At 44.9% G+C, this 72,089-nt stretch overlaps 1 pseudogene; it reads left to right on the forward strand.

The window, feature by feature from the left end:
* Positions 1-17,448: 17,448 nt before the first annotated feature.
* LOC120996209 lies at positions 17,449-25,219 on the forward strand (annotated as a pseudogene).
* Positions 25,220-72,089: the final 46,870 nt, after the last annotated feature.

Here is a 72,089-nt window from a genome sequence, read left to right on the forward strand (position 1 = left end):
ACAGTGTGCGGCCTCCCCTCCCCCCCCCATCATTGGTGGCAGCGGAGAGTTCCGATCGGAGTCCCAGTTTAATCGCTGGGGCTCCGATCGGTAACCATGGCAACCAGGACGCTACTGCAGTCCTGGTTGCCATGGTTACTTAGCAATATTAGAAGCATCATACTTACCTGCTGCGCTGTCTGTGACCGGCCGGGAGCTCCTCCTACTGGTAAGTGACAGATCATTAAGCAATGCGCCGCACAGACCTGTCACTTACCAGTAGGAGGAGCTCCCGGCCGGTCACAGACAGCGCAGCAGGTAAGTATGATGCTTCTAATATTGCTAAGTAACCATGGCAACCAGGACTGCAGTAGCATCCTGGTTACCATGGTTACCGATCGGAGCCCCAGCGATTAAACTGGGACTCCGATCGAAACTCTCCGCTGCCACCAATGATCGGGGGGGGGGGGGGGGGAGGGGAGGCTGCACACTGGCCACCAATGATATTAATACAATAGAGGGGGGGCCGGGGGGGGCGCACACTGGCCACCAATGATAATACAATAAAGGGAGGGAGGGAGGGGGGCCGGGGGGCCGGCCGCACTGGCCACCAATGAAATTAAAACTGGGGAGGGAGGGGGGTGTGCCCCCTGCTGCCTGGCAGCCCCTGATCTCTTACAGGGGGCTATGATACGCACAATTAACCCCTTCAGGTGCGGTACCTGAGGGGTTAATTGTGCTGATCACAGCCCCCTGTAAGAGATCGGGTGCTGCCAGGCAGCAGGGGGCAGTCATGTACACAGTTCGTAATATATTCTAACTTGAAGCGTCCCCATCACTATGGGAAAGCCTCTGTGTTAGAATATACTGTCGGATATGAGTTTCACGATCTAACTCAAATCCGATGGTATATTCTAACATAGAGGTGTTCCCATGGTGATGGGGACGCTTCTAGTTAAAATATACCATCGGATTGGAGAAAACTCCGGTCCTATGGTATATTAACTCCTGACTTTACATTGAAAGTCAATGGGGGACGGATCCGTTTGCAATTGCACCATATTGTGTCAACGTCAAACGGATCCGTCCCCATTGACTTGCATTGTAATTCAGGACGAATCCGTTTGGCTCCGCACGGCCAGGCGGACACCAAAACAACTTTTTTTTCATGTCCGTGGATCCTCCAAAAGTCAAGGAAGACCCACGGACGAAAAAACGGGCACGGATCACAGACCAACGGAACCCCGTTTTGCGGACCGTGAAAAAATACTGTCGTGTGCATGAGGCCTAACTCTTGCACGCTGCTTTATAACAATAATAATCTTTATGTACAGTATATAGCGCCAACATATTCTGCAGCGCTTTACAGTCAGGGGATTCAAGTACAAACATAGCAACAAACAAGTGAATGATTAAAACAAGAGGAATGAAGACCCTGCTTGTGAGAGCTTACAATCTATGAGGAGATAGGGATGAGACAAAAGGTAACAAGACCCTGATTTGTGCAATGGTCCGGCCATCTTAAAACACAATAGGGGAGTAGATTTAAGGCCTCTTGCACACGACCGTATGCCCTCCTAGACATACGGTCCGTAAGTGAGCCATATGTCCCGGAGCGACATTGATCGTGCGCACGGGAGTGCACAGCATCATAGATTACAGTGATGCTGTGGAGGTCTGGTCGCCCGCGGGGCTATTGTCCTGCACCGTATATCTCGGAGGGCATACGGTCGTGTGCAAGAGGCCTAAGGCTGCAGGAGCCAGTCTCCAGCAGATATCTGTAGTGCTTCTGGGTGCATGGGTGTGGTGGATACTGATGAATCAGGTGCAAAAAAATCATGTTGAAGGGGAGTGGTGGGGGCATATCGGCCCATAGCCATCTGTCTTCCATCTCAACTTCTTGCACATCAGCCAAGCAGTCTGAGCCCCAAGTAATGCAGCAGTCACTTATGCTTTTTGATGACTCTGCTGGTGGGGGTTTCGTGGGCCATCCACCTAGCCCTGCCCCAGAAGTGGAAGAAATTGAGTGCTCTGATGCCCAACCACTTATCTTTGAGGATCAGGACATTCGAGGACCAACTCAGCAAGTCTCTCATGATGAGGAATACGAAACATAGGTGTCAACTGCTGTGGGTGGAAGATGATGTGGAGACCTCACATGGAATCCGAGTGACTTATGCAGTTCAGAGGAAGAGGTGGTGGCCACACAGCGCCAGCCGCACAGCACAAGGGGGAGCAGGGTACAAAACCCTACTGGATCCCCGCTACAAGGACAATGTGCTGTACTTACTTCTGCAACTGGAGCGTGATTGGAAGATGCATCAATACAAACGCACGCTGGTAGATGCACATGACGGCATTCCCACCTGACATTAAAGGGAACCTGTCACCAGTTTTATGGTGTCCTAACTAAGGGCAACATAAATAAGTGATTGATTCTCTTAGCACAATGCTGGGTCACTTACTTTAATTGACCCAGTCAATCTGCCAACATATTGTATTGAAAAGCTCCAGCTGATAATGATGAGTCATGAATATTCATGAGCTCCTGACTCTCCCCGCCCACCTGCTGCTGAGTGACAGTTTGTTTCCATATGAATCAGCAGCAGGTGGGCAGGGGAGTGGCTATAGCTCTGAATTTAATATACGCTGGACTCAATGACATCACGCTGGACTCAAATCGGCTCATTAGCATGCGGCATCTTTGTGTGTATATTATGAGGTAACCATCTGTCACACCAGTAACTGAATACATCTAAGGCACTTTTTAGTAGTTAATGATTGTATATAATTAGTTAGATTATAATCAAATATCCACATGACAGGTTCCCTTTAAGGGTTGTGTGGAGGCATGAGGCGGGGTTACGAGGAGGAAGTCACCAGCGCAGCTGGGGCACTTTCACCACCTCAGAAAGGAGCAGAGGCATGGCCAAAATGTGGAAAACCTTCGTCAGCACACCACAACATCCAGCACCACCATTTGATACGGACCATCTTAGCAGGAGGCAGCGTTTCAGCAACATGGTGGAACAGTACGTGTGCACACTTCTGCACCTACTGACTGATGGGTTTGCCCCATTTATGTTTAAACTGTTTTTATTCAGTTTTTTTTTTCAAAAACATTTAACATGTTCACATTTCAATCCATGAAGTACATAATATATATGCAAAAACAAATTACATACCATCAAAAATATCCCTGTAATGTGACGGTCTCCAAATTGAACACATGTCCTGAGCTTGCCCTTTATGCCTTGGAGGTGCTGGCCTGACCTGCGGCCAGTGTATTATCTGAACGTGTATTTAGCACGGCAGGGGGTGTTATCGCGGACAAGCGCATCCGCCTGTCCACAGCCAATGTGGACAAGCTCACGTTCATTGAAATGAACCAGGCATGGATCCCACATACACAAAAAAAAAATACTAAATAAAAAACAAGGAAACCACAGATACAGTGTTGGCTACTATTGTTGGGCGTGAATAATCGAATCGCGAATATTTATCGCGAATATCAGCACTTCGAAAATCCACAAATATTTAGAATATAGTGCTATATATTCGGATTTGAGAATATTCGTAATTTTTTTTTCCATCTGAACACATGATTCCTCCCTGCTTCTTGCTTGTGGGCCAATGAGAAGGCAGCAATGTCTTTGTCTGAGCCTAGCAGCATCCCTAGCAACCAATATGAAAATTGCCTACCCTTTTAGGCCTCATGCACACAACCATTTTTCGGGTCCGCATCCGAGCCGCAGTTTTTGAGGCTCGGGTGCGAACCCATTCACTTTAATGGGGGCGCAAAACATGCAGACAGCACTCTGTGTGCTGTCCGCATCCGTTGCTCCGTTCCGAGGCCCAGCAAAAAAAATATAGCATGTCGTATTCTTGTCCGTTTTGCGGACAAGAATAGGCATGTCTACAATGGGCCGCCCGTTCCGTTCCGCAAATTGCGGAAGGCACACGGGAGGCTTCAGTTTTTTGCGGTTTGCAGACCGTACCAGGGACCAGACCAGCCCACTGCGCCACGTGACAATGGTTGCTCAAGCCCTTCAGGCTGATTCACCTCATGCCCTCACATGTTGTTAAGCCCTACGCCAGGCCGTAACTTGAGCATAAATCACCACCTGAAGCCTGCAAGCACACCCATGCACTAACACGAAACTTTCATTGCCACCACCCGTCAGTTATAAGGTGGACAGGGCACCCCTGAGTGTTCCACTCGCAAGCAATGAAAGAATGGACAATGCACTCCACTTCAAGGGAGGTGCCGTGGTATAAGGGTATAACTCACTAAAGTCAATGTAAATGAAACCACGCATTCTCAAAATTGATGCTGCAAATTTTTTTTTTTATATAGTGTTCCTTTTAACAATACTAGGTATGTCAAAACTGAAACAAAAAAGAGGAAAAAATGAGATTTGGGCAGAGTAATGGTGCACAAACCAATTCGATTGGTTCTCCCACTTTGTGACACCCAAATATCCAGGGATTGCATTTTTATGCCTTTCCTCCAGGGGCAGGCCTGAGGGGGATTCTCACTCCCACCTCTGGCTCAGCCCCTCTGGGCCAAGCTACATTACCCATGCAGCCGGCCCCCTGGCCAACTAGGGAACAGGTATGAAAATATCAAAAAGATAGTTTCCCAGTTGCCCTGGTGAAGATACAGACCCGAGCCTTTCTTCATAATTCATATCTCATCGTTCCGAGTCCTAGCGTATCAAACGCGACACGTCCAGGACGCTTGGAAGGTTAGAAGGCGAGTTGATATACCATGTCTGGTGTCCAGAGGTGTCCAGAGGTGATGAGCTGGATTTTGGGGGACATCTGCGCCCTCCTGAACAAGTTATGAAGGATTACTAATTATTGTTCATTCTCTGGTTAGACAAAAGCTGCTGACAAGAGGTGCTGGAGAGTCTGCAGCCCCCTGTCCTGAGGTGTGACCAGCAAACGGTCCATCCTTGTTAGCATCTCTGTGCTAACTACAACCCGGGGGGGGGGGCAGTTTTCTGTTTCCCAGGTCCGAGGCAGACAGCTCGGCTCTCTATGCATCCTTTAACTAATTCATAAATCCATTACCCCCAACAAGGCTGCTGGCCTTGTAATACAAATACATAAATACCCACTGTATACATGTAAATCACACCGGAATATGTTACACTATGACATATAACTATAAAACATATATGACAGCAAACATTATAATAACTAGGAATAAGGTGGTCCTTATTCCTGACATACTATATAAGAAACTCCCCAGCTGGCATTTTCTGCATTTTTTTTTACAGTTATGAGAGAGACAGCAGTGTCATTGCTGTGCTCTGTGTTTTGCTGTCACATTACATAGTTAGCTTATATATATAAAATACAGATAGTGTGAGATAGTCAGTGTAGGTTAGATAGTGGTATTGTGTAGCTGATAGGTTCCAGTGCAGGGTGTTAGGTAGTGTGATAGGAATTACTGTTTCTCTGCTGTCCATACATACATGCTACAAACATAGTGCTGTGATATGACAAGTTCACAACAATACTTAGTGCACCAATCAGTAATATGTAGTCAGACCTGCTAAAATATGAAGTTGCCCATATTGCGCCAAAATATGTGCATGATTAATTGCCGATTTTCGCACTCGCGAATATATTGGTGCACTCTATCTGCATATAAAGCTACTGTAATGTTCTGTTGTGCCAACCATTTTCTCCAGTCTCAGGAAACTTCTAACTGCTTGAAAAATATAGCAATAGTGACCCACGCATGTATTGTGCGTGCAATAAGAGAATATTACATTGCCGATTTTGCAATCAAGAAAAAAATGGCGAATACTCGAATTCGCGAGTATATGACGAATATTCGCCCAAATATTCGCGAAATATCGCAAAATGTAATATTGCCCGTGACGCTCATCGATATTGGCTACCTCCTCTGCCTCTTCCGCCTCTTCCACCTACACCACCTTGTCCGCTTCCTATTCCACTCGGACCTCTAACTCCTGGTCCAAGATAGTTATTTGTTATATTGGCAGAGTAGAGAAGTATACCGGCTGCACCCAGCCAACTTTTATACTCCAGTACAGTTTGTTCTGTTTGCCATTTTCCAATCTTTTGGGCCTCCCAAAATAAATTAAAAAAAAAAAAAGAAAAAACTAAATAATACAAAATAAAAAAAACAACAACACAAAAACAGTATTGGCTACCTACTGTGCCTCCTCCACCTCTTCTTCTTCAAGTGCTATGTCTACCTCCTCTTTCACTTGGACCTCCACCTCCTGGCTCAAGATTACTATTTGTTATATTGGCATTGTTAAACTCCAGCGTAGTTTGTTTGTTCTGTTTGCCATTTGCAAATGTTTTGGGGCTTGCCCACAAAAAAAAAAAAACAGTGTTGGCTACCTCCTCTGCCTTCTTTGCCTCTTTCACCTACACCGCCATGTCCACCTCCTCCTCCACTCGGACCTCCACCTCCTGGTTCAAGATTATTATTTTCTATTCTATTTTAAGTCATTATCCTATCCACATTTGTTTGCAGGGCAATTGTCCTGCTCTTACACCATTTTTCTTCCTTTTGAGGCCCTCTAACCCTTTTTGTGACTATTTTACAGCCATTTTACAGCACCAAAGTCCAGATCCCCATTGACATCTATGGGGTCAAGGGTCAAGATCGGGTACCCGAACCAAACTTTGAAACAAAGTTCAGCCGAACCTGTCGAACCCGAACATCCACAGGTTCGCTCATCTCTAGTCTTTGACCTGAGTTACAGATCCACATGTTTGCTCTGCCATGAAACTTTAGTAGACACTGACAGACTCAAGGACTGGCCCACCTTCTGCTCAACATATGTGTGCAGGTCTGGTACAGCCTTTTTGGACACGTAATGACAGCTTGGGACTCTCCTCCTTGGCTCGGCACAAACCACATGGAAAGGGAGGGACTGTAGTACCAGCAAGTTGGCCAGCAGCACGTTCTGCTTTTGAGCCGTTGGATGAGTGCACGCATACTGTTGTCTTTTTGCAATCACCTCAGTGATCGATTGCAGGGAAAATGAATGACAAGGAGGAGCAGAAGCATCAAGACCAGTAGGTGATGGAAATAAAACACAGCTCCATTCTGCTGAGGTGCTGGACTGCTGGAGAAGGGGTGTGGGCCACTGGAAGATTCAGAGGTTGCTGTGTCAGGCTGTACCACTACATTAGCTCCCCTGTTTTCCCAGGCCACTTTATGGTGATGCTCCATGTGTTAACACAGTGCCGTGGTGCCAACACTGGCACCCTAGCCACGCTTCACCTTTTGCCCACAGATTCTACTCATTGCCACGCTGATGTCCTCTGGTGATTTGGTGAAAAATTCCCACACTGGTGAGTATGTCATTTTCCCCCCACCACTGCATGCTGACTGCCTGTTGCCGCTGCCTTTGTGAACCTGTGAACTAGTAGTTGTTTCCAGATAGGTAGGTTTCTGAGTAGCAGACAGTCTACCCTGGGCATGTTTGGCTCCAGACCTCACACTGCTGCCAACCTGCTGACTCACGGCCATGCTAGCCCCTTGCTGGCTCAACCGCAACTGCGCAAGCTGCCACCCTCATGCCCTGATGATGATGACGCCCCCTCTTTACCCGGCTCCCAGGTGTAATCATCTACATCGTCATCCACTACTGTCTGCATGTCACTGATGTCACCCTCACTAGTCTCAGAGCTATGTGCCTGTCCACTCGCAACACCTGCTCCCACACTACTCTCAACATCACTACTTGCCCACCTACCAGAGGAAGCAGTGGATTTCTCCTCCACATCTTGGCTGGAAAGTTGCTGATTGTCCTCAAGAAGCTCATCCTCGCTGAAAAGCGGAGCAGATCCAATGGTGTACAATACTTCCTGAGCAGAAGGATCAGAAAATGAAAGAGGCAGGTTCAGGAAAAGTGGGGGCACTAAGCATGGTATCAGAGGAACCCACGGACTCCTGGCCGGGGGTGTCTGATATCAGTTAAGATGATGTTGAAGACCAAGTCAACCGTTCAAGGGCAGATGAGTTGCTGGTCCAAACAAGACAGCTGGATGACACTGGCAGCTCTGACCAGTCGCTGCAACTGCTGCAACGCCCTACCCTTCCACCGCTGCTAATACTGCCAGCTGCAGAAACATTTTTGCCACTGCCCGTTCCCTTAGAAGGCCCTGGCACCTGCCTGTCGGACATACTATACTGTAAAAGTAACTTTAAGTGTAAAATAGCAGTAGTGTAAACTGCAATGTCACCCCAGAATGAAGGATAAATGGATTTACTTATCTATAAAAGAACTTAAACATCCTAAAATCAGTAATATCAGGCTGCAATTTCACCACAATTACACAATTAAAGGATCAACAGATTGAATTAGGCTACTTTCACACTGGCGTTTCTGAGTCCGCTTGTGAGATCCGTTTCAGGGCTCTCACAAGCGCCCAAACTGGATCATTTAAGCCCCAATGCATTCTGAATGGATAAGGATCCGTTCAGAATGCATCAATTTGGCTGTGTTTGGTCTCGGTTACGTTTTTTAGACTGTCAATAAAACGCAGCTTGCAGCGTTTTGGTGACCGTCTGACTATGCGGAGCCAAACTGATCCGTCTAGACTTACAATGTAAGTCAATGGGGATGGATCCGTTTTTCATTGACACAATATGGTGCAATTGAAAACGGATCCTTCCCTCACTGACTTTCAATGTAAGTCAAGACGGACCCGTTTTGACTGACTTTTATTTTTATGAATAATGCAAATGGATCCGTTATTAACGGATACAAGCGTTTGCATTATACGTATTATCTTGCAGATACAAGACGGATCTGCACAAAACGTGAGTGTGAAAGTAGCCTAATGTATAAAAGAACGTGAACACCTTAAAATCTGTAGTATCAAGCTGCAATACCCAATTACACAATTAAAGGCTATAGACACCTTTGTGCACTAAAAATCAATAACCCCATATCTTACCGTAATGCAGCACATAATAAAATTGCACTTGTTTGTTTACTGGTATCAGCTTTGCTTCACTTGCTCTCAGAAATGTTCTGATATGAGTTTTGCTCAGGGCTGTCATTTCCTGTGAGAATCTGTGGGCATTCCTGTGGATTTCACATGAACCAGCACAAGCTCTGCTGCCCCGCCCCCACATCCTCAGTTACCCTTCAAGCATCGGGCCGCTGCCACAGAAGAGCAGCACCTCGAGGGTATGCCCTCCATACAGCGCTCCCTAAGGACCTTGGCATGGAAGGGGTTAAACGGACAACATTGGTTCCAGCACCGATGTCGGCCGTTTCAAGCAAAGTGTCAGCTGTATGTTACAGCTAATAATCTGCCCCGCTGCCACTCTGCAAACCTTGACTTGGGGGAATGGCGAGGGGGGCTTGTTGTGTCGCTTGCCATCCTGAAAGGGGGGCTTGTTGCAGCGCCGGCCATCCTGAAAGGAGGGGTGGGCGTGGGGGCTTGTTGCTGCGCCGGCCATCCTGAAGGGAAGGGGGGGTGATGGCTTGTATGAAGGTGAGGACGGCCATCCTACACGGCGGGGGAAGGGGGGGGAGGGATGGCATCGGGCCGCTGCCACAGCAGAGCAGCGGCCCGATGGTTAGCCCCTTCCATACAGCGGTCCCTAAGGACCATGGCATGGAAGCGGTTATGTCTGCAGTTTGAAGCAGACTGTCAGCTGTATGTTACAGCTGACAGCAGAGGTCGCACTATATTTTATTCAGAAGAGTAAAACTACTCTTAACAATTTTGAATATTTTTAGCCAAGGAGGAGTACAAATTTTGTAGTAATCTAATATATAAAGCTGAGTGTATGTGTGTGTGTGTGTCCGCTAAAAGAAATCTGCACCGTCGCATTTACAATCACGAAATTTGGCACACAGGTACATCAGGTGTCCAGGAAGGTTTTAGAGCAGGTCTCCGCTCTGTAGGCCGTACCGTTCCTGAGATATTCCCAAAAAATGCATTAGCCAATAGAAGCTTGGTCACATGACCCTTATCAGCCAACAGAAGCTCGCAGGCCGTTAGCCTCCACATACACAGTTTTACTCCAGGTCCATAACAACCCAGCCATTTATCTTCACTGCTGTAGATGAGCTTTAAAGGAAATCTGTCACAAGGATAATCGCTATTGAAGTAAAGGCATGGCCTAATAGCACTTAGTACCTTATTTCAAGATGTGCCTTTGTTCCAGCAATAGATGTTTTTATCCTCTGAAAATCCAGTTTATTTGGTATGCAAATGAGCAAGTAAGGTGCCCAGACGGGCATCACTCTTGCAGGTAGGAGCCCAGACACGTCCCCTGCCACACCACAATGTGTCCACCCTCAAAAGACTTAAAACCCCGCCCCCAGGCCCAGATAAGCCACGCCCCTGATCTGGATAGACCACGCCCCCCACTCCTGAGCCAACAGGGATTGAAAAAATGAAGGTAAAAATCAACTTTTTTCAGCTGCAGGGGAGGGAGGGTAACTTTCTCTCTGCAGGTCACGCTCAGACAGCGCAGTGCTGCTGTCTTAGAGTGAGCTGTTCAAAAGGACACGCCCCCAATACAGTTAGGCACGTCCCCTCCCACTCCTCAGCCAACTGAGTTGGAAAAAATGAAGTTAAAAATCAACTTCTAGGTCCCGCTAAGCTACACCCCGATCTGGTTAGGCCACGCCCCCCCCCCACTCCTCAGCTTACAGGGATTGAAAAAATGAAGGTAAAAATCAACTTATGTCAGCTGCAGAGATGGGAGGGACGGTGACTTTCTCCCTGCAGCTCACAGTTAGACAGTACAGTGCTGCTGTCTTAGCGTGAGCTGTTCAAAAAGACACTCCCCCGATCCAGTAAAGGACACTGTTAACCTCTTCAGGACACAGGGCGTACAGGTACGCCCTTATGTCCTGGTACTTAAGGACACAGGGCGTAGCTGTACGCCCTGTGTATTTTCGATCACCGCCGCGCGGCGGGCGGTGATCAGAACCCCGTGCCTGCTCAAATCATTAAGCAGGCACCTGGGGCAAATGCGCCGGGGGGTCCTGTGACCCCCCATGTATGCGATCGCAGAAAACCGCAGGTCAATTCAGACCTGCGTTTTTTTGCGTTTCCAGGTTATTCGGGTCTCTGAAGACCCGATAACCCGGAACAGGATGGTGATGGTGGTGTGATTTTAGCCCACCAATCACCATCCTGCGATCCTGAGTGGTGATGGTGACATCACCTCTCAGGATCGCCTCTGATTGGTCTGTGGGCGGGCCGGCGGGAGATTCAAAAGATGCAGGCGCTCCTCTCCTCCTCCTTTTGTGTTCCGGAGCCGGAGGAGAGAGGAACTGTCTGCACGTATCGTCCATCGGTGCCAGCATCACCCCATCTGTGCCCCCCAGGACCCGATCTGTGCCCCAGCACCCCCCATCTGAACTTCAGGTACATAGGAAAAGCATAGGGAAAGTTTGGGTTAGGCAGGGGAAAAAAAGGGAAAGTTAGTTTGTAAAACTTTTATTGCATCACCCTAACTTAGGGTGTCTGGGGTTCACAGCACAGCTGTCTGACCCTAGACCCCCCAGGGGACTTCGGACAGTTGATCAGCGGTTTTGATTTTTTTTTTTTACATTTGTTGCCCTTTTTTTAGTTAGTTTTTTTTTTTTCTGTTAGTTTTAGGGTGAGTTCGTGAACACCCGTGCCCCCACACACGCACACCAAGTAAAGTTTTACACACACGCACATACACACACAGACACACACTCCCCTATGGCCCGCCTGACGTTCTCGGCCGAGGAGGCATACGCCCAGCTTGCCTCCGACTCCGAGAGTCCCAGTGAGGACGAGGATGACCCCACATTCCTGTTGTCATCCCCGTCCTCCTCATCATCTAGCAATGATGATGAGCCCCCAAGGCGGCGGAGACGCCACGAGGCGGAGCAAGGGGACCGCCATGTTAGGGACCCTGTGGCCCAGCCTAGTACGAGCAGCTCTGGGGCTCGTACTGGTTTCCCGGCCCACCAGTTAAATCCACCGGAGCACCGTGCCGGTGAATTAGTCTGGTGTAGCCCAGATGGATACGAGCCCGTGATTCCTGATTTTGTAGGCCAATCAGGAATCCAGATTTCCACCGTGGGCTACACTGAATATGACTTTTTTTGTCATTTTTTCAGTGACCCACTGGTAAATCTGATGGTGGATCAGACGAACCTGTACGCCCAACAGTTCGTTGCTCAACACCCGGGCTTCTTTTTGGCCAGGCCCGGTGGCTGGACGCCGTTCAGTGCAGCCAAAAAGAGGACATTTTGGGGCCTCGTGCTGCATATGGGCCTGGTCAAAAAACCCAGTGTCAGGCATTACTGGAGTGGGGACGTCCTCTACCAGGCCCCACTTTACAGTACAGCCATGACACGCTCCCGGTTTGAGGCCATCCGGAAATGTCTGCCTTATTCCGATAATGCAGCATGTCCCCCCCAAGGTGATCCTGCCTATGACCGTCTGTAGGGGAGACTCATTTTCCGCCAGTATGTGCCCTCCAAGCGGGCGAGGTATGGCGTGAAGCTATACAAAATTTGTGAGAGTACCTCAGGGTACACTTACAAATTTTGTGTATACGAGGGGCGAGATTCCCGGATTCAACCCCGAGAATGTCCCCCCCTCTGGGTGTTACCGGGAAACTTGTGTGGGACCTTATGTACCCACTGCTGGATAAGGGTTACCACCTTTACGTGGATAAATTTTATACCAGTATCCCCTTGTTCCAGTCCCTTGCCGCCAGATCCACGTCCGCTTGTTGGACCGTGCGGAAAAATCAACGCGGCCTCCCTGACCACCCCCTCCAGGTACCTATCCCCAGGGGTGAGACCCGTGCCCTTACCACTGGAAACCTGTTGCTGGTCAGGTTAAGGACAAGAGGGATGTCCTTATGCTGTCCACAATTCATGGTAACGGCATCACCCCTGTCCCTGTGCGAGGTACCGCGGCAACGGTCCTCAAGCCCGATTATATCGTTGACTACAATCGGTATATGGGAGGAGTTGATCTCTCAGATCAAGTCCTCAACCCATATAACGCCATGCGCAAAACCCGGGCATGGTACAAAAAAGTTGCGGTCTACTTGGTACAGGTTGCCTTGTACAACTCTTTTGTGCTGTCCTGGAGCGCTGGCAACACAGGGACATTCCTCCAGTTCTATGAGGCAGTCCTCAAGGCTCTGATCTTTTCGGACCGGGAAAGAGCAGGCCGGAGTACCTCGGGAACTGTAGGCGCCCGGATCGTCCCTGGCCAACACTTTCCAGGTGTGGTCCCCCATACTGGAAAGAAGGGACAAACCCAAAAAAAGTGCAGAGTGTGTCGCAGGAGGGGGATACGGAAGGACCCCACTACTCAGTGCGACACGTGCCCCGATCATCCGGGCCTCTGCATTGACGGTTGCTTCAGGGAGTATCACACTTCCATGGAGTACTAAATTTATATCCCAATTTAGCACTGACATCGGATAAAAAAAAATAGTTCTCAGACTTGAGACACCCAAAAAAACTAAAATAATTGATTAAAAGTAGACATATTAGGTATCGCCGCGTCGGTAATAATCTTCTCTATAAAAATACCCTATGAGCTAACCCCCTAGATTAACACAGTCCAGAAAAAAAAAATGTGCAAAAAAAGTTTTTTTTTTGTCACCTTTCGTAATAAAAAGTTTAATAGCAAGCGATCAAAAAGTCATATAGCCCCCAAAATAGTGCTAATAAAACCGTCCGCTCATCCCGCAAAAAATAAGCCCCCACATAAGATGATCGGATAAAAAAAATAAAAAAAATGACACAGACTTTAGAGATACAAAAAAAAATTTTTGTATCAAAAAGGATAATATAGTCAAAAACCTAAATAAATGTAAAAAAAGTGGACTTATTAGGTATCGCCGCGTCCGTAAGAATCTCCTCTATAAAAATACCCCATGACCCAACCCCCCAGATTAACACGGTCAAAAAAAAAAAGGTGCAAAAAAATATTTTTTTGTCACCTTACATAACAAAAAGTTTAATAGCAAGCGATCAAAAAGTCATATAGCCCCCAAAATAGTGCCAATAAAACCGTCCGCCCATCCCTCACAAAATGAGCCCCCATATAAAATAATCGGATAAAAAAATATTTAAAAAATGACACTTAGACTTTAGAGATACAAAAAAAATTGTTTTTGTATCAAAAAGGATAATATAGTCGAAAACCTAAAAAAATGTAGACTTAGTAGGTATCGCTGCGTCCGTAAGAATCTCCTCTATAAAAATATCCCATGACCCAACCACCTAGATTAACACGGTTAAAAAAAAAACGGTGCCAAAACCGCTATTTTTGGCACTTTTCCATTTCAATACGTTTTTTTCCGGTAACAAAACAAGGGTTAACAACCAAACAAAAGTTAATATTTATTACCCTGATACTGAAGTTTACAGAAACGCTACATTTGTGGTCGTAAACTGCTGTATCAGTAAAAGGGAGGCCGCAAAAAGAAAGGACCGACATGGTTTCTGGAAGGCCGATTTTGATGGCCTTTTTTATTGACACTATGTCCCTTTTGAAGCCCCCCTGATGCCCCCCTAGAGTAAAAACTCCCTAAAAGTGACCCCATCTAAGAAACTACACCCCTCAAGGTATTCAAAACTGATTATACAAACTTTATTAACCCTTTAGGTGTTCCTCAACAGTTAATGGCAAATGGAGATGGAATTTCAGAATTTCAATTTTTGGTAACCTTGCCTCACAAAAATGTAATATAGAGCAACCAAAAATCATATGTACCCTAAAAATAGTCCCCAAAAAAATGCCACCTTATCCCGTAGTTTCCAAAGTGGGGCCACTTTTAAGGAGTTTCTACTCCAGGGGTGCATAAGGGGGGTTGAAACAGGACACGGTGTAAATAAACCAGTCCATAAAAATCAGCACTCCAATCAGCACTCCAGTAAAGACACAGTCTTGTTTGGCTGTTAACCCTTGCTTTGTTAGTGGAAAAAATTGGTTAAAATGGAAAATAAGGCAAAAAAATGAAATTTTCAAATTTCATCCCCATTTGCCAATAACTCTTGTGCAACACCTAAAAGGTTAACGACGTATGTAAAATCAGTTTTTAATACCTTGAGGGGTGTAGTTTCTTAGATGGGGTCACTTTTAGGGAGTTTATACTCCAGGGGTGCATCAGGGGGGTTGAAACAGGACACGGTGTAAATAAACCGGTCCATAAAATTCAGCCCTCCAAAAACCAAACGGTGCACCTTTCATTATACGCCCCGTTGTGTGGCCGTACAGTAGTTTACGGCCGCATATTGGGTGTTTCTGTAAACGGCAGAGTCAGGGAAATAAAGATACAGTCTTGTTTGGCTGTTAACCCTTGCTTTGTTAGTGGAAAAAATGGGTTAAAATGGAAAATTTGACAAAAAAATGAAATTCTCAAATTTCATCCCCATTTGCCAATAACTCTTGTGCAACACCTAAAGGGTTAACAACGTATGTAAAATCAGTTTTGAATACCTTGAGTGGTATAGTTTCTTAGATGGGGTCACTTTTAGGGAGTTTCTACTCTAGGGGTGCATCAGGGGGCTTCAAATGGGACATGGTGTAAATAAACCAGTCCAGCAAAATCTGCCTTCCAAAAACCAAACGGCGCACCTTTCACTCTACGCCCCGCTGTGTGGCCGTACAGTAGTTTACGGCCACATATTGGGTGTTTCTGTAAACGGCAGAGTCAGGGCAATAAAGATACAGTCTTGTTTGGCTGTTAACCCTTGCTTTATTAGTGGAAAAATGGGTTAAAATGGAAAATTAGACAAAAAAATTAAATTCGCAAATTTCATCCCCGTTTGCCAATAACTCTTGTGCAACACCTAAAGGGTTAACAACGTATGTAAAATCAGTTTTGAATACCTTTAGGGGTGTAGTTTCTTAGATGGGGTCATTTTTGGGTGGTTTCCATTATGTAAGCCTCGCAAAGTGACTTCATACCGTCTCCTTCTTCCAGGCTGTAGCGCTGGCCAATCGCAGCGCTCAGCTCATAGCCTGAGAGGTTTTTTTCTCTCTCAGGCTATGGGCTGAGCGCTGCGATTGGCCAGCACTCCAGCCTGGGAGAAGGAGACGCCGGCAGGCTCCTCCCAGTTGAGCCGAAAATCTGCAAATACCGGAGCCTATACCGGGAGAGCGGAGCGGCGCCCAGGGATAATAGTAAGTGCAGGGAGATCCCTGGGCGCCGCTCTCCATGTCTGTATGCTTAGTTTAGATTTTTTATTGTAGTGAAAGGTCCTCTTTAAAAAGGTTATCCAACCCCTATAATCCCCCCTTGCTACCTGGCACCAGCGTAGTTTCTGATGCTAGCATTGGCGCCGCTGCATCGTCCAGTCAGTCGGATCAACACATGCAGTGACGGGTGGGGGTGGGGGGGGCCAACCTATAACAGACTGCAACGGGGACAAGCCTTCCAAGCATCACCTGCACTGCTAGGGAGACTCGTTCCTGTTGGGGTCTGCTATTGGCTGCCCCCTGTCACCAGATGTTTTGATCCACACGACGTGAAGATGCATCGGCAGCAGTGCGGGCATCAGAAGTGATGCAGGTTCTGGGGAGCAAGATAAGTGCAACCTATGGGAGGGGCCCAGGCATTAGAGGGGGCATTATAGGGTTTGAATAACCCCTTTAAGATTAGAATTTGAATTTCCGAGAAGGCTATACTGTACAATGAGTTTTGACATATCATAAAAGATAAGGTATTAAGTCAGTATTAAATAATGATATGTCACCCCCAATTTTGCTTAAATAAATCAGTAAACAATCTAGTTATATCCTAAAATGTGTGCCGCTTTTATTAATTTCCCTTGTCTTCATTTTCAGCCTTTCATGAGATCACTGCCATGTAGATTTCAAATTACTACATATGTATTGCAATAAAATATAGCATTTAGACAGCACTTGTATGCTGCAAATAATTTATTAGGACGTGCTATCCTTTATGATCATTTTTATCTCTTCAGAGAAACGCTGGAATTTAGCCAGTTAGAGTAAGTACATAGGCTTGTAGCCCATACTTAAAAACAAATAAAATTTACTGAAGCATTTGTCTGTTTCTGCAGATTCAACAGTATTATATTTATGGGGCAGATGCAGCCAGATAAATATTATGACAAGGTGTAAGGTGTGTGAAAGAGCTTTAATTTTCAAGAACTATAAATAGGATATGGCATTGCCCATAGAAGCCAATAAAAGGGTCTCTCTGTTTTATTGTTGACCAAGCCCAAATTAACATCTGTAATATAAGGTCTTACCACCAATAGATGCCAACAGAGCTGGTTCTGTCAGAGGCTGTACTCCATTACACTTTGAGGCAACTCTTCAACTTTTGGTAGCCTGCTCAACGAGACAAAATGCAAAAATACTGTACCTCAACTAAATCTGGATCTAGAAACTTCAGTTCTCTTTCTCATTCACCAAGGAATGCAGGTGGATTCAGTGTGACCTCTTACCAGAGGGGTCCAAGCTTTGGTAGCAGAAGCCTTTACAATGTAGGCTCTGGTGGCAGCAGAATCTCAGTTGGAAGTGTTCATCCAATGAGGAGCTCATACGTGTATGGTGGACCTGGAAGTGGTGTTGGTGGTTCAAGCTTCAGCTCTAGGTTTGGTGGTGGATATGGTGGTCGCTCTGCATTTGGTGCTGGTGGTGGATTTGGTGTTGGTGGAGGAATTGGAAGTTATGGTTTTGGGTCTGGTACTGGATATGCTGGTGGATTTTGTCCACTTGGCATCACACCTGTTACTGTCAACAAAAGTCTCCTTATACCACTAAATTTGGAGAATGATCCAATGTTACAAAAAGTAAGAATAGAAGAAAAAGAGCAGATTAAAACACTCAACAACAAATTTGCCTCCTTCATTGACAAGGTATTATATAATACATTTTTAAACTACGAAAGGCTTAATCATACATATGTTCTGTAACAAATTGTTGACTAATTTACAGGTTCGTTTTCTTGAGCAACAAAATAAAGTGCTAGAGACTAAATGGACACTTTTACAAGAGCAAAAAACTGTCAAAAGTGATGTGGGACCCCTCTTTGAGACTTATATAAACATTCTAAGACAGAAACTTGAATCCCATAATATGGACAGAAAAAAACTGGAAGCTGACCTTAAAAACATGCAAGATGTGGTAGAGGATTATAAAAAAAGGTAAGTAAAATTTTCTGCAATAACTAAAACAAAATGTCCATAACTTAAAGGTGCACATTTAATAACAATCACTGTTATTCTCATATGTGTTGATATTTTTGCTGTTGCAAAAAATATATACCTTTTGATTTTTCTTCAGATACGAAGATGAAATTAATAAGCGCACCTCTGCTGAAAATAATTTTGTTGTCCTTAAAAAAGTGAGTACATAGAGTAAAATTTGTCACATTGCATGGTTGTTGTAAATGAAAGATCTGGTAACTTATGCTTCTGTTTATGATAATGGTTGACATTTGTATTGTCCAAGTATTGTTTCTTGTTTTTCAGTCCATGGAATATGGTAATTTACAATTGCTCTGTCTAATATTATTTATTTCCCATACTGAGCTAAAATATTTTTAAACTAATCTGACAGTTCTGTGGTTTCCTTTAGCACTCCACATTTTCCCTAGATCTAAAATATGTTACACAGTGGTATACCATGGTTATTTAAAGTATAATGGTACCAAGTAACTACAGACTTGTGAATACCCTATGGTTTGACACACTCTGAGACAGGGACACAGATTGGGGAGGGGCTGGCAGAGCATACGATCCAGGCAATAGGTGCTGTGTTTTAACATGCCACTTTTGTCTTGGCCAGGGTATTACATGCAGGTCAAAAGCAGCAAAATGAATCTGTGCCTCGTTACACCTTTGATCTAAGATATTTCATGATAAGCAGGAAATGTTGACCATTGTTCTCCGAGTCACTTGTGTAATGAAAATAGGAGAACTATTATGTCCTTCAATTACTGGCAAGAACTATCTTGTTCTATTGTTGTTGATATATGTATTGCTAGCTCATCCTTTCTCAGTTGGTAGATGCCAACAGAATGTGACAGAAGACTACCAACATGTTTAGGTTCATATTTCCATTAACTACAAGCCCTTTTCCTAGCAACTTCAAAGAATTTCAGAAGATCTAGTTTTTCTATATAACTGCAGTCTGGTATTCCTGTTTAGATGTGTGCTCTATTTGAGACAAATTTGTTACATTTCTGACTTTATAACTACTTTTATAGTTTTGTAAGCCATAATGGAAAATCAAATGTAGGATATCTAAATGTATAATCTTGAAGGTTCTTCGTCACTTTGGACCAGTCCTGTAAACCACAGTACTGCATTCACAGTACACCTGACGCTGAGCTCAGATCAGCCATTATCTTATAATCACTCTGGTTCTCCTGCTGTGCTACCACAAACCAGCCTTGCAATGCAAAGCGAGGACCTCTTCTGGAGTCCTTTTCATTATGTGCGCATGCTGTGGGGTACTCTTTATGCAATACACGGTCATATACAGATGTGGGAGTGGATGTGGGGGATCTGAGTATATAGATAAAATTGACTAATCAGCGCTCAGTGTCAGGTGTACTATTCATGCAGTACTGCAATTATAAGGGCTTGTCCAAGGTGACAGAGTCTGGTTAACAGATTCATTATGTTATCTATTCATGTTAAACTGGTTTAAGCCTGGTGACTGATCATTAAGTTCCAACTGACCAAAAGGAACAATTCTTTCCAATTAAGTAATTTGTAAATGGATGTATGTACAGGGTGGGCCATTTATATGGATACACTTTAATAAAAATGGGAATGGTTGGTGATATTAACTTCCTGTTTGTGGAACATTAGTATATGTGAGGGGGGAAACTTTTCAAGATGGGTGGTGACCATGGCGGCCATTTTGAAGTCGGCCATTTTGAATCCAACTTTTGTTTTTTCAATAGGAAGAGGGTCATGTGACACATCAAACTTATTGGGAATTTCACAAGAAAAACAATGATGTGCTTGGTTTTAACGTAACTTTATTCTTTCATGAGTTATTTACAAGTTTCTGACCACTTATAAAATGTGTTCAATGTGCTGCCCATTGTGTTGGATTGTCAATGCAACCCTCTTCTCCCACTCTTCACACACTGATAGCAACACCACAGGAGAAATGCTAGCACAGGCTTCCAGTATCCGTAGTTTCAGGTGCTGCACATCTCGTATCTTCACAGCATAGACGATTGCCTTCAGATCATACGAGATGTGCAGCACCTGAAACTACGGATACTGGAAGCCTGTGCTAGCACTTCTCCTGCGGTGTTGCTATCAGTGTGTGAAGAGTGGGAGAAGAGGGTTGCATTGACAATCCAACACAATGGGCAGCACATTGAACACATTTTATAAGTGGTCAGAAACCTGTAAATAACTCATGAAAGAATAAAGTTAAGTTAAAACCAAGCACACCATTGTTTTTCTTGTGAAATTACCAATAAGTTTGATGTGTCACATGACCCTCTTCCTATTGAAAAAACAAAAGTTGGATTCAAAATGGCCGACTTCAAAATGGCCGCCATGGTCACCACCCATCTTGAAAAGTTTCTTCCCTCACATATACTAATGTGCCACAAACAGGAAGTTAATATCAACAACCATTCCCATTTTATTAAGGTGTATCCATATAAATGGCCCACCCTGTATATTAAATGTACTTCTGGGTTGACTTTCAGAGAGTTGCCCAGTTAAGAAACATCCTTTTCATATTCCAACTTAGAGAGGGTCCTCTGTTCATAACCCTTTTCTTTTTTGCCAGAGAGGAGAGCAATTGCAAAGAGTGGTTCTTCCTTTGGACGACCTGTCCTACCCTACATTACACAAGCAACCCATTCTTTTGAATATACACTTCGTAATGCTTTATTTCCCCCGTGGTGGCACTGCAAACAAATTGGAATATTAGAGGTTTCTCCACAGATTACAGTTGATTGCTAGGGATCCCAAGTAGGGATTATCCAAAACAAAGAACTTCTTTAAGTAAATCTTCTAGATTGTTGATTTATACTCTGTGTGGCTATCGGTAACTTTGCTGTGTCTGTAGTTCTGATTAGTTTATACCCTAACCACTTTGACATTTTAACATATAACTTCTTTGATTTAGGATGTGGATGCTGCCTTCTTGAATAGAACAGAACTCGAGGCAAAGGTTGCAGAGTTGGTAGCTTATATCAGATTCTTACAAGAAATATACCAGCTGGTAATATTTTTGCATATATTAGTTCTCTGTAAGCATTTTGAAACAAATACTCCTATAAAATCTCTAGCTTGCTCTCGAAGACAGATCACTGACCCAGTTCTGTCGTGTTATAATAAGTGTTGAGTGCGAATATTCGAATAGCGGTTTTTTTTAGCGAATATCGGCACTTTGCTAATTCGTGAATATTTCGAATATAGTGCTATAAATTCGCTATTTCGAATATTCTTTTTTTTTTTTTTATTGTTATATTTTTCTTTCCCACTTCCCAAAAGTAGTTCTTACCTGTCCTGAGGATTCCTGGCTTCCTGGCTGCTCCAGTCAGTGCCCGTTGCCGCTTCTGCCGACTTCTGTGCTCATGGAGCGTCCCCATCACCATAGGAACGCCTCCATACTAGAATGTACTCTCGGATGTGAGAATTAAGTTGAAATCGCAATGCGATTACTTCAAGTTATATTAATCGAATTGCGATTTCAACTTAGCACTGCTATATTCCATATTCGTTAACTTTGTTAATTCTAGCAAGCTGACCCATTAGAAACACAGCTCTAAGTTGAAATTTCAATTCGATTAATATAACTTGAAGTAATCGCATTGCGATTTCAACTTAGACCTGGTTTACTATGGTTGGCTTGGTAGAATTAGCAAAGATGACGAATATGACGAATGTATTCGTCATATTCCTCAATACGAAGATAACGAAGTATTCTACATCTTCGTTTTAGCTCCATATTCGCCAACTTCACTAACTCTAGCAATCAAATAGGAAGGTTGACTATAGAGACAGCTGTGTTTAATTTGCTATGTTACTTAGCTTTTTTTTTAATAAATAGAATAATTATAATACTTATCAAGTATTATAATTATTTTATTTATTTAAAAAAAAGCTAAGTAATATTATTGCATAGCGAATTAAAAACTTAGCTGTCTCTAGTCAACTTTCCTATTTGATTGCTAGAATTAGCGAAGTTGACGTATATGGAGCTAAAACAAAGAAGGAGAATTACGTTATCTTCGTTTTGAGGAATATGACGAATACATTCGTCATATTCGTCATCTTCGCTAATTCTAGATATCAAACCAATAGGAAAGTTACCTTAAGTTAAAATCGCAATACGCGATTATTTAAATCGCATATTAATCGCGATAACTAGAATAATGACGAATATTCGATTTCGGCGAATATGAGACGAATATTCAAGCGAATATTCACAAATTTTGTCGAAATCGAATATGGCACCTCCCGCTCATCACTAGTTATAATATTCTATAGAAATTCTTTGTATTAACTTCTGAACTGCTAAGACATTTCCATAACATAGAGATATCACTTGAATCCCCAACATGTTTTCTGCCATGAAACCCAGTAGAACTGAAGGTATAGTCTCCACATATGACTGCTAGAACCCTGCACCATGGAAAAACATGGAAACAATTTTCACCAATTAATTATTTGCCTTTCAGATACATATAATCAAGTATTGTCTGGTTGCTATTTTAGGAGATAGAACAGCTCCATGAACAAATTTCAGATACTTCAGTTGTGGTGAGCATGGATAACAGCAGAGATCTGAATGTGGAGAGCATCATTGCAGAGGTCAGAGCTCAATACGAGGCTATGGCTAACAAGAGCAGAACAGAGGCTGAATCATGGTATCAAACTAAGGTGAGTGTCTTTCACTAAATACTGTAAGTCCATCGATAAAATCTTTCCTAAATGGTTCAAAATTCATATTAATTGAATCATTAACTATGATTGTATTTACTTATATTAATAGACTGGTGTTCTCTGGGTTTTCATTTTCAGTATGAGGAATTGCGTATCTCCGCTAATAAGCATGGCGACGACTTAAGGACCACCAAAATTGAAATTGCAGAGCAAAACAGAATGATGAACAGACTTAAGGGAGAAATAGACAATGTTAAAGCTCAGGTACCATAATTATATTTTCCTTATGTAATATATGTGAGCACAGCAAATGAGTTTCTTAAAGGGAATCTGTCACCATGAAAATGCAACGTAATCTAAAGGAAGCAGATTATAGAGGATAAGGTGCTGAATAGATTGATATAGAGGTTAATGGGAAAAGATACAGTATAACATATTTTATTTATTAAAATGTCTGATTATTATGGCCTTCGAAGTCAAGGAGATGTTCCTATCAGTGATTGACAGCCTGTCCTCTATGGCTGTGTATACAGAGATAGCTGTCAATCACTGATCAGACCGCCTCCTGGACTTCAAAGCTCAGAATGAGAAGAAATATAAAAGAGTGATATACAGGTTATACTGAATGTTTCCCCATAAATCTATATCTCAATCTGCTCAGCTCCACCTGCTTTATAACATGCCGCCTGAAGCTCAGACACCATGTTTAATGTCACAGTTTCCTTTTAAGCAAAAAAACAAGTACAAATTTGATGCGCGCTAAACTTGATTTTAGGATAATGAACTTAAAAGTATGCTAACTCTGTAAATTTACCAATTCTTCAATTATGTGTGAGCAAAAAGTACAAATGTATTTTTTCTAATGGAGAATACAATGCCTCTAGACTCAAATTACATTTCTTACCTCATACCCCAATTTGCTGTATGTATGAGTCCTTGCTATTTCAAAATTTTTCTTTTTCATCTACAAAAGCGAGCCAAATGCGAATCTGCTATAGCAGAGGCTGAAGAACGTGGAGAAGCTGCTATCCGAGATGCTAAAAATAAACTTGCTGAATTGGAGGATGCTCTACAAAACTGCAAGCATGACCTGGCTCGCCAAATTCGTGAATACCAGGAATTGATGAATATCAAATTGGCTTTCGATGTGGAGCTTGCCACCTACAGGAAACTTTTGGAAGGAGAAGAGAACAGGTGAGGAGTAAGGAGACACATCTGACACATCGGGTTCAGACATTACACAAAAAGAATATATTGTATTGCCATATTTAGAGGGACTTGCAATGTTTTGACATTCACAAAGTCAAAATATCATTCACATTTATCCTCAATGACCACTAGACAACACCTTGTATTTAAAATTATTATATTTTTGGCTTTTTATTTTCCATAGTTCTTGGTACTTGTCTGCTTTTTTGGTCAGTGCCATTTGGGGGAAAGCAGTGATTTGTGACTACAGTTTACCTACAGAGCCTACAGGGAGTCTGAGGTAGTCTATGGCACGCCACTGGTCTCCTTATTGGCTCGAGCTGCTGCTTTCTTCCTCCTCTGTGCAGCTTTCCCTCACCAGAGCAGGGTTATTATGATTTTGAGTCTCCTGGTTCATATATATATATATATATATATATAAAAATATAAATATATATATATATATATATATATATATGTATATATATATACACATCGTGTTTCTTTTTAGCTATTTTTTTAACCCAATATCCTCTGTTTCTTGGCAGGTTGTGCGGAGATGGCGGCCCTGTCAGTATCTGTAAGTATGACTCCTGATATCAGTGACATTTGCAGTTTTTTTGGAAGCCATTTAGTAACTAATGTTTTGCTCTTCACAGCGGTGGTGAGCTCCAGTACTGGAGGAATCATTTCTTCAGGTGGAGGAGGCTATGATAGTGGAAGCGGATTCTACCATGGAGGATCTGGCTACAGCTCTAGCAGTGGAAGAAATGTGTCTGGAAATAAATTTAGCAGTGGAAGCGGCATGAGCTCTGGATATTCCACAGGTGGATTACACAGTGGTTCTGTTGAGCATGTTACAGGTGGTCTGCACACCCCTGGGGGTTATACTTCTGGTGGTGGAAGCAGCTCAAGTGTTAGCATTGTCAGAAAAACAACATCATCCACAAGAAAAGTCTAAAGCTTTTATAGTTTGATGTGCAATTTTCCGATTTTATGCTTCCCTGTACTTCCTTACACATAATCTTCTATCCTTTTGAGGAAAGGTTTACTTTAAAGTTTTTGACTGTCATTTAACATTATCCAATGCAGTAAATAATGAGGTTCTGTAGCCATATTTGTGAGTTTTAAAAGATGAGAACACACTTGTTTTAAACTTATACAATGCTATAAAGAAATAGGTGAAGTAATTAAGCTCCCAAAAGTGAATGCTACTATAAGACCTAAACATTACCCCCACCTTATGTATTAACCAGAGGTATAACTTGAAACTCCTAAACCCCAGTGCAAAATCTTAGGCATCAGAACCTGCTATCTCAGCAGCCTTATTGCTCTTCCTTTAGCATCAGTTGTGGTGTATCGTGAATCTGTTACAATTCACTTTGTCCCAACCTATATAATAATAAGCATTTTACACTAGCCTCTGCATTTCAAATAATGCATTGCTGTCTTACTTGCAACAATTCACTTGCATTTCTTAGCGCCAACATTTCCAATGTGGTCAGCAACCTGTGTATGCAAAGTGATAGTCATACTGTATATCCTTTAATGAACAGGCCATTCTTAATTCAAAGATGTAATTTATATTTTGTGATGTGCTGCATAAATTCCCACACAATGTACACATGATACATCTGTACTTGATCATTCGATCTCATATGACTTGGTGAAGAACATGCATCTATTATATAGATCAATGCAGTTTGTAAGATGTCATTTGGATCCATTGTATTTACAGTAACTACACATGCTGTAGCTCACCAGTCAGAAATTATCTAAATTGTCTACATGCAAATTACTGGATATTATAAAATGCGTTTAAAACCTTCTAAAATAAACTATTTTCTGCTTTTTGACTCATAATTCTGTCTGTTTTGCTTATTTAAGTAACTGTTGTAATATCCTTTCCATTTAGAAAGGTATTGATTTACAATTTTTCCTATTCCTTGAGTCCAGTCTCTATTATGTCTCTATAATGCCTGTTTTACTGAATAGATGTTAATCAAGTTCAAAGGCATGGCTATTTAAGCCAGAGGAAGGCAACAGAAAAATTCATGTGAATCAAACTAAATAACGAAATAACAGAATACAATGTCAATCAGCTGCTTCTAAGTCTAGCAGGATATGGCTATATATTAAAGAGGCACTGACTTGCGGGACAGGGATGCAATATTACCACTTTACAAAATTTTGATGCTGCCTCATGTTTAATATGCAGTTCAGTTCTGGGCACTAGTACATAGAAAGGATGCCCTGGAGCTGGAAAAAAGTACAAAGAGCAACTAAACTGATAAGAGGTATGGAGTAGAGTTGAGCGAACCCGAACTGTAAAGTTCGGGTTCGTACCAAACTTTAGCTTTTTTTGGACCCGGACCCGAACCCAAACATTTACATAAAAGTTCGGCTTCGTGTTCAGTGTTCGTCGATTTTTATGGTGCTTTTTGAAAGGCTGCAAAGCAGCCAATCAACAAGCATTTAACTGTGTGCCCTTAGAAGCCATCACAGCTATGCATACTATTGGCATGGCTGTGATTGGCCAACTGCAGCATGTGACCCAGCCTCTATATAAGGCTGAGTCACGTAGCACTGCATGTCACTCTGCTATTCTTAGTGTAGGGAGAGGATGCTGCTGCTGTCAGGGACAGATCAGGGATAAATACTAAGAAGAACTGCCTTATAACTCAGTGATCTCAATCCAATGTATAGGGGGTTGAGTCAGCACAACCTGCCTGCAGGTGCACATCACTATGGCGAAATACATACACAAACGGAAAATGCAAATGTGATCGCACACTACATCCAGCACTCTGCCCTCCATGCTGGATGAGACATTGGTTTATATTTTGGCCAAAGCATAGTAAGCCACTCACCGCGTCAAGGTCGTCTCAATTGAGTGGTCCCTAACTTTTGTTCCCACCTGTTCATGGGCCATGACAGCAACATAAAATCCAGGGAATGCAGGTCAGCATGCAAGCCAAGTACACTTTGCTTGTAACCCCGTCCTGTGCCATTACAGCTTTCATCGGATCCAGGGATGCAAGTACCAACATGCATGCTGAACCCACCATACACTTCTCCTGGAGCCAGATGGCTAATGGTAGGTTCTATATAAGCAGACTCAGTTTTATACTGACTTTAAATGGCCCATGAACAGGTGGGAACAAAAGTTAGGGACCACTCAATTGAGACGACCTTGACGCGGTGAGTGGCTTACTATGCTTTGGCCAAAATATAAACCAATGTCTCATCCAGCATGGAGGGCAGAGTGCTGGATGTAGTGTGCGATCACATTTGCATTTTCCGTTTGTGTATGTATTTCGCCATAGTGATCTGCACCTGCAGGCAGGTTGTGCGGACTCAACCCCCTATATATTTTTTTCTTTGTAGCATATATTGGAGGCGTGGCAATCTCCTTTGAGTCAAGCACACCTGACCAGTTAATCTGTCCTGGAGGCTGGTTTTAAAGTCAGTATAAAACTGAGTCTGCTTGTATAGAACCTACCATTAGCCATCTGGCTCCAGGAGAAGTATATGGTGGGTTCAGCATGCATGTTGGTACTTGCATCCCTGGATCCGATGAAAGCTGTAATGGCACCGGACGGGGTTACAAGCAAAGTGTACTTGGCTTGCATGCTGACCTGCATTCCCTGGATTTTATGTGGCTGTCTTGGCCCATGAACAGGTAGGAACTAGAGTTAGGGACCACTCAATTGAGACGACCTTGACGCGGTGAGTGGCTTACTATGCTTTGGCCAAAATATAAACCAATGTCTCATCCAGCATGGAGGGCAGAGTGCTGGATGTAGTGTGCGATCACATTTGCATTTTCCGCTCGATCCAATGTGTTTTGTGGGTGGAGTGCACAGTTTTTTTAATCCTGCACTGAGCCAACTTCTGTTGAAAACCCTTTTTTTTTTTTACTTCAGTTTGTCACTATGAATACCTAATCGGCAGCCATTTTATGCAGACATGCTGGTGCAGCACTATCTATCTGCATGTCTGCTAGTCCAGAAATACAGCTCAACCCTATTTCACCTTAAAGAGGACCTTTCACTGCTGTACAAATTAAAAAACTAACTAACTGGCCAATCGCAGCGCACAGCTATAGCCAGGCTATGAGCTGTGCGCTGCGATTGGCCAGCGCTGCAGCAAGGGACACGCCTCATACAAAAAATCAGTCAGAGTGAGCACAGACACCGGAGCCTATACCGGGTGAACGGAGCGGCGCCCAGACATACTAGTAAGTGCAGGGGGACCCCTGGGCGCCGCTCTGCCAACTGATATAGTTAGTTTTTAGTTTGTACAGTAGTGAAAGGTCCTCTTTAAGGACTTGGCCATTTATTGCAAATCTGACCAGTGTCAATTTAAGTGCTGATAACTTTAAAACACTTTGACTTATCCAGGCCATTCTGAGATTGTTTTTTCGTCATATATTGTACTTCATGACACTGGTAAAATGAAGTAAAAAAAATTCATTTTTATTTATAAAAAAATACTAAATTTACCCAAATTTTGGAAAAAATTACAAATTTCCAAGTTTCAATTTCTCTACTTCTATAATACATAGTAATACCTCCAAAAATAATTATTACTTTACATTCCCCATATGTCTACTTCATGTTTGGATCATTTTGGGAATGATATTTTTTTGGGGGGGATGTTACAAGCCTTAGAAGTTTAGAAGCAAATCTTGAACTTTTTCAGAAATTTTCAAAAACCCAATTTTTAGGGACCAGTTCAGGTCTGAAGTCACTTTGCGAGGCTTACATGACAGAAACCACCCAGAAATGACCCCATTATATAAACTACACCCTTCAAAGTATTCAGAAGGAAAGGAATGCCATACGGTTTTCGGAAGGCAGGTTTTGCTGGACTGGTTTTTTTGACACCATGTCCCATTTTAAGCCCCCCTGATGCACCCCTAGAGTAGAAACTCCATAAAAGTGACCCCATTTAAGAAACTACACCCCTCAAGGTATTCAAAACTGATTTTACAAACGTCGTTAACCCTTTAGGTGTTCCACAAGAATGAATGGAAAATAGAGATCCAATTTCAAAATTTCACTTTTTTGGCAGATTTTCCATTTTAATAATATTTTTCCAGTTACAAAGCAAGAGTTAACAGCCAAACCAAACTCAATATTTATAGCCCTGATTCGGTAGTTTACAGAAACACCCGATATGTGGTTGTAAACCGCTGTACGGGCACACGGCAGGGCGCAGAAGGAAAGGAATGCCATACGGTTTTTGGAAGGCAGGTTTTGCTGGACTGGTTTTTTTGACACCATGTCCCATTTGAAGCCCCCCTGATGCACCCCTAGAGTAGAAACTCCATAAAAGTGACCCCATCTAAGAAACTACGGGATAGGGTGGCAGTTTTGTTGGTACTAGTTTAGGGTACATCTGATTTTTGGTTGCTCTATATTACACTTTTTATGAGGTAAGGTAACAAGAAATAGCTGTTTTGGCACCGTTTTTATTTTTTGTTATTTACAACATTCATCTGACAGGTTAGATCACGTGATATTTTTATAGACCAGGTTGTCACGGATGCGGCGATACCTAATATGTATACTTTTTTTTATTTATGTAAGTTTTACACAATGATTTCATTTTTGAAGCAAAAAAATCATGTTTTAGTGTTTCCGTAGTCTGAGAGCCATAATTTTTTCAGTTTTTGGGCGATTACCTTGGGTAGGGAATTATTTTTGCGAGATGAGATTACGGTTTTATTGGCACTATTTTGGGGTGCGTGTGACTTTTTGATCGCTCGCTATTACTCTTTTTGTGATGTAAGGTGATAAAAAATGGTTTATTTAGCACAGTTTTTATTTGAAATTTTTTACGGTGTTCATCTGAGGGGTTAGGTCATGTGATATTTTTATAGAGCCGGTCGATACGAATGCAGCGATACCAAATATGTATACTTTTTTTTATTTATGTAAGTTTTACACAATAACAGGTTTTTAAAAAAAAAAAAAAATTATGTTTTAGTGTCTCCATATTCTGAGCCATAGTATTTTTATCGATTGTCTTAGGTAGGGGCTAATTTTTTGCAGGATGAGGTGACGGTTAAATTGGTACTATTTTGGTGGGCAAACGCCTTTTTGATCGCTTGCTGTTCTACTTTTTGTGATGTAAGGTGACAAAAAAATGGTTTATTTAGCACAGTTTTTATTTTTTACAGTGTTCATCTGAGGGGTTAGGTCATGTGATATGTTTATAGAGCCAGTCTATACGGACGCGGCGATACCTAATATGTATACTTTTTTTCCCCCCTATTTTTTACAATTTTTTTTTAACTTTATTTGGGGAAAATGAAGTTTTTGTTTATTTTTACTTGGAACTTTATTTTTTTTTGGGAAAACTTTATTTTTTCAACTTTTTTTTCACTTAATTTTTTGTCATACTTTGGGACTTGACCTTTTGGGGGCTCTAATCCTTTATAATGCATTCCAATACTTCTGTATTGGAATGCATTGGCTGTATGAGTAATACTGAGTGTATTACTCATACAGCTTCCGGCCTGTGAGATCCAGGGGGCTGGATCCCACAGGCTCTTCACGGGAAGGCAGCGTGATGCCTTCCTTAGACATCGCGCTGCCTTCCATGCCATCGGGTCCCCCCCACAGCCCCATGGGGACCCGAGGGCACCACCGCCGCCGCAACTTAGAAAAGCCGCAAACCGGGCGGCGGTGATCGGAACAACACATGACGTGCCGGTACGTCATGGGTCCTTAAGGACTCGGGAACCATGCCGTACCAATATGTCATGGGTCCCTAAGGGGTAAAAAAAAAGTTATTTTTTTCATATAGTGCACCAGCACTATCTATCTGCATGTCTGCTAGTCCAGAAATACTGCTTTTTTGCTGACTGTGCTTAAAAGTTTTTTTTTTTCATATACTGGTCATCTTTGATTACACGTGCATAAGTGACTGTCGCATTTAGGCCACAAATACGGCCATTATGTTACTGCGTTTAAAAAAATAATTATTTTTTCATATACTCGTCATCTTTGATTACACGTGCATAGGTGACAGTCACATTTAGGCCACAAATAGGGCCATTTGTTTACTGCGGTTGAAATAAACCGTGTGTTCATATGCTGCTCATTTTGAATTTAACGTACATAGAATGCAGTCACATTTAGGCCACAAATACGGCCATTCGTTTTCTGCGGTTGAAATAAACCGTGTGTTCATATACTGCTCATTTTGGATTTAACGTACATAGAATACAGTCACATTTTGGCCACAAATACGGCCATTCGTTTACTGCGGTTGAAAAAAACCGTGTGTTCATATACAGCTCATTTTGTATTTAACGTACATAGAATACAGTCACATTTAGGCCACAAATACGGCCATTCGTTTACTGCGGTTGAAATAAACCATGTGTTCATATACTGCACATTTTAAATTTAGCGTACATAGAATACAGTCACATTTTGGCCACAAATACGGCCATTCGTTTACTGCGGTTGAAATAAACCGTGTGTTCATATACTGGTCATCTTTGAATACACGTGCATAGGTGACAGTCACATTTAGGCCACAAATACGGCCATTCGTTTACTGCGATTGAAATAAACCGTGTTCATATACTGCTCATTTTGAATTTAACGTACATAGAATACAGTCACATTTAGGTCACAAATACGGCCATTCGTTTACTTCGGTTGAAATAAACCGTGTGTTCATATACTGCTCATTTTGGATTTAACGTACATCGAATACAGTCACATTTAGGCCACAAATACCGCTGTCATATAGAGTTTTAAAAAAAATATTGAGTGCAATACCCTACATCAGGGTTTATATTGGCGGTTAATTATTTTTAACATACTTAACCAATTTTTACTTTGCTTTGTGAACGCTAACTATGAGGCAAACATCTAATAAGGGACGCGGCCATGGTCGCGGTGGTGGTGTTGGTGGAGCCTCTGGTGCAGGGAGAGGACGTGGCCATTCTGCCACAGCTACACGTCCTACTGAACCTACTACCTCAGGTCCCAGTAGCCGCCAGAAGATACAGCGATATTTGGTCGGGCCTAATGCCGTTCTAAGGATGGTAAGGCCTGAGCAAGTACAGGCGCTAGTCAATTGGGTGGCCAACAGTGGATCCAGCGCGTTCACATTATCTCCCACCCAGTCTTCTGCAGAAAGCGCACAGGTGGCGCCTGAAACCCATGCCCATCAGTCTGTCACATCACCCCCGTGCATATCGGGGAACCTGTCTGAGCCTCAAGTCATGCAGCAGTCTCTTATGCTGTTTGAAGACTCTGCTGGCAGGGTTTCCCAAGGGCATCCACCTAGTCCCAGGGGTGGAATACATAGAATGCACTGACGCACAACCACTTATGTTTCCTGAGGAGGACATGGGAATACCACCTCAGCACGTCTCTGATGATGACGAAACACAGGTGCCAACTGCGTTGTCTTTCTGCAGTGTGCAGACCGAAAAGGAGGTCAGGGAGGAAGACTGGATTGAAGACGATGCAGGGGACGATGAGGTCCTAGACCCCACATGGAATGAAGGTCGTGCTACTGGCTTTCAGAGTTCGGAGTAAGAGGCAGTGGTAAGACCGAGCCAACAGCGTAGCAAAAACGGGAGCAGGGTGCAAAAGCAGAGCAGCCGTCGCCGAAACAGTTTGCCTGCTACTGGCCACCGCCACCAGGGACCGAGCACACCAAAGTCAGCATCAAGGAGTTCCCTGGCATGGCACTTCTTCACACAATGTGCTGACGACAAGACCCGAGTGGTTTGCACGCTGTGCCATCAGAGCCTGAAGCAAGGCATTAACGTTCTGAACCTTAGCACAACCTGCATGACCAGGCATCTACATGCGAGACACGGGCTGCAGTGGAGTAAGCACCTTCAAAACCATGAAACGGCTCAGGCCCCTCCTGCTCCGTCTTCTGCTGCTGCCTTGGCCTCTTCCTCCGCCTCTGGAGGAACGTTGGCACCTGCCGCCAAGCAAACAGAGGATGTGCCACCAACAACACCACCTTCGTCACCAAGCATCTCCACCATGTCACACGGAGGCGTTCAGCTCTCCATCTCACAAACCTTTGAGAGAAAGCATAAATTCCCACCTAGCCACTTTCGATCCCTGGCCCTGAATGCCAGCATTTCTAAACTACTGGCCTTTGAAATGCTGTCATTCAGGCTGTTGGAGACAGACAGCTTCAAACAGCTCATGTTGCTTGCTGTCCCACAGTACGTCGTTCCCAGACGCCACTACTTCTCCAGGAGAGCCGTGCCCTCCCTGCACAACCAAGTATCGGATAAAATCAAGTGTGCACTGCGCAACGCCATCTGTGGCAAGGTTCACCTAACCACAGATATGTGGACCAGTAAGCACGGCCAGGGACGCTATATCTCCCTAACTGCACACTGTGTAAATATAGTGGCGGCTGGGCTTTAGGCGGAGAGTTGTTTGGCGCACGTCCTTCCGCCGCTAAGGATCGCAGGGCATCTTTCTTTGCCTCTTGTTGCCTCCTCTTCCTACTCGGCTTCCTCCTCCTCTTCTACCACCTCCTCATCCGGTCAGCGACAGACCTTCACCACCAACTTCAGCACAGCCAGGGGTAAACGTCAGCAGGCCGTTCTGAAACTAATGTGTTTGGGGGACAGGTCCCACACAGCGCAGGAGTTGTGGCGGGGTATAGAACAACAAACCGACGAGTGGTTTCTGCCAGTGAGCCTCAAGCCAAGCCTGGTAGTGTGCGATAATGGGTGAAATCTCGTTGCAGCTCTGGGACTAGCCGGTTTGACGCACATCCCTTGCCTGGCGCATGTGCTAAATTTGGTGGTGCAGAAATTCATTCACAACTATCCCGACATGTCAGAGCTGCTGCGTAAAGTGCGGGCCGTCTGTGCGCGCTTTCAGCGTTCTCAACCTGCCGCCGCTCGGCTGTCTGCTCTACAGCGTAACTTCGGCCTTCCCGCTCACCGCCTCATATGCGACATGCCCACCAGGTCGAACTCTACCTTGCACATGCTGGAGAGACTGTGCGAGCAGCAGCAGGCCATAGTGGAGTTTCAGCTGCAGCACGCACGGGTGAGTCACACTGCGGAACAGCACCACTTCACCACCAATGACTGGGCCTCCATGCGAGACCTATGTGCCCTGTTGCGCTGTTTCGAGTACTCCTCAAACATGGCCAGTGGCGATGACGCCGTTATCAGCCTTACAATACCACTCCTATGTCTCCTTGAGAAAACACTTAGGGCGATGATGGAAGAGGATGTGGCCCAGGACAAGGAGGAGGAAGAGGGGTCATCTCTAACACTTTCAGGCCAGTCTTTTAGAAGTGGCTCAGAAAGAGGATTTTTGCAACAGCAGAGGCCAGGTACAAATTTGGCCAGCCAGGGCCCACTACTGGAGGACGAGGAGGATAAGGAGGAGGATGGGGATGAAGCATGTTCACAGCGGGGTGGCATCCAACGTAGCTTGGGCCCATAGCTGGTGCGTGGCTCGGGGGATACGGAGGACGCAGACGATACGCCTCCCACAGAGGACAGCTTGTCCTTACCTCTGGGCAGCCTGGCACACATGAGCGACTACATGCTGCAGTGCCTGCTCAATGACAGCAGAGTTGCCCATATTTTTACGTGTGCTGACTACTGGGTGGCCAACCTGCTGGATGCCCGTCACAAAGACAATGTGCCGTCCTTAATTCCCTCACTGGAGCGTGAAGATGCGCGACTACAGGCGCACGCTGGTAGACGCGGTCCTGAGACCATTCCCGACTGACGCCGGGGGACAAGTGGAAGCACAAGGCGAAGGCAGGGGAGGAGGAAGAGGTCGCCAACGCAGCTGTGTCAGCGCCAGCACCTTAGAAGGCAGGGTTAGCATGGCTGACATGTGGAAAAGCTTTGTCACCTCGCCGCAACAACCGGCCCCAACTGCCGGAGCGTGTTAGCAGGAGGCAGCATTTGAACAATATGGTGGAACAGTACCTGTGCACACGCCTACACGTACTGACTGATGGTTCTGCCCCATTCAACTTCTGGGTCTCCAAATTGTCCACATGGCCAGAGCTTGCCCTGTATGCCTTGGAGGTGCTGGCCTGCCCTGCAGCCAGTGTACTCTCTGAACGTGTATTTAGCACGGCAGGAGGCGTCATTACAGACAGACGCAGCCGCCTGTCCACAGCCAACGTGGACAAGCTCACGTTCAAATGAACCAGGCTTGGATCCCACAAGACTTGTCTGTACCTTGTGCAGAATGGACATTTATACCACCATCAAACATACATTCTTGTACTTAAGTCAAGTGCAATGATTCTTTGTTTTCTTTTTTTTTTATTTGTCCCAATATTTTGGGGGCTACCTACCCCAATAAAAAATAAAAAAAGAACATGGTTGGCTACCTCCTTCTCCTCCTCTATTGCTGCCTCCACCTACAACACCACATTCACTGCCTCCTCAACCTCCGACTCCATATCCACCTCCTTCTCTGAGTTGCAGGTTAATAATTTGTAATTTTTTGTTATTTTATTTTATTTTCCTATCCACATTTGTTTGCAGAGCAATTTCCATGTTCTTAAGCACATTTGACTGCATTTTACATCCCTCTAGCCTTTTCAAGGACTATTTTAGAGATATTTTAATGCAAAAAAGTGGCAATTTTAGTGCCCTAAATTGAAAAAATTCTTATTTTCAATTGTCGGGTGACATTTTACCATTTTTGGCGTATACAAACCCCTGCTGTGCCTGGGTGACAGGGGCCTAAATCTCTCAAAACTGTCTGTTCTATTGCTGGGTGACATGAACCCCCTTTTGCCGTGAATGAACCCCTGCTGTGCCTGGGTGACAGGGGCCTAAATCTCTCAAAATCCTCTGTTTTATTGCTGGGTGACATGAACCCCCTTTTGCCATGAATGAACCCCTGCTCTGCATTGCTGACAGGGAACTAAAATTAGTGAAAACATCTGTTACTGATCGGAAGATGCGCGACTACAAGCGCACGCTGCTGATGGCATTCCCACCTGACAGCGGGGCACAGTGGAAGCACAAGGCGAAGGCAGAGGAGGAGGAAGAGGTCGCCAATGCAGCTGGGGCACCACCAGCACCTGAGAAGGCAGGGTTAGCATGGCCCAAATGTGAAAAAGCTTTGTCAGCCTTGGAGGTGCTGACCTGCCCTGCAGCCAGTGTATAGTGTGAACGTGTGTTTAGAACGGCAGAGAGCATTATCACAGGCCGCAGCCAATGTGGACAAGCTTATGTTTATTAAAATGAACCAGGCATGGATCCCACAGGACTTGTCCGTACCTTGTGCAGAATAGACATTTATACCAGCCTCAACCATCTATTTTTGTACTCAAGTGCACTTATTCTTTGTTTTATTTTGTTATATGTCCCAATATTTTGGGGGATACCCAAATGTAAAAATATAAAATAACACAAATCAGTGTTGGCTACCTATTCCTCCTTCACCGCCGCTCCCACCTACACCGCCACGTCAACCTACACCGCCACAACCACCCATCCACCGCCTCCTCAACCTCCTACTCATAGATCCAGATTTTTATTTTAAATGTTTCTGTATTTTATGTTATTTTAAGTCATTTCCCTATCCACATTTGTTTGCAGAACAATTGCCATGCTCTTAAGCACATTTTGATGCCTTTTGCAGCCCTCTAGCCCTTTCCAGGACTATTTTAGAGCCATTTTAGTGCCCAAAAGTTCGGGTCCCCATTGACTTCAATGGGGTTTGGGTTCGGGGTCAAGTTCGGGTCAAGTTCGGGTCCCGAACCCGAACTTTTTTTCAAGTTCGGCTGAACTCGTCGAACCCGAACATCCAGGTGTCCGCTCAACTCTAGTATGGAGGGTCTTATGGTGTTGCTTCCTACTAACTGGCTGATCGTTCAGTGGGTGTGAAGCGCTGCATTTGAATCCACAGTAAGAGGACGAGTGATCCTTAGGCCGCTTTCGCACCCATTTATTAGGCCGCTTTCACACAGAAACAAAACTAGGTGTGGGTCAAAAACACAGAACAGGTACAAATTATACCTTATCTTTTTATATAGGCTCCACTTATGGTTTTGGCTCACAATTACTGCTGGAAATCACTGATCAAGCATTGATTTGTGAAAGTGGCCCTATGACGATAGATTAAAAATAGAGATGAGAGAATTTCTCAAAAATTTCATTTGGCTGGATCGCCAAATTTTCAGAAAAAATTAGCTTAAATCCGGATTTATTTGCAGCGAATCGTGTAAAAAAATTGCTATTTACAGACTGCAGAGAGCCTGGAGGTGGCGGCAGCATGAGGAGGCCACAGAGTGGCACAATGACACAGTGTGAAGTTCGCAGCAGTATGAGAAGGCCACAGAGTGGCACAATGACAGAGTCTGGAGTTGGTGACAGCATCAGGAGGCTACAGAGTGGCTCAATGACAGAGATTCTGGAGATGGCGGCATCATGAGAAGGCCACAGAGTGGCAAGATGACAGAGTGTGTAGTTTGCAGTAGCATAAGAAGGCCACAGAGTAACACAAAAGAGTCTGGAGTTGGCAACAGCATCAGGAGGCTACAGAGTGGCTCAATGATAGACTCTGGAGTTGGCGACAGCATGAGGAGGCCACATAGTGGCACAATGACAGAGTCTGGATAAAAGACTGAGGGCACGGATTGTTGAGAAAGATGCAGATGGAAAATTATCTGTAGAACTGTACGACGGTAACCTGCAGATTAATGCAGCCCTCAAAAGTAAGTTGGGTTTGTCGGTTCCAAAACCTAAATTAGATTGTGGGGCGGGTGATCAGTCTAAGGCCTTTCAAGCAGCAGCAGCATGATACCACAGAGTGGTAAGGTGACTTAGTGTGGAGATGGCAGCATGAGGAGGCCACATAGTGGCATGGTGACATAGTGTTGAGATGGCAGCAACAGCAGCAGCATGATACCATAGAGTGGCACAGTGACATAGCGTGGAGATGGCAGCAGCAGTATGATACCACAGAGTGGTAAGGAGACATAGTGTGGAGATGGCAGCAACAGCAGCAGCATGATACCACAGAGTGGCATGGTGACATAGTGTGGAAATGGAAGCATCAGGAGGACACAGAGTGGCATGGTGACATGGTGTGGAGATGGATGATCTAATCTGCTGCATCAGGCATCGGTGAGTGGAAATCCTTGTCGACCCACGCCTGATTTATCTTGACAAAAGTAAGTCTCTCCACATTTTGGGTGGACAGGCGAGTTCTTCTTGGGGTAACTATGGCCCTCGGCACACTAAACACCCGCTCTGATGCCACACTACTGGCTGGGAAGGACAGCTCTTCCAAGGCAAACTCTGCCAGTTGCGGCCACAAATCCAGTTTGGCTGCCCAGTAGTCCAGCGGATCTTTAATGTGGGGTGGTAGGGTGCTGTCCAAGTATGCCACCACCTGCTGGTTCAGGTCCTACTTCAGGTCTACCTGCTGCTGCTGGTGAGTAGTTTCTTCACTATGCGGGTGAAGAGATCTGCTTATCATGGACTCTAGACTCAGGCTGCTGCTGATGGAGCTGCTACTGTTCCTGCCATCGCACCCCTCCCCAGCAGCCATGGCACTGGAATGTGAACACAGGTCAGACCTGCGAGAGGATGGACGATGGTGCAGATAGGCAGAGGCTAAATGGCTACATAAGATGTCTCTGAAGTACTTCAGTTTGTCCTCCCTCTCAGTGGGTCTAAAAAAGGCCCCCATTTTGGAACAGTAGCAAGGGTCCAACATGGTGGAGAGACAGAATTCATCCCTTTGCTGGTTGGTGACAATTCTGCTGTCACTACGCAAACAAGTGGGCATGCAGCGGGCCATTTGTGCAAGTGACTCTGAAGGATTCCCTGCATCCATCTCCACTGCAGACTGCCACAGTGTGTCTGGGTCCTCTGTCTTGTTTTCCTCATCGCCCTCTTGCTCCTCCGCCTGCTCCTGCTCCTCCTCTCCTGTCACCGCAGTAAAAAAAAACATTCAATTGGCTACATATTGCCTGTGCTCTAATGTCCTCCTCCCCCTCCTCCTCCTCTTTCAGTTGAGCCCCCGCAGGGCTCAGGTGGCCGTGAGATCTAAGTGCCATGTCTCCAGTCCCCTGACAAGCCATATTCACCAGCATCTGTTCCAGGACATGAAGCAGTGGAATTATGGCGTTCATCCCGTAGTCCTGGCGACTGACAAAGACCGTGGCCTCCTCAAAGGGCCTGAGCAAACGGCAGGTGTCACGCATGAGTTGCCACTGGCTGACATCGAAGTTACAAAGGGGAGTACTCCTATCCATTTGAATCATCAAGAAATCGTTGATGGCCTTTGTCTGTTCATACAGTCGGTCCAACATATGGATGGTGGAATTCCAACGGGTGGAAACGTCGCATATCAGCCTATGTTGGGAAACCCCGTTCTGCCGCTGCTGCTCAAGGAGGGTGTGCTTTGTAGTGTATGAGAGGCTGAAGTGCATGCAAAGTTTCCTGGCCATTTTTAGGATGTCTTGCAGATGGGTGGAAGACATCAGGAACCACTTGACAACCAGATTGAACACGTATGCCATGCAGGGTGCATGGCTCAGCCTTCCTTTACACAGCGCCGACAACATGTTTGTCCTGTTGTTGGTCACCATGGTTCAGATTTTCCGTTGTCACGGAGAAAGCCAGCAGTCGATTTCTTTCTGAAGAACACGGAGCAGTTCCTCCCCTGTGTGACTACATTCGCCGAGGCAAACCAGGTGCATAACCACGTGAAACCGCTGTGCCCTGAACATGTGGAATGCTTGAGGGGCACTGTGACTTGTCCCTGCAGTGGAGGCTGAGGATATGGTGGAGGATGAGGAGGCAGAGGCGGACATTGTCGCAGGACAAATGGTGTGACAACCTGGAGGCGGAAGCGGCGTCACCTGGCCAAATTGCTAGTGTGGCTGTGCAGGAACCACATTCACCCAGTGGGCCAGAAAGGACATGTATTGTCCCTGACCATATTTACAGCTTGACATGTCGGCACTACCGTGCACTATGGCAGACACAGACAGGCTCAATGACTGGCCCACCTTCTGTTCTACATACGTGTGCAGGGCTGGTACTGCCTTTTGTGAAAATAAATGACGGCTTGGACTCTCCACCTCGGCTCGGCACAAGACATCAGTTTTATGAAAGGTGCAGAGTCCACCACTTGGAAAGGGAGGGACTGCAGCACCAGCAACTTGGCCAGGAGCATGTTCAGCTTCTGCGCCATTGGATGCGTGCATGCATACTGCTGTCTCTTGGCAATCGCTTCAGTGATTGATTGCTGGCGGAATGACTGACGAGGAGTAGAAGGAAGAGGAGCGGTAGCTTCAGGACCAGCAGACGATGGGACAGACAGACAGCTCCCTTCTGCTGAGTCGATGGAGACTTGACTGCCTGCAATGGGGTGCGTACCACTAGGGGATGCAGCGGTGGCTGCGGCAGGCTGGACCACCACATCAGAGCCACGATTGTCCCAGGCCACTTCATGGTGTCGCTGCTTATGTTGACGCAGGGCAGTGGTGCCAACAGTGGCCCCCTGGCCATGCCTCACCTTCTGCCCACAGATTCGACATATGGCTATGTTCACCTCCTCCAGAGTCTTGACAAAAAACTGCCACACCGCCGAGTAGCTGATTTTCCCCCCAACACTCCGCACTAACTGACTGCTAGTGCCGCTGCTTGCACCGGTGCACCACTCCTTTCCGGCTGCTGTGAAGCTGGTGGTCTACCCTGGGCCGGGTTGGCTGCTGATCTCCTACTGCTGCCACCCTGCTGACTCCCAGCCATGCTACCACGTTGCTGGCTCAGCCTTTGCCTCGTAGGCAAGCTGCTACCCTCTTCTCTCGATGATGATGAAGCCCCTTCTTCACCCTGCTCCCGCAATCGGCTTCATTATCATCGAGTAGTGTCTGCAAGTCATTAGTGTCCTCCTCAACGCTCTCTGGGTCTGGAGCCTGACCGCTCGCAACACAACCTCCCACGCCACTTCCTCATCACTACATGGCCGCCTAGCGGAGGAAACGGCGGATGTCTCCTCCAAATATTGGCTGTGCTTTAGCTGCTGACTGTCCTCCAGTAGCTCATCCTTGCTGAATAGTAGAGCTGAGCCCACAGCAGATAGTACTTCAGTGGCTGAGGAAACAGCAAAGGACAGAGGCAGTTTTAGGACAGGTGAGGGCACAGGGCCTGATCCCGGGCCATGCCAACTAAGGGGTGTGTCTGATGAACCCACCGACATTTATGTCTCTGCCACTCCTCTGTGCATGTCCTGGCACTTCTCTGTCTGACATACTTTTAGCTGAACTAAAATAATTAAAAGCAAATTAAAACAACCCTAAAAGCCCAGAATATATTTATCTTTTTGGACAGAAATAGGCCACTAACCACTTTTAGCACAAATACAAGTAAACGTGAACTGCCTATATATCTCTCGTTTTGGACTGAAATAGGCCACTAAATTATTATAGCGGAAATAAAAAGAAACGTGACCTGAGTATATATTTCTCGTACTCGACTGAAAAAGGCCAATAAATGATTTTAGCGTAAATAGCAGGAAAAGTTAACTGCGTATATTTTTCTCTTTTGTTTCTTACATATGGCAAAAAACGCATTAAGCGCAAATAACACCAAAATGTGAACTACGTATTTTTTTCTCTTATTGTACTGAACTGGCAATAAATGGTTTGAACGCAAATAACACCAAATGTCAACTGTGTGTATGAAATAACTGCAGAAGTGACCTGAGTAAATATATTTCTTGTTGAATTGAAAAAGGCCACTATACGCTTTCACCAGAAATTACTGCAACAGTGTAGTGAGTATATATTTTTCTTGTATTACTGATATAAGGCCACTATACGCTTTCACCAGAAATAACTGCAACAGTGCAGTGGTTATATATTTTTCTTGTATTACTGAAATAAGGCCACTATACGCTTTCATCAGAAATAACTGCAACAGTGCAGTGAGTATATATTTTTCTTGCATAACAGAAATACGACCCTATACGCTTTCACCAGTAATTACTGCAACAGTGCAGTACGTATATATTTTTCTTGTAATACTGAAATAAGGCCACTATACGCTTTCTCCAGAAATAACTGCAGAAGTGACCTGAGAAAATATATTTCTTGTTGGACTGAAATAGGCCACTATACGCTTTCTCCAGAAATAACTGCAGAAGTGACCTGAGAAAATATATTTCTTGTTGGACTGAAATAGGCCACTATACTCTTTCACCAGAAATAACTGCAACAGTGCAGAGCGTATCTATTTTTCGTTGTTTACTGAAATACGTCCCTATACGTTTTTAACAGAAATAACTACAGAAGTGACCTGAAAATGTATTTTTCGTGTTGGACTGAAATAGGCCACTATACGCTTTCACCAGCAGTGCATATATATTTTTATATTTTTTAATTAAATAGGCCCCTTTACTCTTTCACCAGAAATGAATGCAACCGTGCAGTGCGTTTAAATGTTTTGTGTATTACTGAAATACCGCCCTATGCTCTTTCACAAGAAATGACTGCAAATGATTTTAGCGTACCGTAAATAACAACAAAAGTGACCTGCATATATATTTTTTGTATTGTATTGAAATAGGCCACTAAATGATATCAGCGCAGTTAACAGCAAAAGCGACCTGCGTATATATTTATCTTTTTCCACAGATAAAAGCCACTAAAGGCTTTTCAACATAGCACTTGCACCCCGATAACTAATTGCTGGAATGACAGAGAGGTATTATGAGACTATGTAATGTTTCCCCATGTAATGTTTCCCTGCACTTGTAAATCGATTGTTTTCACAATAAGGAATTTACTATAACTCTCCCTAGCATCTGCACATGTCTCTCCCTGACTGTGAAATGATTCCTCTCACTGTCCTTTCCCTGCACTTGTAAATCGCTGGTTTTCACAATGAGGAAATTCTGATGACTCTCCCTTACTAGCATCTGCACATGTCTCTCCCTGACTGTGAAATGATTCATCTCACTATCCTTTCACTGCACTAGTAAATCGCTTCTTTCCTTTTTTTTTTAACAATTAGTTTTTCTTTCACTCTCCCTAGTGCCTGCATACACATCTAAGATAGCCGCCATATTTATAGGGCTGTGACATCACCGGGCAGGCTGGCTGCTGATTGGATGCATGCATGGCATTATGGGTCATCCCGCCTTCCCAGAGTTCCTTGACCCATGTCCTCACACGTGTAGCCGCCAATTTAGATGCCATTTTAGCCGCCCGCCATTGTAGGAAATAATGCGATTCGTTACCACGAAGCGTGAGGAAATTTGCATTCGTTCAGAATCAAATTTTTCCTGAAATGTGGAACGAATTCGACTTCGTCAGCTTCAATTCGCTCATCTCTAATTAAAAATATTAAACTTATTTCGTTTTGAGAAGAGTCGTCTAAAGGCCCCTTTACTGGGGCCAATTTTGCAGGCGATTGTCGGGAGGAAGCGTTTCTTCCAGACAAGCTCCTATTCATTGTTGAAGGAGACCACTGCTATTACATGAAGCAATCTTCTCCACAGTATGAGGAGCAGTGATCAGAAATGCCATCGTCCTTGTCCCCATACAGACTCGTTGTTCGCCGGCAGAATATGTTTTTTACACAGGACGATCTGCAGCCAGCAAACGATTTAGATGACCAGTGACCACATGAATGATGCAATTACTCGATAAACAAACGTTTTGCTCATTCATTGGGTAATATGTGGCACCTTTACATCGCTATGAACATTCCTATGAACGCTTGTTAGCGATCATTGTGGCCAAGAATTGTCCCGTGTAAAGGGCTCTTAAGTGGAGACATGATTAACTTAAACAAATATGTATTAATGACCTGTACAAGCAATATAGTGAAAAGCTGTTCCCTGTAAAATCTCCTCAAAAGACAAGGGGCACTGCTTCCCTCTTAATAAGAAAAGGTTCAGTCTCCTAAGGGTACTTTCACACTAGCGTTTTTCTTTTCCGGCACTGAATTTCGTCCTAGGGGCTCTACTGATCAGTTTTATCCCCATGTATTCTGAATGGAGAGAAATCCATTCAGGATGCATCAGGATGTCTTCAGTTCAGTCACTGAACGGCGTTTTGGACGGAGGAAATACCGTAGCATGCTGCGGTATTATCTCCGTCCAAAATTCCGGATCAGTTGCTGGAATGCCGGATCCGCATTAATTTACATTGAAATGTAATATTGCCGGATCCAGCATTAAAAATACCGCAATGCCGGATCCGTCCTTCCGGTCTGCGCATGCGCAGACAGGAATTTTTTTTAAAATAATATATAACGGATCCGTTTCTCCAGATGACATCCGGAGAGACGGATCCGCTCTTGCAATGCATTTGTAAGACGGATCTTCATCCGGTTCCGTCTACAAATGCTGTCTGTTTGCATGCAGATTGCCAACGACAGAACTGCTTGCCGGATCACTCTGCCGCAAGTCTGAAAGTAGTCTGAGGCGTAAAATAAGAACTGTGAATCTGTGGAATAGTCCGCCTCATGACCTGGCCACGCCAGGAACAGTGGATGGTTTTAAAAAAGTATTAGATAAATAATAAAATTGCGTTAATACTTATGAAATGGGTAGAAATCTGGTTCTCATTCCCATTTCCTAAATTCACATGCTTCCCTCAGGCTCTAAAAGGGAAGTGGTGGACATTCTGCCAGCCTATGGCTTGCCTTCCAGGAGAATGAAGGAACCTGCCTTTGTGGGAGGGTGCCTAAGCAATAGGTACTCTAGCTTTGTAGTTCCTGGGAAGATGCACTATATACTTTTTTGATTTTCCATGCCCGACCACTGTTTATTTACCAGATTTGGCTTTCTGTTGCCTGACCTCTTCTTGACTCTTGTATTGACCTATTGACCCTGTGCTGCCTGCCCCAACTCATATTAAAGATATATGCAATAATACCACACAGCTGATCACCACAAGTCTTATGTGGCCTGGGACTGATGCTATCCAGCCCTGCGGCCTTCCCCCCTTTGATCCTCCCGAATTCCCTTCTCAGTAGACTGGGAGCAACTATTGTCACATAATGACACTACTGCTAAATGGGAATGCTTTAACCCCTTCCTGACCAATGATGTAATAGTACGTCTTAGCGGCAGGTGCCTTCCCGCCATTTGAAGTACTATTACATCATGCTGATCGTGCCCACCCGATTAGTGCAGGGGCCTGGCATTCACTGATAGTATTCGCTGGCATCGCTGCACCGCTATGCCAGCTCTGACTGCAGCATAGAAGCTTTTCTGGCGGATGAGGATCTCGATCGGGTCCCCACTCCTCAGTGATGAGGACCCGATGGTTGAGAAGGCAGTCTTCTGCGGAAGCCTAGAAGATTCAGCCCCTGGCTGGGTCTCCTAGACAACTGTTAGTGTATTACACTGTGTAATACACTAACAGGTAATGCATTACAATAAAGATGTATTGTAATGCATTGCAGAGGGGAAAAAAAAACTGCCGGCGGCCCGTGCCGTCGCAGATCGCTGTGACCAGGCTGTCATTAGACAGCTGCGGTTACAGGGAGAAGTACGGAAGACAGCTGTAGCAGCCTGGCTGTAATACACGCACTCTGCTACAAGCCTGTATTACATTGAAAAAGTTGAAAGCCGGCAGGGTGCGCTTTTTCTTATGTAAGAGCGCCACCTGCTTACTGTTGGCTGGAAATTAACCTCTTCCTGCCTTGACTGTGGGAGAAAGGGGTTAATTCACTTTAAAAAAGTTAATAAATAAATAATTGAAAAAAACAAAAAATAAAAATAAATAAATGAAAAAAATGTAAATAATAAATAAAAAAATAAAAGTGATAAAAAAAGGCATATGCCCCCAAAAATAGTACCAATCAAACAGTCACCTCATCCTGCAAAAAAATGATACCCTACAATCGCCCAAAAAATAAAAAAAAGCTATGGCTCTTAGATTATGAAGACACTAAAACATATATATTTTTTTTCAAAAATGCTATTGTTGTGTAAAACTCAAATAAATAAGAAGTATACATATTAGGTATTGCCACGTTCGTAACAATCTGCTCTATAAAACTGTCACATGACCTAACCCCTCAGATGAACGCTGTAAAAATAAATAAATATAAACTGTTCCAAAATTGTTCTGTCCCCACATGAAGGCGAATGAAGGTGTAAATGATAATGACTTTGTGACTGGCCTACCTTCGTATCCAAGCAGTGGAGCAGACCGGACCGGCAGATGCTCAGGTTAGATGGATCCAGACGTAGACATGAGGATGCAATCAAACGTGGGTTTATTTGATCCAGAGCAGTGACATACGGTGATACAATACAGGAATACAGTAGATGCTGTGGTGTGGATGTCTTTCCAGAGGCTAACTGCTGAGGCAACTGCTGGTCAAAAACTGATGCCTTCACAAGCCGAGGTGTGTGTCTCCAGTCACAAAGGATGCAGCACTGAAAAAGGCTACAGGAAGTGACCAGGCCCAAGGCTGCTAAAACCACGCCCAGAGAAAACTTTATAGACAACGAACGAAGCGTGCAGCATACAAATTCCGGCCAGCAGATGGCAGCAGAGAACAATAGATTTAAACAACATAGGTAAAAACAAGAAATAATACAGTGCAGAAATTCAATATGAAAGGAACAGCACACTCCCCGTCTGAAATTCACTTTGGGGATTTCACTATGACGAATGTCCATAAAATATAAACAACCTGTAAAAGAAAACATGTTAGAATGCAAACATAGATTAGTCCTGTTCACCCTGCAGGGACGTTCTCGACGGGTAATATTAAAATGAGTTTGTTGATTGGTCTTGAGAACGTTTTAAGCTCGCCTTTCCTGAAGATCTTCAACTCCACCTTCCGGACCTTGCCATCCTTGCTAGGGAAAACCTTTGAAATTAGTCCGATAGGCCAGTCAATCCTTTCGGTTTGTTGCTCTTTCATCAATACAAGGTCTCCTTCCTTCAAGTTTGGTTTGTTGTGTTGCCATTTTCTTCTTCCTTGAAGAATACTGAGGTACTCCTTTCGCCACCTGTTCCAGAAGTAATCTGCTAGATATTGTACACGTTTCCAGTGTTTTTGGTAGATGTTAGCATGAGTAAATTCTCCACTAGGTGTTAGCGTACTCTCAGTCTTTTGGGTAAGTAGAATAGCCGGAGTCAGTATGGCAGGTGTTTCAGGATCCATAGACACTGGCACAAGGGGTCTTGAGTTGATAATAGCCGAAACTTCGGCAAGAAGGGTGACTAGAGTCTCATGTGTGAGTCTTGACGAGTTTACATCCATCAGCATAGAATTTAAGATGTTGCGTGAGATGCCGATCATTCTCTCCCAGGAGCCCCCCATGTGGGAACTATGAGGAGGATTGAAAATCCAGGTGCAACCTTTTTCCGCCAACTGATCTTGAATGGACTTGGTGTCGATGTTAAGTTCTCTACAAGCTCCGATGAAGTTGCTTCCCTGGTCAGACCTCAATTGTTTTACTGGTCCTCTGATTGCGAAGAACCGTCTTAAGGCATTGATAAGGCTGGATGTGTCCATAGATTCTATCACCTCTATGTGAACTGCTCGCACACTCATGCAAGTAAATAGTACAGCCCAACGCTTACTGTTTGCGTGACCGCCGCGAGTCCTGCGTGCGGATACCATCCATGGCCCAAAGACATCTAGGCCAACATAGGTGAAAGGCGGCTCTGTACATAGTCTGTCCGCAGGCAAGTCGGCCATTTGTTGGTGTAGTTGTTTTCCTCTTGCTTTACGACAGTGCACACATTCATGCAATACTTGGGCCACGCGTTTTTTCATACCTATAATCCAAAGGCCAGCAGACCGTATTTTGCCCTCAGTAATTTGCCTGCCTTGGTGTTCGGCCCTTTCGTGGTAGTGTCGGATTAGCAAGACGGTGATATGATGTTTGCTGGGAATGATGAGAGGATTTTGTGCTGCAATTCCCAGATGGGCTTGATTCAAACGACCACCAACTCTTAGCAAGCCAAAACTGTCGATAACTGGATTTAAGTTGGCAAGAGGGCTTTTTAAAGGAATCTGCTGTTTGTTGTACAAGCACTTCCATTCTATGTTGAAATTTTCCTGCTGGACGTGACGTAATATGAGGTACTCACTATGAGAGATGTCCTCAGCAGAGAAGGGTTTATGACAGGCATGCCAACCATGACAATCTTTATCTTGGTGAGTATTATGATAACATCTTGCAATGTGCACTAACCTTGCAATAGTTCTGACGAGTCTCATCCAGCTGGAGAAACGTTCAAAGCGCTGACAACCGAAGCTGGCGGTTTGCTTTGTTCCAGTGACTAATGCACTAACTTCAGCGCGGATTTCTGGATCATTATCCGGATCCTGGATGCTGAAAACTTCCTGTACACATTCGTCCGCCTCTTCAAGCAGAAACTCTGGACCTGTAAGCCAAGTAGAGTTAATAAAGGAACCTATAGACATAGGCCTAGTGGCGTGATCTGCTGGATTAAGTTCGGATGGTACGTAGTGCCATTGTTCAGGTTTGGAGGACCTCCTGATTCTCTCTATGCGGTTACTAACGTACACATAGAATCGCTTGGTCCGATTGTGGATGTAACCTAAAACGACCTTACTGTCGGTGTAATACTGGACTTCAGCTATGTCGACACCCAGTTCTTGTTGTATGAAATCCGCAATCTCAACTGCCAACACAGTCCCACAAAGTTCCAGTCTGGGAATAGTATGATCGGGCTTGGGGGCTAACTTAGCCTTACCAAAGACGAATCCAACGTGGTTTTGGTTGTTAGGTTCTGTCACTTTCAGATAGGCAACCGCTGCGATGGCCTCCGTGGAGGCGTCCGAGAACACGTGGAGTTCTTTCTTTATGCTAGAGGAAAGTGAAGTTTTAATATAGCATCTCGGGATGTGGATCTCATCCAAGGCACACAAGGATCGCTTCCAGGCTTCCCATTTTTGCTCTTTCTCGGAGGGAAGTGGGGTATCCCAATCCTTGACTGTTTCAGAAAACTGTCTCAATAGAGATTTACCTTGTATGGTGATGGGCGCTACAAATCCCAGCGGATCAAATAGGCTGTTTACCACTGATAGGACGCCTCGTTTTGTGAATGGCTTGTCTGCACAACTTATCTGAAAACCGAAGGAGTCAGCCGAGAGATCCCATCTGAGGCCCAAGCTCCTCTGCACAGGTGGACTGTCCAGTCCCAAGTTAATGTCCTTGAATCCTGGTGCATGATCGCCTGATTCGAAGGCCCTCATAACGGCCAGGCTGTTTGAAGCAATTTTGTGTAGTCTAAGTTTAGCTTGGTACAACATACTTTGAGTCCTTTTGAGCAGATCGATAGCCGCTTCTTCAGTCGGTAGTGATTTGAGTCCATCGTCTACGTAGAAGTCCTTTTCTACAAAGTCTCTGGCGTCTTTACCGTACTCGGATTCTCCCTCTAAGGCAGTTCGCCGAAGGCCGTAAGTTGCCACGGCAGGTGAAGGGCTGTTTCCAAATACGTGTACCCTCATACGATATTCTGCCATCTCTGCGTTGGTGTCGTTATTCTTGTACCACAGAAACCTGAGGAAATTCCGGTGGTCCTCTCTGACTACGAAACAGTGGAACATCTGTTCAATGTCGGCGGTGATGGCAACGAGCTCTTTTCTGAACCTCATCAGCACTCCAACTAGGTTATTCGTCAGATTAGGACCTGTGAGAAGGACATCATTAAGAGATACACCTTGATGTTTGGCACTTGAGTCGAAAACAACCCTAATTTGATTAGGTTTCCGTGGGTGATACACTCCAAATGAAGGCAAGTACCAGCACTCGTCGTTCTTCCCTAAGGATGGAGCTGGTTCTGCATGGTTGTTGCGGAATATTTTGTCGATAAAGGCAACGATGTGTTCTCTCATCTCAGGCTTACTGTTCATGGTACGCTGAAGAGAGTTAAATCTAGACAGAGCTTGTTCCCTATTGTTCGGGAGTCTCACCCTGGTAGCTCGGAAGGGTAATGGAGAAACCCAGTGATTGGTTTCGTCTTTAAGGAACTCATTGTCCATTATCTTGATAAATTCTCTGTCCTCTACTGACAAAGCTACTTTATCATCGTCCTTGCTGGTATGAAAGACTAATCTTCCCAAGTTGTCAGCAAAGTAGGGAATGTCGTCAGGTGGTTGTATGAGGTCTGGAGGCTTCTCTTTCACCTCATAGTGATGAGGGCAAGGCTTAATGCAAGTTGTGCGTCCATCTCCACGCACGTACGTTTTGAATGAGCGGATTTTTGGTTGATCCAAGCATACATTTCCTATGACTACCCATCCCAAGTCCAGTCTCTGGGCGTATGGTGCATAGTCGGGACCATTACACTGTTGACGCACCTTGTGTACCCTTAGATTGTCTCTGCCAAGCAGGAGTAGAATCTCGGCGTTGTTGTCCATAGGTGGGATAACGTTGGCTAGGTGCCTTAGGTGTGGATGGTGAAATGCAGCTTCCGGGGTAGGAATTTCATCCCTATGGTTGGGTATTTGATCGCATTCGATCAGCGTCGGTAGAGGTATTTCCGTATTTCCACTGACGGAACAAGCGATGAATCCTTGTGCCCTCCTGCCGCTAGTCTCTATGCGACCCGAGCAGGTGTTTAAGATGTAGGGTTCTGATGGTCCCTTTATTCCAAAGGCTTCAAAGAATTTAGGTCCTGCTAGGGAACGGTTGCTTTGGTCGTCAATGATGGCATACATTTTTACTGCCTTTTCTGGTAGCCCCTCCGGGTAGACCTTGATTAGGCATATGCGGGCACAACATTTCTCACTCTGGCCCTCCCCACATACGTCCAAGCATGAGCAGGAAACAGCAGTGGCTGTGTTAGCGTGGTTCTGGGGCTCCCCGCCATGACTTGGAGCAGGACTGGTGGTGACGGCAGCAGGTGAATCCCTTGTGAGTGGAGTTGGGTGCATAGCTGAGGCATGTCTATCACTATGACACTCCTCACACTTGATAATGGATTTGCAGTCCTTAGCCATGTGCTCCAATGAAGCGCAGCACTTGAAACATACCCCAAGCTCGGTCAGGACTTTCCTGCGCTCCTGTATTGTTTTGGATCTAAATCCTCTGCATTTGTTCAGTGAGTGTGGTTTTTTATGAATGGGACATTCACGATTGAAGGCCTTGTCTCCTGATGAGGTAGTGTACTGTCTACCAGTGGGTACTGCAGATGATGGTAGGTTAGTCTTTCTAACATTCACGCTGCTCTTAAAGTCTCTGTGTTTATGTACAATACTTTCATACCTTGATGATGGTGTCACTGAGGCTGTAGTATTGAACTCCAGGAAGTCGAGGCTGGGGTCATTCCTCATCTGGGACTGTTCATCGATGAACCTACAGAAATGAATAAATGGGGGAAAAGTGACGTCATGCACTCTTTTGTACCTTGAGACTGATGCCGCCCACTTCTCTTGCAGGCTGTATGGTAACTTCACGACAATTGGGTTCACCCCATGGGCTGTATCGAGGTAGCACAGCCCGGACAGACGAGGGTCTCTTTTGGCAAGCTCCAGTTCCATGAGCAAATCACTTAAATCCTGAAGCTTATGGACATCCTTGAGACTGATCTTGGGGACGTTCTGCAGTCTCCTGAATAGTGCCTTCTCTATTGCTTCTGCACTGCCAAAGGTGCGTTCGAGTCTCTGCCAGGCTGCAGCGAGACCTGCTTCTGCTTGTCCTACATAGACAGTTCTAAGGCTCTTGATGCGATTTGTGGAGCCTGGGCCCAGCCAGTTGATCAAGAGGTCGAGCTCCTGCTCTGCAGTTAGGTTGAGGTTGGCGATGGCGGCTTTGAAGGTTGCCTTCCAGGCTCTGTAGCTCTCCGCACGGTCATCAAATTTTGAAAGACTGGTGTTAATTAGCTCTCTGCTCACCATAAACCTGGCAAACTCAGACATATCTGATTTCTCACTGCTTGTTGCCATGACAACTTGTGATGCCCCTGGGGCGTATAGGCTGCGTGGCGTGAAAGGGTGAGATGCTTCCGGGTAGAATGATGTTGCTGCAGGGTTGAGCTGTGGTCTAGCCTCTGTAGATTCTGATGACTGCTGTTTGAGCTGTGGACGTAGGCCAGGAAACACCTGGTAGCCATCTTGCTGTAATAACTGCCCTTGAGAGAGCGCGTCTGGGCGACTGTTATTGGATTGCTCGGGTGCTGTGGGTGTCACTGGCACTGCGGGTAGAGCTGACTTGGAGGTTTCGGTGTTGTTGGCTTGGACAGTACTGCACACTGAGGGTGGTGCAGGTAACTGTTTCAGTACATAGTCGCTGGTGCGATCAGCTGGATCGTCTATCTCCTCTGGTGGTAAGCAGACTGAATCAAGGCCTTGGCTCAATGCTTGCTCAAGTAGTCTTACTTTTGCTAATGCGATTTCCTCTTCCCTCTCTGATTCAAGGATCTTTATTCGAGCCTCTGCTTCTGCCCTCTTGGCTTCTGCCTCCGCTTCTGCCCTCTTGGCTTCTGCCTCCGCTTCAGCCCTCTTGGCCGCCGCCTCCGCTTCTGCCCTCTTGGCTTCTGCCTCTGCTTCAGCCCTCTTGGCCGCCGCCTCCGCTTCTGCCCTCTTGGCTTCTGCCTCTGCTTCAGCCCTCTTGGCCGCCGCCTCCGCTTCTGCCCTCTTGGCCGCCGCCTCCGCTTCAGCCCTCTTGGCTTCTGCCTCCGCTTCAGCCCTCTTGGCCGCCGCCTCTGCTTCTGCCTTCTTGGCTTCTGCCTCCGCTTCAGCCCTCTTGGCCGCCGTCTGTGCTTCTGCCCTCGCAAGGACTTCTTTTTCGGTGAAGGAACGCCTCACTTTGGATTGCTCTGCATTTATGCGGGCCTCTAGTAATCTGTCGCTCAGGGTGGAGCTTCTAGAGCATGATGATCTGTAGGACCGCGAGGAATGTTTGGATGAATGCGATCTGTGTGATCTAGTTTCTTGCAAATGAGAGATACGGAGTTCCACTTTATCTTTAGCACCCAGCACCATGGCGTCTCTTTGTCTGTCTATTGATTCTGCCTTGCACAATTCTGACGGGGCTTCTTCAATATTAGAGTCTTTTAGAAAGGTTATATACCTTGTGGACAGTCTCTTGTATCTTTCATGGGCTGCATTCAGCCGCCCGACGGCAACTTGTAAGCTGGTGGCATCGCCTGAGGAGGACTTAAGTTCTGATATGAGGGAGGAAACTCGTTCCCATAGCTCTTCCAGGTTGTCACATAGCTCATCTTTCCTGGTGTGATAGTTTTCTGTGATCTTTATAGTTGGTTTGAGAGAGCGCCTTGGTCGCGTGACTTGGTCTGCTGGAAGTATGGGTTCTACCTCCAGCTCTTCATAATGATCAGTATCAGGTTGCATTTGCTTTATTTCATCACTGGGGAACTGTACGAGGTCCTTTTCGGCCATTTTGATTTAAGGTGCGCTGTCTCTTTAAGAAAATGAACTTTTGAATTGGGGGTTGAAAATTGCAGTGCGGCTCAGATGAGGCACCCCGATGAGTTTCCCAAGGTGTTTTAAGTGAATAGCGGGGTTTTGGTTTGAGGGAGGCCCCGCGTGTGTGAACAGTCCTTATATCGTGCGAGCAAGGGTTAATATAGGATGTAGAAAGTGGCTTGGCGAGTAGTGGAGGACTTCCAGGCGAGAATACATCTACTGCGGACACGCCGTGCTTCCCCTTAGGCTTATGGGACGTGCACTGTTGCCGGGCAGATTTGCTGGGAGTGGGCCTGTTGCAGGGGAGGTTCCTGAGTGTGGCACTGGGCTCTGAGGGAACCTGTAGCCGGGCATTGGACATTCAGACGGATATTGACTGGGATATAAGGCTTTAAGGCAGTTTTTGACTGTTCTGTCCCCACATGAAGGCGAATGAAGGTGTAAATGATAATGACTTTGTGACTGGCCTACCTTCGTATCCAAGCAGTGGAGCAGACCGGACCGGCAGATGCTCAGGTTAGATGGATCCAGACGTAGACATGAGGATGCAATCAAACGTGGGTTTATTTGATCCAGAGCAGTGACATACGGTGATACAATACAGGAATACAGTAGATGCTGTGGTGTGGATGTCTTTCCAGAGGCTAACTGCTGAGGCAACTGCTGGTCAAAAACTGATGCCTTCACAAGCCGAGGTGTGTGTCTCCAGTCACAAAGGATGCAGCACTGAAAAAGGCTACAGGAAGTGACCAGGCCCAAGGCTGCTAAAACCACGCCCAGAGAAAACTTTATAGACAACGAACGAAGCGTGCAGCATACAAATTCCGGCCAGCAGATGGCAGCAGAGAACAATAGATTTAAACAACATAGGTAAAAACAAGAAATAATACAGTGCAGAAATTCAATATGAAAGGAACAGCACAAAAATAACCAATTTTTTGGTCACCTTGCCCTATAAAGTGTAATAATGAATGATCAAAAAATCCTATGTACCCAAAAATGGTAGCAATAAAAACTTCAACTCTTTCTGTAAAAAAGGAGCCCCTGCACAAGACGATCGGCTGAAAAAAATAAAAATAAATGACGTTCAGAAAATGGACACACAAAAACATAATTTATTTTTCAAAAATGCTTTATTATGTAAACCTGAAACAAAGAAAGTAGATATATTTGATTCACCGCATCCGTAACAATCTGCTCTATAAAAATAGCACATGATCTACCCTGTCAGATGAATCTTGTAAAAAATTATTAAAAAAACGGTGCCAAAACAGACATTTGTTGGTTACCTAAGCCTTGCCTCACAAAAAACGTAATATATAGCAAATAAAAATCATATGTACCCCAAAATAGTAGCAATACAACTGGCACTTTATCCTCTAGTTTCCAAAATGGGGTCACTTTTTTGGAGTTTCTACTGTAAGGGTGCATCAGGGGGGCTTCAAATGGGACATGGCATCTAAAAACCAGTCCAGCAAAATCTGCCTTCCAAAAACCATATGGCGCTCCTTTCCTTCTGCTCCCTGCCTTGTGCCTTTACATCAGTTTACAACCACATGTGTGGTGTTTATGTAAACCACAGAATCAGGGTAATAAATATAGAGTTTTGTCTGGCTGTTAACCAGGGGCGTCGTTAGGTCAAAACATTCGGGGCTTGAGCCGGGGTTATGCTGGCGGGGCCGATGTCTCCTGCGCTGTGCTGCGCTACTCTACACCGCCCACCCCCCCATCATTGGTGGCAGCGGCAGTTGCGATCGGAGTCCCAGCAGTGTAATGCTGGGGCTCGGATCGGTTACCATGGCAGCCAGGATGCTACTGAAGTCCTGTCTGCCATGGTCAGTTAATCAGCAGCATACTTACATGCGCTGTGGCCGCCCAGCGCTCCTTCTTATCGTAACTCGTCACAGGTCTGTGTGGCTTATTGCTATAAGCATAAGCAATGTGCCACACAGACCTGTGAGTTATAAGAAGAAGGAGTGCCGGGCGGCCATGTAAGTATGCTGCTGACTTCAGTAGCGTACTGGCTGCCATGGTAACCAATCGGAGCCCCAGCATTACACTGCTGGGACTCCAATGGGAACTGTCGCTGCCACAAATGATCTGGGGAGGGGGGCGCACTGCCCACCAATGATTTTAATACTGGGGAGGGTGCACTGCCCACCAATGATTTTAATACTGGGGGGGCACTGCCCACCAATGATTTTGATACTGGGGAGGGGGGGGTAGGGCGCACTGCCCACCAATGATTTTAATACCGGGGAGGGGGGGAGGGTGCAGTGCCCACCAATGATTTTAATAGTGGGGAGGGCGCACTGCCCACCAATGATTTTAAAACTGGGGAGGGGGGGAGGGCGCACTGCCCACCAAAGATTTTAATACCGGGGAGGGGGGCGAGGGCGCACTGCCCACCAATGATTTTAATACCGGGGAGGGTGCACTGCCCACCAATGATTTTAATACTTGGGAGGGGAAGGGGGAGGGTGCACTGCCCACCAATGATTTTAATACTGAGGGGATGATCTGTGGTGTTGCCCAGACGGCTAGGCCCTTCACAGTAGTTATTAACCCCTTTCAGCAGTCCCCCATTCGCTGAAGGGGGAACTGCTGAAAGGGGTTAATAATTACTGTGAAGGCGGGACTGCTGAAAGGGATTAATAACTACTGTGAAGGGGGGGGGGCCTGCTGAAAGGGGCTAATAACTAGGGGGGTAGGGGGATTATCTGTGGGTTTGCCCAGATTGCAAGGCCCTTCACAGTAGTTATTAACCCCTTTCAGCAGTACTCCATTCACTGAAGAGGGGACTGCTGAAAAGGGTTTATAACTACTGTGAAGGGGGGACTGCTGAAAGGGATTAATAACTACTGTGAAGGGGGGGGGGGCTGCTGAAAGGGGCTAATAACTACTGAGAAGGCCCCCCCAGGTGATGGAAGCAAGGCTTCATGGGATGGGGGGGTGTCTTCACAGGGGCGTGAAACAGTGGGCTTGTGCCCCGGATGTTTTTAGACCCTAGCAACTCCCCTGCTGTTAACCCTCAATGTGTTAAAGAAAAAAATATATTAAAAAGGAAAATCTGCCAAAAAAGTGAAATTTTGAAATTTCATCTCCATTTTCCTTTAATTCTTGTGGAACACCTAAAGTGTTAGCAAAGTTTGTAAAATCAGTTTTGAGTAACTTGAGGGGTGTAGTTTCTACAATGGGGTCATTTATGAGGGGGTTTCCACTATGTAAGCCCCATAAAGTGACTTCAGATCTGAACTGGTACTTAAAAAGTGGGTTTTGGAAATTTTCTTAAAAATGTGAAGAATTGCTTCTAAACTTCTAAGCCTTCTAACGTCCTAAAAAAATAAAACGACATTTACAAAATGATGCCAACATGAAGTAGACATACGGGAAATGTTAAGTAGTAAATATTTTATGAGGTATCACTTTCTGTTTTAAAAGCAGAGAAATAAATATTTTGAAAATTGAAAATTTTCAAAAATTTGGGGTAAATTTTGGATTTTTTCATAAATAAAGATGAAATATATTGACTCAAATTTATGACTGTCATGAAGTACAATGTTTCACGAGAAAACAATCTCAGAATGGCTTGGATAAATAAAAGTGTCCCAAAGCTATTACCACATAAAGTGACGCATGTCAGATTTGTGAATTTTGACCTGGAAACTGGGGCATCAATGACCTTTGGTCATAAAAGGGTTAAAAAAATATTCAAATGTCCAAATTTCCCTTAGGCGAATAACTAAAAAAAAAAAACTGAAAAACTGGCCTGGTAAGGAAGGGGGATAAACACCCCGGTAATTAAGTAGTTAATAAAAAAAAAATTTGAAAAAACACAAATCTTAGGTATTGCCGCGTCCATAACAAACGGCTCTATAAATATATCACATAATCTACCACATCAGATAAACACAGTGAAAAAAATATAAAAACTGTGCCAAAAAGCAATTTTTGTCACCTTACATCACAAAAAGTGCAACACCAAGCGATAAAAAAGTCATATGCGCCCCAAAATCAAACCGTCACGTCATCCCGCAAAAAATGAGCCCCTACATAAGACAATCAGCCAAAAGATAGAAAAGACTATGGCTCTCAGAATATAGAGACATAATAAAAAATAATTGCTTCAAAATGCTTTTATTGTGTTAAAGTGAAATAAATAAAAAAAAGTTTACATATTAGGTATCGCCACGTCCGTGATGACCTAACCCCTCAGGTAAACACAGTAAAAAAAATGTCAAAAAGCCATTTTTATCACCTTACATCACAGAAGTGTAACACCAAGCGATCAAAAAGTACTATGCACGCCAAAATAGTACCAATCAAACCGTCACCTCATCCTGCAAAAAAAAGACCAACTACATAGGACAATCGTCCAAAAAAAAAATATATATATATGGCTCTCATAATATGGAGACAATAAAATATGATTTTATTTTCTACTCTAGGGTGCATTAGGGGGCTGCAAATTGGACATGGTGTCCAGCAAACTCTGCCTTCCAAAAACCATATGCCACTTATTTCCTTCTGCAGCCCTGCTGTTCGCCCATACAGCAGGTCACAACTAGTGATGATCGAGCACCAAAGTATTCGGGTGTTCTGCCCGAACACATTGTTATATGTGTGTGCTCGACCGGAAGTCAATGGGAGACAAGCAGGCACCCCCTGCTCTGAAGAGGGGAGGGTTCCTGACTGCCTGGTCCATTGGAAAAGGTCAGAAAGTGACAGAAACACCACCGAAATGGATCGGGAACAGCATGGGGACAATGTCTGGATGCATCTTGGACTCCCAGGTCGCTGCTGGGAACTATGTTGTCCGAGTTGTACGCCACTTTTACAGACTGACAAAAATACGCCCAAACCCCCACCCCCCAAAAAAAAAAAACTATTTTACAGGAAAAATTGTTAGGAAACATTCTTTCCTGTATATTCAATTGTATATAAAGTGCAAGTGCTGCAAAAAATTACAAGGAAGAGGCACTCCGATACAACTTGTATATCACATAAAGGAGGGCCTCATTCACATTGTGGTACAATTGTTGAGGTAGTGGGACTCCTACACTCATAAAGTCTATGCACTAAGTGAAAGGGCTGCCAAAAATTAAAAGGAACCGGCACTCCAATACACCCTTTATTACACATAAAGGAGGCTATTATACACACCCTTGAAAAATTATGATTGGTGGCCTGCTCGTGACCCTCAAAAACATTTGGAGTAGGGGCTTGCTGATCTGACCATCCAAAACATGAGGGGCGAGGGCCTGAGGGTGAGCTAATGCTCTAAAACATTATATGTGAGTGCATGCTGTACAGCTGATGCTCTAAAACATTATATGCAAGTGCATGCTGTTCAGCTGACGCTCTAACATTATATTAAGTTGAGGGCCTGCAGTTGAGCTATTATTAGAGTGGAGGGAATATATACAATCTGGATGATGAGGAGGAGAAAACAGGATTCAACCATATACTCTTTTTTTTTTGGTGGAAAAGGTGCATGGGAATACACTACAGTAGATTGAGTACATTATAAATGATAGATTGAAATTGCCTTTATGTTCATCATCAGCTCAGCTGTCCTCTGGTGGAGTTGAGAAGTCAGGGGCAATCCAGGCCTTGTCCATTTTTATCTGAGTCAACCTGTCAGCATTGCCAGTGGACAAGCGGATACGCTTATCTATTATAATGCCACCAGAAGCACTAAATACACGCTCAGACAAAGTGCTGGCGGCAGGGCAGGCCAGAATCTCCAAGACGTAGAGTGCAAGTTCATGCCACGTGTAAGGCACTGAGGGATCATTTAGGATGCTGACACGGTCTGCTATGTATTCCTTCACCATAGAAACATAGAAACATAGAATGTGTCGGCAGATAAGAACCATTTGGCCCATCTAGTCTGCCCAATATACTGAGTACTATGGATAGCCCCTGGCCCTATCTTAAATGAAGGATGGCCTTATGCCTATCCCATGCATGCTTAAACTCCTTCACTGTATTTGCAGCTACCACTTCTGCAGGAAGGCTATTCCATGCATCCACTACTCTCTCAGTAAAGTAATACTTCCTGATATTACTTTTAAACCTTTGCCCCTCTAATTTAAAACAATGTCCTCTTGTAGCAGTTTTTCTTCTTTTAAATATAATCCCCTCTTTTACCTTGTTGATTCCCTTTATGTATTTAAAAGTTTCTATCATATCCCTTCTGTCTCATCTTTCTTCCAAGCTATACATGTTAAGGTCCTTTAATATTTCCTGGTAAGTTTTATCCTGCAATCCATGTACCAGTTTAGTAGCTCTTCTCTGAACTCTTCCAAAACTTTTCCCTATTTGTACCACTAGGCAGCGCTTCAGGGTGAGGTTGCTGGTGGGGTGTCATGAAAGTGTCCCATGCCTTGGAGAGTGTTGCCCTGCCTTTGTTGGAACTGCAGTGTGTTCCCCTTGTCTCCCTTCCTCGGTTGCCTAAGGAAGTACGGACTCTGCCGGCCGCATTGTCAGATGGCAAATTTTGAAGCAATCTCTCAACAAGTACCTTCTGGTATTGCACAGTTTTACTCGTCCTCTCCTCCACAGGAATGAGAGATGAGAAGTTCTCTTTGTAGCGGGGGTTGAGAAGGGTGAACACCCAGTAATCCGTGTTATCTAAAATGTGTATAACGCGAGGGTTGCGGGAAAGGCAGCCTAACATGAAGTCAGCCATGTGTGCCAGAGTACCAACAGGCAAGACGTCGATGTCGACAACAGGATGACCCTCCATCTCCTCATCCTCCTCCTCTTCTTCCCATCCACGCTGAACAGATGGAATTAAAGTTCCATGGGTACTACCCTCTGTAGCAGAGGCAACTGTCTCCAACTCCTCTTCATGGTCCAATTTGCGCTAAGAAGACAAACTGTGGGTGGTCTGGCTATCAATCTGTGCAATGTCCTCCCCCATTTCTTTGTCTGCCACATTCAGAGCACTGTCATTAATTGTGAGCACTGATCGTTTGAGTAGACACAGCAATGGGAAGGTTACGCTGATAATAGAGTTATCGCCACCAACCATCTGTGTGGATTTATCAAAGTTTTTTAAAACCTCACAGAGGTCTGACATCAATGCCCACTCCTCGCTTGGGAATAGTGGCAGTTGACTCGAAAGGCGACGACCATGTTGCAGCTGGTATTCCACAACTACCCTCTGCTGCCCACAAAGCCTGGCCAACATGTAGAATGGAGAGTTCCAGCGCGTGCTCACGTCGCACAGCAGTCGGTGAGCTGGAAGCCGCAAACGTTGCTGCAGCGTTGACAGACCGGCTGAAGCAGTAGACGACTTGCGGAAATGGGGACACATGCGGCGCGCCTTCACTTGTAGCTCTGGCAAATTGGGGTAGGTTTTGATAAACCGCTAAACCACTAAGTTTAAGACGTGGGCTAGGCATGGGATGTGTCAGGTTGCCGAGCTCCAAAGCCGCCACCAAGTTACGGCCATTGTCAGACACAACCATTCCTGGTTGTAGGTTGAGAGGCGAGAGCCACAGCTCGGTCTGGTCCCTTATACCCTGACACAGCTCTGTGGCGGTGTGCTGTTTGTCCCCTAAGCAGATCAGCTTCAGCATGGCCTGTTGATGCTTACCCACAGCAGTGCTACACTGCTTCCAGCTAGCGACTGATGGCTGATGGTGGAAGTGGAGGAGGATGCAGTTAAGGAGAAGTGGGGGTTGGAGCCAGTAACATAGCTGCTGGTGGAAACCCTGATGGACGTAGGGCCCGCAATCCTGGGCGTGGGAAGCACCTGTGCCATCCCAGGGTACGACTCACTCCCGGCCTCCACAACATTCACCCAGTGTGCGGTCACGGAAATGTAGCATCCCTGGCCACCAGCATTTGTCCATGTGTCCATGGTGAAGTGGATCTTCCCAGTAAGTGCATTGGTCAGGGCACGGGAGATGTTCTAGGTAGAGTTGAGCGGACACCTGGATGTTTGGTTCGACGAGTTCAGCCGAACTTGAAAAAAAGTTTGGGTTCGGGACCCGAACTTGACCTGAACATGAACCCGAACCCCATTGAAGTCAATGGGGACCCGAACTTTTGGGCACTGAAATGGCTCTAAAATAGTCCTGGAAAGGGCTAGAGGGCTGCAAAAGGCATCAAAATGTGCTTAAGAGCATGGCAACTGTTCTGCAAACAAATGTGGATAGGGAACTGACTTAAAATAACATAAAATACAGAAAAATTTAAAATAACAATCTGGATCTAGGAGTAGGAGGTTGAGGAGGCGGTGGATGGGTGGATGTGGCGGTGTAGGTTGACGTGGCGGTGTAGGTGGAAGCGGCGGTGAAGGAGGAATAGGTAGCCAACACTGATTTGTGTTATTTTTTATTTTTAAATTTGGGTATCCCCCAAAATATTGGGACATATAACAAAATAAAACAAAGAATAAGTGCACTTGAGTACAAGAATGGATGGTTGAGGCTGGTATAAATGTCTATTCTGCACAAGGTACGGACAAGTCCTGTGGGATCCATGCCTGGTTCATTTTAATAAACATAAGCTTGTCCACATTGGCTGCGGCCTGTGATAATGCTCTCTCCCGTGCTAAACACACGTTCACACTATACACTGGCTGCAGAACAGGTCAACACCTCCAAGGCTGACAAAGCTTTTCCACATTTTGGCCATGCTAACCCTGCCTTCTCAGGTGCTGGCGGTGCCCCAGCTGCGTTGGCGACCTCTTCCTCCTCCTCTGCCTTCGCCTTGTGCTTCCACTGTGCCCCCGCTGTCAGGTGGGAATGCCATCAGCAGCGTGCGCTTGTAGAGAGCATATCACAGAGGCTCAGGTGCGTGAAAGTCTATCTCCGGGTACAGGCTTAAACGTTGCAAAACGGATAAAAGGTAAATAGTCCCTTAAAAAGTCCTTTAAGGAAATAGAACATAATAAATGCAGGTCAGTCTTTTTCTTGAATTCTGGAACTCCAGACAATGTAAGGATGTACTAAAACGTTGAATCGGCAGAGCTGGAAGTTGTCTTCTCGGCTGCTGGGGCAGGAAATCTCTATAACGGACAGGTGGTTGTCCTCTTGTAATCCTGTCGGATCTACGAAGTGGCTGAGACTCGGTCTTGTTTCAAGGGAACTTGGTGTTTCCTGAGCTGTAGTAGTCACAACTTCTGGTTGAAGTGCAGGGATGCTGGTCTTAGCAGGCACTAAGATGTTGAGCCAGGAAGTTAAGAACCATTGTAACGGATCAGAGTCTAGTAATGTTCTTCCAAAAGACTGCATTGATTCTTCTGAATCAGATGATTTTACAGGCTTTGGTTCTACGGATTGAATTTCCTCTTGAACAGCTTGTTCTTGAAGAGTTTCTTCTTGGGTATGTTCCTTGAGACACAGTTTAAGGCAATTTTGATGCACTACACGTGATGTGTCCTCTTGGGTAATCTCATAAGTATCAGTCTCTGGATTAAGAATAGCAGTAATAGTGTAAAGTTCTCTCTCCCATTTGCTATCTAATTTGCTGGTACAATGGTTGTTTTTTAACCACACACGATCACCAATTTTGAGAGGTTCTGCTCTGGCAGATTGGTTATAATCTCTCTGCTGTTTTTCATGAGCATGTTCCATACGTTGTTGAACAATTTCTTGTGCATCAATCAAACATCTTTGGTGCTCACTCACCCAATCAATCAGTTTTTAGTAGAGGGTTGATTGCATCAGGCCCAAAGTATGATCAGCAGGCAGTGTACCTTGTCGGCCAAACATAAGATAGTAGGGTGTATACCCAGTAAAACAATGAATAGTGTTATTGTAGGTATACATTATTAGAGGCAATAGAGTAGGCCAATCATTTCTTTTAGCAGGTGGTACTGCTCTTCCCTTGGGGATGGTAGGCTGTGGTCCTGATTTTCTGACAGTTGTGAAAAGTACATAATTCTTTAAAGAGTTGCAACTCAAAAGCTGATCCCTTATCTGTAAGGATTCTTTCCGGGCATCCATATGGCAACAAGAAATGTTTCCTGAAAGCATCTGCAGTAGTTTTAGAGGTCAAGTCTTTGACAGGCTACAACAAATTTAGTGTAATGATCAATGATGGTCATAGCATATGTGTAACCTGAGCGACTTGGTTCCAGCTTCACATGGTCAATTGCAAATATTTCTAGCGGTGTTCGGCTAACAATGGAATGTAAGGGTGCTTTTTGGTCATGTTTCTCGTTTCTTCCAACAGCACAGGTGGAACATTCTCGACACCACTTTTCAATGTCTCCTCTCATCCCGATCCAGTAGAATCTTCTACGGATGGTGGCTTCTGTTTTCTGCACGCCAAAGTGTCCTGATTGATCATGGTACATCTCAAGAATTATTCTTGTATCTCGGCGTTGTATTAAGATTTGATACAGACGATCCCAGGTAATTGGATCTAAGGTCCTTCTTAATAGTAGGCCCTTCTGTAGAAAGAGGTGTTTTCTGTGTCTCCATAGTTTTGACAATTCTGGATCAGCATTCCTCCTGCGGATTCTTTCTGGGGTTCTTCCGCTGGTGAAGAAATCTTGTAGTTCACCCAACACTCTGCTTTTATTTTGCAACTTGATCCATCTTTCTTTGTCCACTTGGGATTTTGGATCCACTTGTTGTTGAAGGTTAAGGACCTTTTTCCCTTTGATGGTGATAATGTCTTGGTGGGCAATGTTTTTGTAGAAGGATGGCATTTCTACCTCTTCCCAAAACATCTTCTTGTGAAGTAGGGTCTTCTTGAGTCGGCAGACGAGATAATGCATCCGCATTTTCATTTGCTTTTCCTGTTCTGTACTTCACAGTGAAATTGTAGTTAGCAAGGCGTGAAGCCCATCTTTGTTCTAATGCTCCCAACTTGGTGGTGTTAAGATGCGCTAGCGGGTTGTTATCTGTGAATGCCACGAAGGGTGTTGCGGCAAGGTAATCTTTAAATTTCTCTGTAACAGCCCACACAAGTGCGAGGAATTCCAATTTGAAGGAACTATAGTTTTGGTTGTTTCTTTCAGTACCTCTAAGAGATCTACTAGCGTAGGAAATGACTCTTTCTTTACCTTCTTGTATTTGTGACAAAACAGCTCCCAGGCCTTTCTTACTGGCATCTGTGTAAAGATTAAATGGCTGTTGGTAATCCGGATAACCTAAGATTGGTGGCTCTGTTAACTTCTTCTTCAGGAGCTGGAAGGCAATTTCTCTTTCGGTGTTCCATTCAACTGGTATTGGAGATCTCTGATACCTTTTAGGATGTCCTCTGAGAAGTTCTAATATTGGCTCTGCAATATGGGCAAAGTGAGGAATAAAGCGTCTATAGTATCCTGCAAAACTGAGGAAACTTCTCACTTCTTTCACCGTAGTAGGAGTAGGCCAATTTCGGACTGCGGCTATCTTTTCTGGATCCGGTTTAACATCTTCAGAGCTGACAATATGCCCTAAGTATTTGACTTCTGGCTTCAGTAGATAACACTTAGATGGTTTGACTTTGAGTCCATGTTTAATGAGGACTTGAAAAACTTTGGCCAGATGTTTCAAGTGATCTTAATAAGATTTGGAGTAGATGATGAGATCGTCTAAGTACAACAGGACAGTTTCAAAATTTTTGTGGCCCAGACAACGCTCTTTTAATCTTTGAAAAGTTCCAGGCGCATTGCAAAGTCTAAAAGGCATGCAGTTGAACTCAAATAGGCCCATAGGGGTGGTAAATACAGTCTTCTCACGATCTTCAGGTGCCATTGGTACTTGCCAGTATCCACTGGTTAAATCAAGAGTATAGAAGTAGGCTGAAGATCCTAAAGCTGTCAAGGATTCCTCTATGCGTGGTAAAGGGTAACAATCCTTGTGAGTGATTTGATTGATTTTTCTGTAGTCCACACAGAATCTGATGTTGCCGTCTTTTTTCCGGACAAGGACTAGTGGTTCAGCCCATGGACTATGGCTGTCTTTAATGATATTGGAGTCTTTCATCTCCTGGATCATTTGCTTTATGGATTGGTACATAGTTGGTGGTATAGGCCGATACCTTTCCTTGATCGGTGGGTGTGAACCTGTAGGGATGGAGTGCTTTATGATATCTACTTCTCCATAGTCTGTAGAATGCTTACTGAAGGAATAGTGATGCTCCTTCACAATTTTCAGTACTCCCTCCTATTGGTGTTCTGGTGTTGAAGCATCTCCCACATGAAGTTCTTTCCACCAGGGGGTGCTTAAATTTTGATCTTGTGGGTGTTGTTTCTTAGTAAGTTGCTCTTTGGTATTCGTAGCCACGCTGATGACATCTTGAAAGGTAACTTGGATCAGCTGTGCAATGGGGCGGTACTTTGTCAATGTTACACTGTGATCACTCAAGTTTAGGAGTCGAATTGGCACTTTACCTTGAGAGACGGTTACTAGGTTTCTTGCAGCTCTAACTAGAGGATAGTCTTCCTAAACAACCGGCTCTACCAGGGCTTGGTAGTCTTGACCTTGAATTCCGACTACAGCTCGGCACCACAAGAGGGTTTTGGTGTTGGGTTTGAGAATCACAAGTTGATTATCTCGGATGCGGACACAGCAAATTTCTCCTTTTTCATTGGCGAATCTCTGTTGCGCATTTAGTACACGGATGGTTTGTTGGATCACCTTCTTAGAAGCAGAAGAGGCAGTAGGCACTGACTGGTGCAAGGCTTCCAGCATTTCAACATAACAGTTCCTGAGGATGTTTATTCCTAGGACTATTGGAGGGTTATTGTTATTTTCTCTGACTTGTACCACAATAATGCCTTGTTGGGATAGTGTAGTTTCTCCTACTTGAATGGTAGGTTCCCAATAACCAAGTATTGGTACGGATTTGCCGTTACTAGCAATGAGACTCAGTCAGGATTCTAGGGGCTGGGTAAGCTGATTTTGGTCCCAGTATTTTTCAAATGCTGTTTGTTGGATGGTAGTGACTTGGGATCCTGTGTCAACTAGGGCAACAAAAGGAACTCCATTTATTTGAAGTGTCACTTCTGGACGGGATCCTACGTGTCTTGGCATCCAATATGGATCTTCTGGACCTATTGATTTACATCCGGAGGGGTGGTCCTTGGCCTCGGGGGTCGCCCGTTTAACTGCCAGCAGGTTGCTTCAGTATGACCTGGCTTGTGACAGTATGTGCAGATAGGCTGCTTAGGGGTACTAGCGCGGTCAGGAGGGCGTCCACCCGAATTTCTGGAATAAGTCTCTTTATAGTCAGGAGAGAAGAGCCTTCTGGACACAGGTTTCTCATCCTCCAGCAATAATGGTTTTTCCCACTGTTCCAACTTTTGGTGAAATTGGACTTGCTCAATAAGGGCAGCAACTGCGTCAGGAATTGGGGCTTGGGTTGCCTGACTGATGACAGGTAAAGGTTTTACAGGGGTGACCAGCTGTGTTGCTGGCACCAAAGCGGATCTAACAGGTTCAGTTGGTGGACTTTTTCCCAGTATACTGATAGCTAATTCTTTAAAATCTAAGAAGGCAGCACATGGATGTTGGACGGCTAATATTCTTAGCTGGCTCTTTAAATTGTCTGTATTGATGCTTTCAATAAATTGCTCTTTCAGGGTTATGTCCTGATTCTCTGCCTCAAGGGGGTCTACTCCACCTGGGGCACAGCCACCACTACATTTACCCAGTGTGCAGTTAGGGAGATATAGCGTCCCTGGCCGTGCTTACTGGTCCACGTATCTGTGGTTAGGTGGACCTTGCCACAGATGGCGTTGCGCAGTACACACTTGATTTTATCCGATAGTTGGTTGTGCAGGGAGGGCACGGCTCTCCTGGAGAAGTAGAGGCGGCTGGGAACGACGTACTTTGGGACAGCAAGCGACATGAGCTGTTTGAAGCTGTCCGTCTCCACCAGCCTAAATGACAGCATTTCAAAAGCCAGTAGTTTAGAAATGCTGGCATTCAGGGCCAGGGATCGAGGGTGGCTAGGTAAGAATTTACGCTTTCTCTCTAAGGTTTGTGAGATGGAGAGCTGAACGTTTCCGTGTGACATGGTGGAGATGCTTGGTGACGGAGGTGGTGGTGTTGGTGGCGCATCCTCTGTTTGCTGGGCGGCAGGTGCCAACGTTCCTCCAGAGGCGGAGGAAAAGGCCGAGGTAGCAGCAGAAGATGGTGCAGGAGGGGCCTGAGCCCTTTCTTGGTTTTGAAGGTGCTTACTCCACTGCAGCCCGTGTCTCGCATGTAGATGCCTGGTCATGCAGGTTGTGCTAAGGTTAAGAATGTTAATGCCTCACTTCAGGCTCTGATGGCACAGCGTGCAAACCACTCGGGTCTTGTCGTCAGCACATTGTGTGAAGTAGTGCCATGCCAGGGAACTCCTTGAAGCTGCCTTTGGTGTGCTCGGTTCCTGGTGACGGTGGCCAGTAGCAGGCGAACTGTTTTGGCGACGGCTGCTCTGCTTTTGCACCCTGCTCCCTCTTTTGCTACACTGTTGGCTCGGTCTCACCACTGTCTCTTCCTCCGAACTCTGAAAGTCAGTGGCACGACCTTCATTCCATGTGGGGTCTAGGACCTCATCGTCCCCTGCATCGTCTTCCAACCAGTCTTCCTCCCTGACCTCCTTTTCGGTCTGCACACTGCAGAAAGACAACGCAGTTGGCACCTGTGTTTCGTCATCATCAGAGACATGCTGAGATGGTATTCCCATGTCCTAATCAGGAAACATAAGTGGTTGTGCGTCAGTGCATTCTATGTCTTCCACCCCTGGGGAAGGACTAGGTGGATGCCCTTGGGAAACCCTGCTAGCAGAGTCTTCAAACAGCATAAGATACTGCTGCATGACTTGAGGCTCAGACAGGTTCCCCGATATGCACGGGGGTGATGTGACAGACTGATGGGCATAAGTTTCAGGCGCCACCTGTGCGCTTTCTGCAGAAGACTAGGTGGGAGATAATGTGAACCTGCTGGATCCACTGTCGGCCACCCAATCGACTAGCGCCTGTACTTGCTCAGGCCTTACCATCCTTAGAACGGCATTAGGCCCGACCAAATATCGCTGTAGATTCTGGCGGCTACTGGGACCTGAGGTAGTAGGTTCAGTAGGACGTGTAGCTGTGGCAGAACGGCCACGTCCTCTCCCTGCACCAGAGGCTCCACCAACACCACCACCACGACCATGACCGCGTCCCTTATTAGATGTTTGCCTCATAGTTAGCGTTCACCAAGCAAAGTAAAAAGTGGTTAAGTATGTTAAAAATAATTAATCGCCAATAAAAACCCTGATGTAGGGTATTGCACTAAATTTTTTTATTTAAAACTCTATATGACAGCGGTATTTGTGGCCTAAATTTCACAGTAACTTATGCCCCTCTAATCCCAGATGTGCAGTGTATTAGAGTTTTTTTTTAACCCCAGTAAGCAAAAGCCGTATTTCTGGCCTAAATTTCACAGTAATTTATGCACCTCTAATCCCAGATGTGCAGTACATCAGAGGTTTTTTTAACCCCAGTAAGCAACAGCCGTATTTGTGGCCTAAATTTCACAGTAACTTATGCACCTTTAATCCCAGATGTGCAGTATATCAGAGGTTTTTTAACCCCAGTAAGCAAAAGCCGTATTTGTGGCCTAAATTTCACAGTAATTTATGCACCTCTAATCCCAGATGTGAAGTATATCAGAGGGTTTTTTTTAACCCCAGTAAGAAAAAGCTGTATTTTTGGCCTAAATTTCACAGGAACTTATGCACCTCTATTCCCAGATGTGCAGTATATCAGAGTTTTTTTTTTAACCCCAGTAAGCAAAAGCTGTATTTGTGGCCTAAATTTCACAGTAACTTATGCACCTCTAATCCTAGATGTGCAGTATATCAGAGGGTTTTTTAACCCCAGTTAGAAAATGCTGTATTTCTGGCCTAAAATGAACAGTCCCTTATGCACCTATAATCCTAGATGTGCACTATATAAAACGAGGGGTTTGTTTCACCCAGTATGCCCCAGTATGCCAAAGCCGTATTTCTGGCCTAAATGTGACACTCACTTATGCACCTATAATCCTAGATGTGCAGTATATCAGAGGTTTTTTTTTAACCCCAGTAAGCAAAAGCTGTATTTGTGGCCTAAATTTCACAGTAATTTATGCACCTCTAATCCCAGATATGCAGTATATCAGAGGTTTTTTTTTAACCCCAGTAAGCAAAAGCTGTATTTTTGGCCTAAATTTCACAGTAACTTATGCACCTCTATTCCCAGATGTGCAGTATATCAGAGGGTTTTTTTTTAACCCCAGTAAGCAAAAGCTGTATTTGTGGCCTAAATTTCACAGTAACTTATGCACCTCTAATCCTAGATGTGCAGTATATCAGAGGGTTTTTTAACCCCAGTTAGAAAATGCTGTATTTCTGGCCTAAAATGAACAGTCCCTTATGCACCTATAATCCTAGATGTGCACTATATGAAACGAGGGGTTTGTTTCACCCAGTATGCCCCAGTATGCCAAAGCCGTATTTCTGGCCTAAATGTGACACTCACTTATGCACCTATAATCCTAGATGTGCACTATATGAAACAGATGTTTTTTTTTTTTTTACCCCAGTATGCCCCAGTATGAGAAAGTCGTATTTGTGGCCTAAATTTCACAGGAACTAATGCACCTCTAATCCCAGATGTGCAGTATATCAGAGGGTGTTTTAACCCCAGTAAGCAAAAGCTGTTTTTGTGGCCTAAATTTCACAGTAATTTATGCACCTCTAATCCCAGATGTGCAGTATATCAGAGGTTTTTTTTTAACCCCAGTAAGCAAAAGCTGTATTTGTGGCCTAAATTTCACAGTAACTTATGCACCTCTATTCCCAGATGTGCAGTATATCAGAGTTTTTTTTTTTAACCCCAGTACGCAAAAGCTGTATTTGTGGCCTAAATGTGACACTCACTTATGCACGTCTAATCCCAGATGTTCAGTATATCAGAGGGTTTTTTAACCCCAGTTAGCAAAAGCTGTATTTCTGGCCTAAAATGAACAGTCCCTTATGCACCTATAATCCTACATGTGCACTATATGAAACAGAGGGGTTTGTTTCACCCAGTATGCCCCAGTATGCCAAAGCCGTATTTCTGGCCTAAATGTGACACTCACTTATGCACCTATAATCCTAGCTGTGCACTATATGAAACAGATGTTTTTTTTTCACCCCAGTATGAGAAAGCCGTATTTCTGGCCTAAATTTCACAGTCACTTATGCAGCGATAATCCTAGATGTGCACTATATGAAACAGAGTTTTTTTTTTAACCCCAGTGACTCAAAGCAGTATTTCTGGACTTGCAGTCATGCCGATATCCTGTGCTGGTGCACTATCGTTGCATAAAATGGCTGCCGATTATGTATTGATATTGACTAACTGAAGAAAAAAAAGGTCATTTTCAGCAGTAGTTGGCTCAGGGCAGGCTTAAAACAATTGTGCACTGCACCCACAAAACACATTTGCTGTAGATCGCTGAGTAAAGAAGCAGTTCTTCATAAGATTCCTCCCTGATCTCTCCCTCACAGCAGCTGCAGCCTATCCCTACACTAATCCGAGCAGAGTGACGGGCGGCGCTGCGTGACTCCAGCTTAAATAGAGCCTGGGTCACATGCTGCAGTTGGCCAATCACAGCCATGCCAATAGTAGGCATGGCTGTGATGGCCTTTTGGGGAAAGTAGTATGATGCTTGTTGATTGGCTGTTGTGCAGCCTTTCAAAAAGCGCCAAGAAAGTGCCGAACACCGAACCCGAACTTTCACGGAAATGTTCGGGTCGGGGGTCCAAAAATCCTAAAGTTCGGTACGAACCCGAACTTTACAGTTCGGGTTTGCTCAACCCTAATCTTGACCTCTGACACAGTCCTGGGTTCGAAGGTGGTGTAGAGACGTTCAAATATCTGCTCCAGTGTCCTCCTCTCTGAGCTTGGCCAGGATTTCACTTCTCTGAGAGCAGCTCCTTCCAATTGCGCAAGGAGAATCTCCATCTGTTGTTCTGGGGATACAGGGTACAATCTGAGCACAGCAAGAATTTTCTCTTTAAAGTCCCTTAAAGTATGAACTTCTCCAGAATATCGCGGGAACCAGGGGGCCCCAAAATAATAAGGCATGGTTAAAGGCATTAAGCTTGGTGCTGCAGCAGTTGGGATTGCGCTGGGACCGGCTGCGGCTGCCGCAGGGGGTCCACGGAGATTAGGTTGCACGTTATCTTCCTGCACAGACATGGTAACAGCAGGTGAATTATGGTTAGGTAAGTTAACAGTGGCTGTATACACTTTTTTTTTTCTTGTGCGGCGTTGCTATGGGCAACTGCTATCTTGCGGGTGTATGGCACTTTAAGAAACTTGGTGCCGGCTGAATACAGTGTTTGAACAGCGCCTGTTTAAGTCTCGGACAGCGCTCCTGGCTATCAACGCTCCCTTATGATTAGCAGGGGCAAATCGGAGTACTCACAGGTTGCGATTACTACTTGGGAGACGGCAAGCAATGCGATTCTCTCCGCTAACTCGCATGTGAAAATCTTGCGATGTTTAGGATACACGCAAGTCACACTCTCCTCCCGTCCGCGGCGTCTAACTTTGATGTGGCTACAAGCAGAGGAGGCAGCGCTGCGTTTGCATATAGGTTCGGCCTTTGAGAGTTGATACAGTAAAGGTAGGACGAGTCTAGCCGGACAGTTTTGCATAAATGGGCGGCACTAGG

The sequence above is a fragment of the Bufo bufo genome, chromosome 3 (assembly GCF_905171765.1).
Source record: "Bufo bufo chromosome 3, aBufBuf1.1, whole genome shotgun sequence".
NCBI lineage: Eukaryota > Metazoa > Chordata > Amphibia > Anura > Bufonidae > Bufo > Bufo bufo.